Source organism: Dermacentor andersoni, chromosome 3 (genome assembly GCF_023375885.2).
Source record: "Dermacentor andersoni chromosome 3, qqDerAnde1_hic_scaffold, whole genome shotgun sequence".
Classification (NCBI taxonomy): Eukaryota; Metazoa; Arthropoda; class Arachnida; order Ixodida; family Ixodidae; genus Dermacentor; species Dermacentor andersoni.
Genome location: NC_092816.1, coordinates 128,092,384 through 128,164,472, shown reverse-complemented (window position 1 = coordinate 128,164,472; position 72,089 = coordinate 128,092,384). Strand labels below are relative to the sequence as shown.

Sequence of the window (72,089 nt, the reverse complement as noted above, 5' to 3'; positions counted from 1 at the left end):
CTTGCGTACAGGCTTCATTTTGAATAATTTTTTTTCTACATTTGATGACAGTGGTATAAAGATGTCGCTTTCTTTCGCGTTCACGTGTTGCTGCTTGCTAGAGGCTTTTCCTGCCCGCGCGTCTTTTGCTATTAATATTTCTGTGTTATCTAGGCGCTAGCGGCTGGCATCTCGTCCAGCAAGCAGACACCGCGTCTTCCGACCAGTACATATTCCCCTGCATGCCGCCTTTCCCAGTATTCACTTGTCGATAACGCTTGTTCATGTTGCCGAGCTTCAGGCGCACTTGCTTCGTCGAGTATGGTCCTTCGCCAGCGGGAACACAAGCGTTGAGCGTAGCCGTCCTCTCTGTGTAGAGGGGCGCGTTTCGACTACTTGACCGCAGAGCGGCCAGATTATCTTCCTAAATGCGTATCAGTGCCTCAGTTGTCAAATCCGGCCAAATGATACGCTTTTTGGAAGATATCTGGGAAGCGCCAGCACTGCACTCGGGAGAAGTACCGTCCGCCATTTTGCCCGTTTCCGAAACGTCGGTTACACTAAATTGAGGTTGCCAAGCTCGGTTGGCGGTCAACCGCGGTTAGCGGACTAACTGCAGTTTTGCCTGCCGTGTAACCGCGCTAAACGCCTTTAGCGATAACCGCGGTTACGTTAACCACGGATAAGGTCACCCGTGTAACAGGGGGCTTAGTCAAGTCCGATACCGTCCACCGTCTAAGCGGTATGGGCTCAGTTCAGCCCAGACCACCTCATATAAGCGTTGTTTTAAGCGAGAGCATCTGTGGCAAAACGCAGCCGACATGCTGCTCACGGATGTATGCGGTCAATGAGAAAACGGAACGTTTTTATGCAGCCCTGCAAATTTGGCGCGCACAAAGCGCACCGTAGCGTTGAGAGAGTTTTACACAGGAAAATCAGCTAGAAGTCGCGAGGTATATGCTGTGAGGAAGAAAGAATAGCGAAAGGAAAAAGGAGAGCACGGATAGACAAAGAAATAAGTCGTAGCCTCTATGCCCAGCTTGGTTGGAGGAGGAGGAGGAAAGACTGCGCTGGCCAGGAAGGAGCAAAAATATGGCGTGAACTGGCGGATGGCGCGAACGTCGCCGGCAGCAATTATCGTCATATCTTTGTATCGGCGACGTTATGCGGCTGTGTTCGTGTTGTGAAATCATGTGGCCGCGTCGATGAACGCTTTCAGTGACGCCAGTGATGTACGATTCCACCGATGTAACCGCAAATTGCAAGCCAGTGCAACTTCCACAGCTCGTGGCAGTTCGACGGCCACGCGAGAGCGTTCGTTCAGCGGCGACAGGCCGCCATCTGCGCTGAATTGTCGGGCCCAAGAGTGCGCGCTGTACAGCTGCGAAATAGCGTCAAGTCGCTTGGTTGATTTTGCCTTCCCATGCGCTAAACTTACTAAATGCTTAATATCTGCCATGGCATCATTTTGAGCCAGCAGATAACGAATCCCTGTGATTAAAACATATGAACATGTAGATCTAATGCAGGCACAAGCATCGAAGTTTTTGCGTCTGAACTAACTATAACTGCAGGTGTAGTTCAGTTTTGGTTTCCTCCAATTGCATTACTTGTGGCGATTTTTTTTCTTTTGTAGCCAGCTGCCCTTTTGTTCAAATTTTAAACGCGGATTTTCACAAGGGCTTGTGTTGTATCGCGCCCCTACCAATCGTGTGTAGCGTTAGTTCTAACCAGGGAATCTTCCGTTTTTCTTATCCCTCTTCGCGAACGTGCAAAATCAATTCATTGCGTTTCGTAGTTAGCTTATCGAACGACGGTTTTATATTGAGCAATATTCTGGTGTGTTACGCACTTTCCTCTGTGTAAGGTGTGGATTTGCGTGGGTTTATCGCTTTCCTGCTCATTTATTTATTATTTACTTATTCCAGGTCTTCACAGGCTTCGAAGGGGGGGGGGTACATAATGGTTAAGCAAATATTAGCTATTGTGTCCGCAATATCAGTCAAATATTTAATAGCCCATGGCAGGGCAAATGAATCAAACGCATTAGTTTTGCCAAAGAGGCGTCCAAAGCTATGTTCATTGAGTAGACGTCTTGAATAACGGAATGGACGAATTAAGTTTAAGGAAAACGAATGCTCACTGTGAAATATTTTATGCGTCGAGTTTCCCGGTATTTACAGCCCAATTTAGCTAAAAGCTTGCTTCCTTGCTGCGAAAATATACGTTTAACTCCGAAGACGCTGCAGCACCGAATTGTCATTTTGCGCTTGAAGCAGAATTTGCCGCAATAGGTCTTGCAGAGAAGCGGTACGCTCGTTAGGGGCGACGTTCTATGCTACTGGCAAAATTTCAACAGTGCGTTCCCTCACGTCGAGCTGCCAGTTTAAAGATTTATTGCAGACTGAAAAATCTGCGAATTTCAGTACTTGAATCGCTTCAGAATGTCACAAAACAGATCCGCTTTGCTAGGAAATCATGAAAGAACGAAAAGAACATATCAACAAGTCGAACACTTTGCTTTTGTCTAGTGATTGCTATGTAGCGTTGATTTTCGGCTATGACGTACCCACTAGTCCCAAAATAAGCTTTAATAAGGCCTTTCTTGTGAGCTTCTGTTTCTCTAATTATCAGATTTCTCCAGTTTCCTTTTATTCTCACCTGATATTCTTTATTTACAGGAATAAGGTGGTCGAGATTGATACTAGCAATAACTCCACCAAAAAAAGCAGACCGACCGGCTCTCCAGTGCAACTATAGAGTGAACCAAAGCACCGGTAAGGCAATATCAGGCCCAGAATGGCTGTTCATTGCAGTGCGCAAAGAACATATGCTTATGAGGAAGCACACGATGTTAAGCTGATATTTTCTCAGCACAAACGTGGGATGGGGCATACATAAAAGCAAGTATTTACAATATTGCTCGCATGCGGATGACATTGCAGCACTTCCACGTGCTGTAATAGCACTACAAGGGGACACACATTCAAGAGCCCTCTCACTCATTTCTGCTGTTTTCACAACAATGGGAAGTCACTGAGTTAGTTTAGGCGAGTGTAAATGAATCAAAGTGGGGCTCAATGGCAGTAAGTGTAAGGGACATAAATTAGTACCCCTGAGTGCCAACTGACAACGGGGGCTAATTAGTCATTACCTGCAAGTGGGAAGAAATGAGACTGTGAAGTAAACCATAGGCCTACGCACAATAAGTTGCGTTGGAAGGGCACAAGTATATGGGAGTTGTATTTCTGCAGAACATGGAGAAAGCAACTGCACGTATTTTGCTCCCTTTAGCTGCTTACTCAGAGCATTACCTGTGTTCATCTATTGTGATGGCTTTAATACTTTGTTTACACTACGTATGCGATCATTGCACTAAGAATAAGTTGGGACGCCCCCATTTTTGTGTAATAATGCCAGTAAACTTCAAGTAAAGTGCTGTAACTTCAAAGATCCGACACATTCACATGTCTTTCACAATCCCTTGTGAGTTGTACACACGTGAAGTGTGTGGTACAGAATGATGTGCTTTCTGTAGTAAATCATCGACACCTAGTTTTCTGATGTTAGGATGAACAGCTGTGCATGTTGGTTGAGCATGATCTGGCGCTAAAGGCATGAAGATGACGACGGACAAAGAAATAAACACACAAACAGGGCGCCTTTTTGACATAGAACAATGTTGTTTTAGAAAAAAACATCAGTGTTCTATACACGGAGTGGTATCAATGTTAGTGTGTGCATATCCTCGTTCAGGTAAGGCGGTTCTTCTTGCGATAATGGGTTTGATGCAACACACACACCAATCACCTGCGTCATTAATCTTTTCGCCTCAATCGCTAATCTAACCACTTTATCACAGCTTCTTGCCAACAGAGTGGAGGCGGGAAAATTTTGCTTAGATTTGCGATCTTTACACCGAATTGCCAGGTGGGCCCCTCTCCCATTTCTAATATATTTTGATGTTGCCTACGCCTATCATTCTGGTATTGCTTTATTTGGCCCAGGTACTTTATACCACACGACAAACGAATTTCATAAACGACTCCTGCCTGACAGCCGACGTATTTACTTTTTGTGATTTGTGACACAGGCTGGTGCATTGAGAAAAAAGGGTTGATCATCCTGCCGAGCCTTGAAAGCTCGCACGGGGCAGAAAACACCACCTTTAGGGTAGCACGCTTGGCAATGTTCTTCAAATTATGTGACATGAAGTACATGCAAGGTATGGCGGCTACGTTGGCGGGCTCGCGACTTCAAGATTATTTGTGCTACAGAAAATAGCGCAAGTTGTGAATATCCTGCCTCCACTAGTCAATTAATCTACTTAAGAAAGCTTTGCGAGCGCAGCTAGATGCGGAGAGGACTTCTTCAATATGTTCAGGAGGCACGGGGCAAAATGCTACGTTTGGCTTGATTGACGGGATTGACTAGACTAGGTTGCCCGTCGTCATCTTCGCGCCTTTCACATCAGATCAGTTTTATAATGCTGACACGTGCTCTTGGAGGAACGAGGAAGAGACATACTAAGAGTGCCAGGTTAGCCAGTGTAAAAGCGGCAGGACAATGCAAGGGCGTTGAGCACAGCCTGGACAATTATTCTCTCCCCCAACAAGGTGAAAAAATGTCTAGTCAAGTTTGATTTTCCAACCACAGCACAATTAAGGCAATCACATAAAAAAACATCAGATCGTTATCTCGCGGCCTGAGAAGCTTGCGGTTAAAACTAAGACCTGCTTCGCGCAAGATCACTACTCTTTAACCCTGAACAACTATTGAACAAAACACAGCCCTAACAGGGTCAAGGTGAAACACTTTCTGAAATTGTCTAACATTACGTGGAATTTCTTTTTCTTTCCAGGTACTACGATCGCCTAGAGATCCAGAAGTTATCAAGACAAATGATTTTGAACATACTCGAAAGATAGGTGATGCGTTAGCGATGACGAAGCTATTATGTCATATTGAAATACGAATTTAAAGAAGCTTGTTTTGCTCTTGATGGCAATGTGTACATCAAAAACTTAGGTTGCATCTCTCGACGTCCACCCAAACACTGCCCCTCACGAAAAAGTATTTCTTTTTTTTTGTTGCTTGACACCCACAAGAATTTTTCAATTCAAATACGTGGATTTTTTTCAGCACTTTTGTTCTTTCTTTTCATTAGCTGTGAGCACTTCACTGTGTTAGTTTCTCATTATATAACCTACCTATAGAAAATGGAACCTTACACTGAGTTTGGAACGCATGTGTGTTCTGTTCCTGATATTTACTTATATGCTATTTACATAATTTTGGTTTTAACAAAACTTTTTTAATTACTGAGAAGGCGACTGAGTGGCCCCACTCCTGTTGGTCACGACCGCATGAAGTTCATTCAAGTTCATGCATTTTGCTTGTTTCATATTTTAAAAGCTGTAGGTGCGAACACTGCCTCTGTGCTTTAGTATTTCCTATTGCAGTTTTCAATTCGCATTTTACTGTCAGAGTTTGGAATATAAGTCCTCATTTTGCGTTAAGAACTACAGTGAAACTATGCTGTTCACTTTGTTGTCTTGTAATAAAACCCAGCTCACGTCCGCCACCGCACGCGAGAATTCCGGAAATACAAGGACAGGACAGCTTAGAAATCGTTCTATAATGAGTCACCCATCGCGATCTGCTAAACCCATCTATAGCGGATAAATCAAAGAAGTCTTTGGGCATGTCAGGTTTACAAAATGGGCTTCATAAATTTCCGAAGTGTGCTGCCGATTTGTACTTACTGAAATGCCCCCCTTTTTGTGGTCGAGGCGAGCGCATCGTGCACTTTATTATTATTTTAAACGCGAGTAGCGTTGTGGGCGCTGTGTCACAGAAAACCCGGTGGCAAAGCCTTGCGATTCCTTTGGGAGCGAAAGTTTCTACGCACATGCATGTATGTGCATATGACAGTGCAGCCTATCCCCTTTCGACGACTTGACCTTTCCACGCAGCACGAGACGGAAATACCTCGTGTCTCGTCGCCTTTCAGGTGAGAGAAGCGACCGCTTCGAACATTATTTTGCCCCCTACTCGTTTTAAGTGCTGTCCGAGGCCGTCAGAACGCCTGTATAGCTTGCCTAGCCGAGTTCACGGCGGGCCGCGCACTAAAACATGACTTTTTAAACCCTCAGTTGCACCAAAGAGTAACAAACCAGCCAATCACACATGCTGGTGCACACCATTGCAACCGATATGAAACAACCTTCCTGACGCATACGGCATTAGTGGAAACAGTCGCAAACTTTACAACACGCAAGACGATAGGTTTCCTCAAAGACACGTGCCATCTCCCTCTCCCCTTCGTTAGGCTCCAAGTATCGGCCTTGATGTCCTCCCGCACTGGAGGCCAGGCTCGAACTCGCACATTTAACCATAAGTTGCCTCTGTCGTTTCCTTTCCTCCCGAAAGAAGCCTCCATGAAAGCTGAAATAATGTTTCCACGAAGCCACGGCTCATTGACCGCTGTCTCCTGGACAATGTGCTGCTCGGCCAGTACTAAGAAGACTCGGTCTCCCGTGCAGCTGTGGGCAAGTTCACTTCGACGCTCCAAACACAGTAATTCTGCCCCGATGGCGATCGCACAGAAAAGCACCTATCCGTCGTAGCTGGCTCAGTGGTCATAAAATACCTCCGTTTTTACAAGGCATTGCCGAAAGGCACGCGCGGATGCGAAACAATGACACTGAAATCGGATGGGCATGTGTCCCGTCGGCCACTTTCCGTGACTATGCTTCCCCGTCTGACAGCGAGGCTCACAAACAAAGCGTAGTGGTGACCGAGAAGGTCAACAGGAAATGTGGGAAGCGCGTGCGCGCTAGCGGTGGCCGTGACCACAAGCACATCCCTTCTTCTTAGCTTCACGACCATCTGCCCGAACACTCCCATTCAGCTCGGACCGTGTCTCCTTTTGTTGCGAGCGAGGGTGCAGACTTGGTGTCTCTTCTACGGCGCAATCACTAAGCTGATTTTTTTCCACGCACCGGAGTCTCTCGCGTCACCTTCCGGTCATTGGCGAATACATCAGCGTGTGAAATCGTACTGCGCTTTGCTCTACTCGCATAATCTGGGCAACACAACAGCAGCAACACCATAACCTCAAACTGGCTGACGGGATCTGCCGTACGGACAAGATCGCTTTCACGCTTAAGTTCGTGTTCTGCCGTGTGCCGCACCCGAGGCCTTCCCATGGTGACAGCCGGGAATGCACTGCGTGACGTGCCGCGCGTAATGCAATGCAGATATATACAGTTCATCTGGGTAGCGTGGTGTTCACTCAGCTTTCTTTAAGAAAGGGGCTTTGATATTTTTTCTTTTTTTCAGATCTTAAGGCAAGCCCGTGTTCACGCGCACTTGCTGTCTCCGATAAGCAGGGAAGCCAAGTTAATCGAGACACAGGTGCTGCCATGCCCAGCAGACGCAACTTGTGCTTCCAGCGAACTTTGTCCGCATGCGCTACTCTTGCTGAGCTCATCGCTTCGCGCCGTCTTCAAGCACTGACCGGCCGGCCAATCGATCCTGGTGCGGGGCTGCGAATGTAAACTAGGGCCCTATAACGTGAAACTATTTCAATATGTTTTTATTCCAATCTACTGACGTGAAATTTGCGTAACCGCCAGCGCAAGCATCGGGCGGTCACCCTCAGGGTTGTATGAACAGACCAATCAAACCCTCTCCTCGTTCATAGGAGGTCACATTTGTTTGCTTCAAAAACGAATAACATTGCCTACGCTGAGCGGCTTGTCTTATCTAATTGACTGACAAGAGGCGAGGAGCATGCTCAAGTTGAGAGGGATTTGCTGGGGCCGAGCCACTGCATTGAAAATCGATAACCGGACGAAGATGGTTGTGCGGGCGTCTGCGATTGGTCCGCTTTCGCTTGTTTAACTCGCCGTGGCTGGCCGAAAATCGCGGCGGCATGCAACGGAAGGTTAAGAATGCCGCTGAAATGGATCCTCAGCAAATAACAGTTGGCAGAATGAGGTCGTAAACCTGCCGAAAGTGCTCGAAAACGTTGCGCGGCCACGCAACATGTTTTATTATACGCATATAAACTCAAGCTTTCCGGTAGGTGCGAGTAGCCTGTGCCTGGGCGACCGGCGGCTGCTATCTTTTATTCCTTTCGGAACGGGGCAGCCTGCGGCTATTCAGAAGAAAACACAGTTTTGTTCGGCATATTAATGCATCTTCAACGCGTACAGGTCATTTTCACGCGGTGAGCTTGTGTGGTTTTGTGACGTCGCGTGACAGGCAGGTGAAATGGGTGCAGCCCGAAAACCTTTGACCAATAGCCGAGGGCTAATGGCGAAAAGGCGTCGAATCAGAAATAACTATATTGCTTTTGTTCGGTCCAATCATGCATAATCAGTGTACAGGCATTATATCAGATCGGGAGCTATCGCGGTTTTCGTACCATGACAGCCAGGCGAAGTGGGGGTGGTCCAAAAAAGTTTTTAACCAATCGTGTAAGTCTGACTGCAAAATTGGAATAGAAAAGTTTGGAATAGTTTTACGTTATAACGCCGCTGTAGTGTTCTATGCAGATGTCTAAGTTGGATTTCCTGCAGTGCGCTTTCGGCGCTCATGGACACCTAAAGTAAGACATAGACAGCTTCGCTTTAAAAGAAGTGCGACACCAGCCCTGTATTCGGCACATTCGCCTGAATATTTGTGTCCGAATATCTTTGATAACTTCAGATAGTCTTGTACAACTACAGTAAAAGGTCGTCATAACGAAACGGGATATAACTAATGAATATAACGAAGCAATCGTAATTCCCCCTGAAAATCCAATAGATGCCCATGTAGTGAGAACTTCCGTTTTAACAAAGCTAAAATTTCCTAGCAGTGTGCATAACGGACCTCTTTTTTTTTTTTGCACAACGAGCATTTGCTGAGAATTCTGGTACCCGTAAGGCCAATGTCTTATGGCGTGTGACGTGCGCGTCTTCCATGCGCGTCTCCCGACCTCCCCTTTCCCGTGGACTTTGTCGACCCGCCAACTCTACCGCTGCGTACGTTGGGCGCCGCCGACTGCGGTTTTGTCGTTGCTTTTTGTTGCCTGCGTGCGCGTCAAGCATATCAGCTATTCGATCGGTTCATTCGTGCGAATTCCCGCCCCCAGAAACGATATAGACGGTCGCAACGGCAAGCGGAAGCGCAAAACGATATCAATCGAGCAGAAAGAAGGTGGCTATGCTGAAAGCTCTCGAGTCCCGCGTGAAGAATAAGAAGTGGCCGAAGATTTCGGCAAATGTTGAGTGCGCTGTCGACAAATTTGAGCAGCAAAGAAGGTGTTACCGTTGCTGTCGCACGTGGCGTAAAAGGCGACAGAAAGAAGCGAGCCCCCGCGTTCAAAGCTGTACAGAAGGCAGTCTTCAAGTGGTTTTGAGACGCAAGAGCAAGCAACACTCCTGAGAGTGAGCCACTGTTGCAGCGAAAAGCGAAGGACTTCGCGTGCATGATGCGGCACGGCAATTTTGTGGCTAGTGTGGGCTGGCCTGCAGCGTTTCAAGGGGCGCTGCGACATCGTCGGCAGGGTCACCAGCGGGGAAGCGCCATCTGCCGACCGTGAAGCTACGGGGCGTGGGTGCAGACAAACGTTCGACAGCTGCTATAGAAAAATACAGTGCCAAGCATTTGTTCCAACACGGATGAAACCGCGCTGTTCTACCAGATGCTGCCACAGAAAAACCTTGGGCCTAAAAGCTGAACGCTGCCAGGGCGGTAAACAGAGCATTACCCGCGTGACCGTGTTGCTTTTTGTCAACATTGAGGATTGTAAAAGGCGCCGGTGATCGTGGTTGTCACAAGTGCGTCACCACGATGCTCTAAAGGCAGACAAAAGCTCCAAGTGAGTTACGTGTCCAACCGCAAGGCTTGAACGGGAAGAAAGGGGGTTAACCGAGGTTTCACCTTGTAATACGGGGGTTATTGCGCTATAAACACACGGACAACAGAAGTAGGGACGCGCGCGGAGTCACGACGGAATCTTATTGGGTGAAAGATTATATATATATATATATATATATATATATATATATATATATATATATATATATATATATATATATATATAGAATGATCACAATGACGTCAGCATGACCATAGGCCATCCAAAATCGCTGCCGTCACAGTCTTGCGTCCAGAAATTGCCTCTCACAATTAGCACGTACAATGGATGGATCGCTAACACATTTGTTGGCGAACATGAGCAACTTTGACAGTATCCATGTAGCCGCCCAGGTCTTGGTGCCCCCAGGGTCGTTTCATTACCTTGGTATGTACGAAAATTGGCATAGTATGACAAGAGTGTACGACGAACATAAATGATCGGTGACGACATGAATATCCCGACATGCGTGTCATGTATGTCATGAAACAGCCGCCTACGTCTTGGGGCTCTCATGGTCGTCTCATTAACTTGGTGGCCTCCCCGCACACTGCTTCGCATAATATCGATTTCCACAGGGCGTGGGATCTGTCGGATCTTTTTTTTTTTTTTTTTTTTCGTCTTTATATGAAATTTTCGGAGTTAGAACCCACACCACGTTGAATCGGGGTTGTGACATTAATGTAGTGCATTTTAATTATTTTCACTTTCAGCTGCTCGCCATGCTTTGCGCTCCTGTTGCAAATTCGCCTCATATCCCGCAAGAGCAGTGTGCTTGCTTGCTTGCTTGCTTGCTTGCTTGCTTGCTTGCTTGCTTGCTTGCTTGCTTGCTTGCTTGCTTGCTTTATCCTGCCTTGTGGCCTTAGCCACTATGGGGGATTCGCCAAGAAGCGGGCGCATAAAGGTTCAAGTGAAGGGAAGGGAGAAAAACCTAAAATAAAAAGTAAATTGTAAATTTCTGAGGATTAGGGAATAGATTTAACAGGGTAGTACAGATATAAATATATGTGTGGAAAATATAAACAGCAAATCTTTTTTTTTGGTGGTATCAGAATAATTTCGAGCACACAATCAGCGATTTAGTGAGCTATACAGCTATTAATTTCTGAAATTCACGTACATGCTTTCTTTTGTCACGGAGATAGTCTCAAATAGCCGCGCAGATGTTCTAGAGGCCAATTTGATTGAGCGAATGTTTCAATGTTTTTACGGTCGATGAAACTGTTATCCTTAATTGGAGTAGCTGTCTACTAACTTGTTATCGCAATCGATGCTTCGCGTTTCTGGTGAAACTGCGACTATTTCTGTACAGCTAAACGCTTTCTGTGCCTCCGGAGTTGACCCACCGTTCGTTAGCAGCGTATTCGCCGTCGATAGCGGGACAGCATGACGGCGGCAGTATTGGCATGACAGCGCATTTACCGGCCGTACAAGTGCTATTGCAATAAAAACGAAATTCCACCATGGCATGAGGTGCAAAGAAGCACACGGCACGAAGCGCCCTATTAATTACAAAGCTTGCCCCGCCATGTGTCCGAAATTTTTTGAAGAAACAGCCATCCACACTCACCGCGCTATTTCGTTCCCGCTCATTGTTGGACCAGAGCTGCATGATTTCGTGGTTTCATTTCGACAGGGCGTCTTTCCACGTGAGCGAGCTGGCTCATGCCGAGAACGCACACTCCAAATGGGCAGTAAACTCACTCTTGCGAGCCAATAACCGCTTCGTACGGCGTCGGGTTCGAGTCGAGTGATTCTTTTACAAGTGATATGCTGTCGCTCTAATGTGAGGTTGTGCCTCTCTGTGCTGCTTCAGTCGGGCATGTTTCGTCAGCTGCAATAAACGAGGCCACAAGTGGGAGGAAACGAAGGACGCTCTCTTCGTAACCTTTTTTGTTCATTTTTTTAGATATTGGAAAGCGGGAAAAGTGTGGTTACTGCCTTCAGATGAACCGTTCTGAGAGTGCCTGCGAAATACCTTTATGATCGTACGTTAAATACGATCATAATTACCTGTGTTTCTTTCATCGCTCCGCCGCTTTCGCCTTCGTAATTCCATAGTGATTTCATTAAAATCATTCGCTGAATCATATACCTAGGTAATGCCAACACGCGAAACGGCGCATAAGAATGTCGACTACGTCAAAAATTGTTGCGATGCAACACACTTTCTATAGCAGCTGATTTGTCTGATGTTGTAGCAGCTGATGTGTATATAGCAGCTGACGAATAGCCTAACGAATTCTCTTCGTTATGCTTTCGGAAGCACTCTGTGACATATATTCCTTTCTTTTTTTTTTCATATAGAGATGCTGAGCATGAAGTAAGCCGAAAAAATGCTAGTGCAGTTCTGAAAATTCACGTCATGTATTGTCGATGGAGAATCATCACGCATGGTGACGCCATAACTCTTTGACGCAAATATTCTGTTTGCTAGCTTTGAGAGCTCTTGAAAGTGTGCACACCAAGTACTGTTTTAGAACTGGTGGCATACCAGCGTTGCTAATGTATACTTCATCGAGTCGAGGACGGCGGAAAACTTGGTGGAGGGATCAAATCAGGAAATCCGCAGGTGCAGTTTGGAATGAGTTGGCGCCGGACAGGGGTAAATGGAGATCGCAGGGAGAGGCCTCCGTCCTGCAGTAGACATAAAATAGCATGATGATGATGATGATAATGATGATGACTTCGCGGACGAAACCACCCGTTACACTCTTTTAGCACCTTTCAGTGAGTAGCAGTTTGCCTTTTGGGATTTTTTTTGCATACATGGTAGATACATTAGATTGCCAATGTATCTCAATAACGCATACTTTTAAAGATTCATAAGGTATTTAGAAATCTAAATTTTTGAAAGCAAGGCCATCTCAGCAAAAGACAAATATATTGTTGCAAAGCATTGTATTCTGTTACTCCATTACTCCGGAGAGTTGGAAGAAGGCAACAGTGGTCCTAATCCACAAGCCAGCTAAATCATCTAGCTTGGAGAACCTCCCTCCTATCTCCTATACTTCTTCCATTAGCAAAGTAACGGACCATGCATTGCATAACAGGATATCGAGACATATTGAGCGGAACAAACTATTCCCTTAAAGTACGGTGGGTTTCAGAGCCTCGCTTTCTACGCAGGATGTCATGCTGCTGCTCAAAACACAGATCATCTACTCTCAAAGCAAAGATCACTCAATCAATCAATCAACCAATCAATCAATCTTTATTTCGGACATAAATACGATGTTGTAGGTATGCCCACGAGGCGTGCCAAAAGGAAAGATGTATGTTTCCTGACAAGGCCTTCGCCTCGGGCGTACACATCTGACAGCATTTGCACAAAATAAAATACAGTGTGCAATAATAAAATACCAAATAAGTATAACAAAACAGAGATATTATAATACATTGGGAACACAAGCAAATGCAGACTTGAAATATGTTACAATGAACTGAATAACACACGAAGAGTTACAAGCCATACAAGGTAGTGAAATACGATTGTGTCACTATATAAATATGAATATAAAGGGATGAATGCACTACATATATGCACTACATACAACGATGAATTTCTTTACCTATTACACACAGGTCAAGCACCTAATAAAATCACATAGGGTCAGGTATTTTTAACAATAGTAGATTTATTTTCCTTTTGTAATGCCAAATAGTTTTACTGTTGAGAGCGTGATCAATTATAGAAGGATGTCTGCTACAAAGAGATAATTTTTGATTACGTATGGTTTCTGTACCATAGCTGGTCCGGGTCTATGTCTGACTAAAATATTCGTATTTAAATTATATACTACATCCCGCTTTAAATATTTTTCGAAGATAAGCGTGTAGTTATTCTTGATTTAACAATAAACAAGAATTCCTAGGAATAAACTGTAAAGGTCGGCGTAAGGTAATATATTTAGAATCTGGAATATACAGCTGTCTGGTAGAGATATTGAAAAGATAGTAAACGCGCGAAGAATTGTAATAGATGTAAAAGTTATCCTCGCACTCGATCTATCCAATGCCTTCGATATAATTACACATGACTATATCCTTTAGAAGATATCGGACTTGCACTTAGGAGTTAAATTCTTCTCTTTCGTTGCAACCTTCATCGAGAGCAGGACGGCGGTCATAACGTTGACGCAATGAGTCTCAGAATATTTAACACTCGGAAGAACGGGTACTCCCAAGGGACAGTTGTCTCACCCCTTCTGTTCAATATATCATTGTGCAAGTTGTCCGAAAGCCTTGCAGGAATTCTTTGATGATGGATATAGTTTTTCGTGGCGCAAGGGCCAAGTATGACCAAAGAGTGCCAATTCCTTATGTACGTTATGTATTATATGCTGGTGACATTACTATCCGGTGTACCGGAGGATCGGAGGCGACGGTCGAACGAGCTCTACAGGAGGCTTTGGATGTTACAGAGTGTTTTTTGGAGGGTACGGAACTCGCACTCTCACCTGAAAAGTCGGAACTCATTCTGTACAGGCAGGCTAGGCGAGGTGCTAGAGGACTCACCCCCCTCGATCAGGCTCCCATTAGCGTTCGTACCAGAGATTGGCACACCATCCCTGGAGTACACTCTATCAAAATCTTGCGGTTTTCAGTAGACTCGAAGCGCTGCAGCGCTAAGAATACAGCCCATCTCACTAAGAAACCGGGGAGCATTCTCAGATTAATTGAGAGTGTCCAAACAGAAAGGTGGCATAGGCAAGGGTATACTCCGTAGGGCTAACCATGCATTCCTTATGAGCCATGCCATTTACATATTCGCGGCTCTCAATTACACCAAAACGTGACGAGATAAATTAGACACACTCACCCGCAAGACTATCAAAAGGGTGCTCGGCGTGCCAATCGTAGCTAGCACAGAGAGACTCGTGACATTGCGAGTACACAACGCAACATCGGACTTAATAGAAGCGCAAAGATAAGCAGAAATTGTTACAGTATCAAACTCCAAGGCAGACAGAAGACTGCTGGATGTGGCAGGCCTCCGTCCTAGCTTAAATCAGGGAGAGACGACGCAACTTGATATTTAAACAAGGAACTCCTTTATTACAGACCCTTCTCCAGGAAATGTCTACCCTCAAGACAGTAAAGGTCGAAAGTTAGCGAGGACTAGGGCTTTCTTAAAGAACATATCTGGAACGGAGCCCTTTGTTGACGCGGCTCGACACGCCAGTGCCAGCAATTGTTCCATAGCAATAGTCAATGACAGGGGAGAAGTCCCCTCGGCAGCTTCGATGAAGACCTCGGTGGACGTGGCCGAACAGACTGATATAGCTTTCGCATTACTAGACACAAAACTTACCACGGTGAATTTCCCGAGCCGCCGTTGGAGCGTTCGCATGGGGATTGATAGCCAAAGTGGCAGCCAGGATACTGAACGGCAAACCACTCCCTCTGACATTATTCATCAGGTAGTCTTGTTTACTGCTTAAATAGGACCAGACGTATTACCGGGTGACCTGAACCCCAATGATATCGGCCACGAATGTGCGTGAGGTTTCATATGCCGCGACGGGTTGGTGTTTCGGGGTAGTTCGGAAGAGCTCGTCCACAGTGATCATCTAGTTACTTTTCACGAAATCACATCTCTTTACGGAGAGAACAGGCACAGTTTTCCCTTCCCCCATCATAAGCTCAACTTATCACAAGTTAGCACGCTTCGCATGCTCCAGACGGTCCTACCCATCTAGGGCCTTTCAAAACATTGATCCACTCTGCCCAGATTGTTGCACTGAATTTCGCTCATTAAATCACATGCTCTGGCAGTGCCCTGTGTAACAAGATTTTAACCGAAAAGATTAGAGGAAGGCCATCACAGACTCCAGACAAGATGTCCAGCTTCTGGCTGTTCTGAGGGCCCGTGAACGAGCGGAATGGCATGGTCTCTCTGTTCCGACATAGGACTAGCCAACGGCTGGGTAGGCACCTACCTAGCAGGCCGCTTGCCTAGCTCCTCAGGACCCCAATAAAGTTGTTTACTACTACTATTACTACAGTTCGCTTCACTTTCCTGAGTGCTTGCAGCCTCTGCCTTACGGGGCTACTATCCATTGCAATTTTTGCTTGCTGACGTGAGTATGAATGCTTGCGGGGGTAGGAGCCAGTGATGATGATATTTCTTGTTCACGGAGAACAAAAATGCACACAACCCTAGCCATGTACAACTTCGCTGTAATACTTTTTCATATTTCCCACATTACTCTCGACGGTGCCTACTAAGTGCCTACTAAGTTGAAATTATTTTCTACCAGCAATGCTACGATGCAACAAGTCACATAAGCGCAACAGCCTGTATTCTAGAAAAAATTTAAATTCTATCGAATTTAGAGTAAAAGCATCAAAAGTATTTGTAGTCTTGCCATGAAAACTCGGCACTAATTCATATTTCCTAAAATTTATTAACATATATTGCTATAGCTGGTCACGATTTCTGCCCCGAGCCCTTGTGCGCAATGTCTGGCTTCCACCTGCGAGCTCTCTTTCTATCGATCAAAGACACGAGCGCCCACTGAACGCTCACGAAAAAGCTGAAGCTTCCAAGGACCCAGAACATCTCGTTGTAAGAACCAAGGCCATCCCTGAAGAACCCTGAAAAAGAAAATGAGAAAGACATGTTCGGTAGTCCAACAGAAACCGCTAGTTAATTATGACTTGAATCAATACTATACACTCTAAGAAGAAAAGGAGGAAATGGGGTATTGACGTTACTCCTTTAGGGGAGCAACTGATCTGCCACAACCATTCCTCCCTTTAGGGGGTAAGTGCGAGGGGATGAACTGTTACTCCCCATGCCGTTACTCCTCCGAGGACTAACAGTTGCTCTTTTCCGATGCTCCTCAAAGGAGTAGCGGTCATTATTTCCGATGCTCCGCAAAGGTGGAATTAATGAAATTAGGTGTTTATACGCTAATAAAAAAGATTACTGAGCTGAAAAAGAAAGAAAAAAAAAAGTGCCCGAAAGCAGGTTTCGAACTCACGTCCTCACGCTCTTATGTCAGCTACTCTAACCACTGCACCACGGCAGATTGGTTGGCGGGGTAGGAAATTAAGACAGGTTAAGCCATGGAACGCAGGTGCGGCAAGGAGCGACTCGGCATTTTGTGTATGCTGTGCGGGGAGAGTGTGACGCTGAGTGTACTTGAAACCATAAGCGAGTGCGAAAAGAAATCTGCCCGAGTATTTTTAGGGTGCTTTAAACTGAGGCACTACACGATGTAAACGTGTAGCGAGCTCAAACGGTGCACCTAAGACGACAGAGACAGACAATTGCTCTGTCGCTTAGTGTGTCCCGTTTGAGCTACACATCGCTTCAGTTAAGTTCGTAATCTCCTTGGAACGGAAGGAACTTAGGTACTATTGACCAGCAAAATCTGGCAGTCTATCAATGACTTGCGCGTTTAATGTGTATCGCTCACCTATGGGGTGCGCACGAAGGGCATGGCTCTTCACATTCCAACTTTAAATTTCACGCAATTTTCTCACGAAGAGGCAAAGTGCTGCTTTGCATGTAGTTCAATGGACAGTGCACGAACTTCGAACTATTCACGATTTATAGACAATACAGTTTTTGCCGCATCACTGCACGACACGGACGAAAACACCGGAGCGCATGGGGAGTAACTGTTGTCGTTCGTCCTCCCGTTGCTCTCTTTCCGACCAGGGACTAAACACTTACTCTCCAAAATTTGCACACGGCACGCACATCCATGCAGTTACTCCCTTGAGGGACGAAAGCGCCCTTTTTGGGACTAACTGCGCAGTTACTCCCGTTTTCCCCGGAATTCTTCTTAGAGTGTAGGCCCTGCAAGAAATTAAATAACCTATGGGCAAGAATTGGCAGTTTTGCATGGAGAGCACAGCACTGACTGCGAAAACAAGGTTTAGCGTAACGCATGACAACGTCGCCCAGTGTTGTAACTACACGTGGGTCGGACTAACGAAAAAGAGATAAGCAGCTGCGCCAAAATTGGCTCATATTGCTCTGCCATTTTATCATTTCACATTCTGAGAAGATTTAAGATAAAAGTCATGCACTATGAATGATATATTTCATGAAGTTTGTTTGCAGGCTGCGGTGCTCAATTACGGTTATTGCTATAGCAGTCATATGGATACTCTAGGCGCATTTTTGCCGTCACCGTCGCCGTGAGGTTCCGTATACAGCACGGCACGGGCCTGACTTTTGAGGCCGGGCCCTGTGTGGGCCCGTGTTATGAAGCCCAGCCCAGGCCCGTGATACCAAACACGGGCGCGGCCCGGGCCTGGGCGTACGTGACCGAGCCCAGCCCGGGCCCATGTTTCCAAGCCCGGACCCAGCCCGGGCCCGGGCGTTCATTACTAAACTTAGCCAGGGCGCGCGTGTTCATGACGAGGCCCGGCCCGGGCCCGCAGGACGATATTTGTCGTTGATGAATATTATTATTGATGCCTTGCGCTTTGTAGTGGGCGATCAGACGGAAAATCCTGTGTGTACATGCATCGGAATGTTGCTTTACCCACAGTGGTAGCTCAACGGTTAAGCTGTTGCGCTTTTAAGCCCTAAGACGCAGTTGCAATTCCTGCGGCCACGGCGGCCGCATTTCGATATGGGCGAAATGCAAGAACGCCGGTGTACTTATATTTAGGTGCACGTTAAAAAACTCCAGGTGGTCGAAATTAATGCGGTCCCCACTATGGCGTGACTCGTAATCATATTGTGGTTTTGGCACGTAACACCAAGGAATATAATTGAAATGTGGTACATGAAAAGTCATTACAGTAAAAGTATAGTGACAATAAAACATAGCAACAACATTTATTTAGCACGAGTGTACAACTAAAATGAAAAATCGAATAGAAGCAAACCCGGGACATTTTCTTTGATGCTCTTATCTACACTCGCGTTGGAAACAATAATTACACGATTTTTTAAAAGAGGCCCTTGAATAATAATTTGGTGCAGCAATCCGCATAATTAGATAAATCGTCTTAAATAATTAATCAACTTCTCGATTATTATAATTGTATAAAACGTGTCAATGAGAAAATCGTAGAGCAACAAGAAAAACTCCCGATACAGCTTTCTGTTGCTCAATACGTGCTACATATAGGTGTTTTTCCGAGCTTGAAGCAAGTTCGCGAATACATGCAAAATTGCCGCGCGACTGGCGACTCGAGGCACTTTGTATGTATTCGCGGGCTTCTTTCATGTTCAAAAAAACATTTTTATGTAGCACGTATTGAGCAACAGAAAGTTGCATCGGGAGTTCCCCATGGTGCTCTACAATTTTCTCATTGACACTCTAATCTAATTATAACAATTGGGATGATGATTAATTACCTAAAACTAAATATCTCATTAGCCGAATTGCAAAAAATAAGCTGAGTATCTACAAGGGACGGCAAACAAGATCACCTTGGTTCTGTCAAGCTACGAAACATTTGTATATTTTTTTAAGTTTGGCCAAGTTAAGTGAAATACCCTGTATAATGAGGCCTACACTTCTATAGGCGCAGCATCAACAATCTTTCTTTACTTACAGATTGTACCGTATGGGTCACCCCCAACTCCAGGGGGTTTGATCAGCTGCAGCGTCTAAGCAATAAAAGACCGAAACCTCTGTGCCTCCCGTGGGAACGGGCATCCGTGATCTGGCCAATTGCTTGTGCTGTTATTTTTCCGCTGGTGCGCATGTATTTACCTCGATCTTCGATCGTACGATTTTGACCTATGAGGTCATTCAGTACGCGAATGTATATATATATATATATATATATATATATATATATATATATATATATATATATATATATATATATATATATATATATATGCGTATACATGCGCATTCATGAGCATACAGCCTAAAATGAACGCACCAGTAGAAATAGATACCGTTCACAGTAGCCCTAAAATATTGTAATACTATCGAGAGTGGTAACAGTCTAATCGAAAAAGCAGTCACGTGGAAATTATTTGAAGAGCGGATTTTTGTATAATTTAATTTTCCTCACGTGAAAGCAATGTTCGTTCTGCGGGAAAAAAATTTGAACTTCATCTGTTTTTCGCTTTTCATTAATAAGGTGTACTAAGAGCCAGCTCTTTGCACGTATCACTTCAGCTTGGCGCAGAATACCTTAGACCATGCAATGCATAATGTTCGCGTGTGCTCAACGGCTTGACCTAAGCCTTTTAATGAGCGGGCCCGATTCCGGCCCGGGCCGCGGCTTCAAGCCCGGGCTCAGCCCGGGCCCGCCGGGAAACGCTTCAGGTGGCCCGGGTCCGTGCAGTGCCCTAGTTCCGTATGTATCTAAGGGCAATAACGCCGCCGCGCGTCGAATGCTGTATGTTCAAGTGAAAGTACGCGAGGAAAGTCGACGATCGCGGCTCAAAGTGGTGCGCGCGAAGGAAAAAAGTAGAGAGCAAACACGCCGTCTTTCGTCGCGCGATAGACCGCTGGGGGATGAGAGGCAGTGAGGTGGGCGGCGTTGTGCTCCGGCAGCAGCTAATGTCCCTGAATAAAACTGCAAGGTAGCGACGTACTTTTACCTTTCCGCGGAGAAGACGACGAAGAAGAAGCGCTCGTCCTTAGACACAGATCGGCACCGTGATTGCTAACCAATTACGCAGTGCTAATTACCTCGAACCTAAGTTTTGCTTCCACCAATGTGTCCGTGAAGGCCAGCGGCATCGAGCGATACCAGCTGACCCCAGAGGTGCGTTTTTCTTTGCCACATTTCGTGACTACTTCTACTGCCACCGTGTGAAGGATTGCTAGGCTTAAGCGTGTTCCGCGAACGCTAGGCCAAACACCGTCGCACCGACAGCGGCCTGCCGTACATCTCGGCGGCTGCCGCTCGTCAGCTCCGAGATGGAGGCCCCCTCTCAAACAACAATGATCGTGGAAAATCACACGTGCGTTCTAGTTCAAAGAAACGAGATATCACCCGAGGAATACCACAGAGACGCCGGATGGACGCTCGTGGGGGAACGCATGTCGAGGCTGCGCCAGCGGACCCCCGCCAGCGGCAAGCCCGAAGGACCCGGCGGGAGTCAAACAAGCACGAGGTCGAAATTCTACAAGAACGTCAGAGCCTCGGCCATCAAGGCAGCACGCATTCCAGCCATGCCACTGGAAGACAGTAAGGTAGTTGTCAGACTCAGAGGGGGACTGGACATCGTCAAGACCGAAACCACCACCATCGCCGCGGCCAAGATCACGAGCGAGGAAAGCGCAGCGGACACCATCTGCGCCAACACGCAACAGAACATCATGGTCGTCAGTACACCGAACGAAGCCAACGCGGCAAGGTGCGCTAAAATCCACGAAATATATATTCAAGGCACACCCTACGAGGTCAGCGCATATCGCACGGCACCTCACGACACCGTACAGGGCGCCATCAGAGGCATCCCCATCTACGCAAGCGCCGATGAGCTAGATAGAAACATCGTCAACCAGAGGAACCCGCTAGCAGTGGGCGCAAAAAGGATTGGAAGCACGAGCACTACGATCGTGGTGTTCCAGGGACCCAAGGTACCAAACTTCGTCCGATACGGAGTCAACCTGACACCGTGCCGCCTCTACAAGAAACAGATCGACGTTTGCCAGCAGTGTGGCCGAGTGGGAAACCGCAAGGACGTGTGCCCGACCCCCACAATCGAGACGTGCCTGGCCTGTAGACTCGAGAACCCTACTGAAGACCATCGCTGTACCCCAATATGTAAGTTGTGCGGAGACGAACGCCCGACCGGAGACCGAACGTGCAAGGCGAAATACAAGATCCCCTACGTAGTGCGCAAGCGATAATGGAAGCGCCGACAGGCCGAACGCCAGCTGCTGTCGGAGAGCGATTTCCCGCCACTCGACGAGCCGCCAGAGGCGCGAATGTCAAGGACCCCATCGGAAAACCGCGCGCCTAAATCGAGAGACAGCAGCTGCTGCAAGAGAAGCCTCAGCAGAAAAACGTCACCATCACGTGAGCGAGTGAGCTGGGTCGACGCAGTGAAAGGAAACAATATAAGGAACGCGCAGAGAATTACCGAAGCCACGACGAAAGAAGATATGAGCAAGGTGCGGGAGGCAATTCTAAGACAAAAAAACGCGGAGTTGCAAACGACCATCAACAACCTCACCAGAGAGATCGCCGAGATCCGTCAGTTGCTGCTATGCAACAACGAGCCTCTACAGAGACCCACGCCAAGCACAAGCAGGACCGAGGAAACGACAACGAACATCCAGGAGAAAGCCATAGAAGAACCGGCACCGAAGAGGCGAGCCATCGAGGCCATGCGTACGTAAACAGAAAACGATCGCATCGACAGCTTCGAAGCGAAATTCGACGCCACATTCACGAAACTCGAACAGCTAATCACGGCGCGCATCGCAGCAGTGATAGCATTGAAACAAACAATGGATAGCTACCAAGCCGAGAACACGAACAGATTTGCCTACATCGAAAGGACCCTACAGCCGATGGTAAGCCACCCGACGTTTGCTCCCCTCTTCGCGCAACATCCACCCAACCAGGTAGTCCCGTACACGCCAATGCAATCATGGCCGCCAACTCAACACCAGCAGCAGCAGGTGTAACCGCGTGGCAGTGGAACTGTCGCGGCTTCGGAAGGAAGAAGGCAGTAATCCAACAACACATCGTACATGCCGCGCGCAAGCCGGACGTTATACTACTACAAAAAACACTAACCGAGGCACCGCCCCTCCCAGGCTACAGAGTGCATAAGGGACCACCCGACGGGAGAGGCCTGCGCACCCTGGTCAGGAACGGACTCACGTTCGTCGAACACGAGCTGCAAAGCAATATCAAAATCGAGCACACACTCACCGAAATCCTCCCGGGCAAGAAGAGAAAAGGAAGGATATTTCTGCTCAACGTCTACAGCAACCCATCGCAGAGAAAACAGAGATTCAAGACATTACTGCACAGAGCCAGCACCGCAGCTGGCCGCAACACGCTCATGGCATGTGGAGACTTCAACGCGATGAACCCTTCCTGGGGCTACAACAACTACACAGCAAAGGGCCGCAACCTGTACCAAGACGCCATGGAACTCGACTTCACCCCTTCACCCTCATCACGGACCCGACACATCCGACGAGAATCGGTAACTCCGTGTCCCGGGACACCACTCCGTTCGTCAAGAACGACATCCGTGGCGCGATCACTTGGAGCAACACGGGGACCGACCTAGGCAGCGACCACACCATCGTGGAAATCGGCATACCGGAACACGACACCAACATCAAAACACACAGATGGATAGACTTGGAGGCCTTTTGAGACGTCAGAAGCCAGAAGAGCGACGAGATCAAAGACATCGACTCGTGGACGGCCGAAATCACCAAGAGCGTGCGCGACGCAACCAAAGAAATGGAAACGGGCGCGGAAATCGACAAAGTAGACAGCCGGTTTGCGCGTCTCATCGGAGCCAAACAGTCGATACTCAATCGCTGGAAGAAACAACGGCTTAACCGCAGACTCAGAAAGAAGGTGACGGAGCTGAACTGAGCGGTCGAGGATCACTGCCGCGCTCTCTGCACGCAACAGTGTAACTAGAACTGCAGCACGGCAGACGGCCAGATGCTCGACGTACCCAAGGCCAAGTCACACCAAAGGGACAGACTCGCCAGGCTTATACGTCGGGCAGTCTCAGCACACGGCGTCGACGAAGTCACCAGGTGCATTAAGGACAAATACCGGCCAACTACACCCACCGAACAACACGCGCCGTACAGCGGCCTGCCTAACGCGAAGCTCGATCGTGACATCCACGTCGAGGAGGTATGCGCGGTCCTGCACGACCTCAGCAGCCGGTCGGCAGCCGGCCCGGACCTCGTCACGAACAAGGCGCTCAAGAACCTCGACGACAGCTCGATTGAAAACCTCGCAATATACTTCAACAAGTGCTGGAGAGCGGGCGCGCTGCCAAAGCTGTGGTAGACAACCAAGACCATCCTGATCCCCAAGCCGGGGAAGCCGCCGGACACGGATAACCTGCGGCCCATCTCGCTCACGTCCTGCGTGGGCAAAGTGCTGGAGCACGTCCTGCTCAACAGGTGGCAAGACTACCTGGAACGAGAAGGGCTGTACCCGGCCACTTTGATCGGCTTCAGACAGCACCTCGGCACGCAGGACGCGATGCTGCAGCTCAAGCACCAAATCATCGATAATGGCAGCAGCGCCCGCAACAACAAAGCAAATCCTAGGGCTCGACCTGCAGAGCGCCTTCGATAAGGTGAAACACTCGGCAATTCTGTCCCAAGTCTCCAAGCTCAACATGGGCGAAAGATCCTACAACTACATCAAGGACTTTCTCACGGACAGGACCGTCGAGCTACGAGCAGGCGACCTACAGACGCAAGAGAAGAAGCACGGGAGCACGGCCACACTACAGGGATCGGTCATTTCGCCGATGCTGTTCAACCTAGTAATGATAGGAGTGGCGGAAAAGCTCGGGGACATTGAAGACGTCAGGCACACCATCTACGTGGACGACATCACGCTGAGGGTGACCGGTGGCAGCGACGCCCACATCGAGGGCGCTCTGCAAGCCGCCGTCGACGCAATAGAAGACCAGCTGGAAGGCACCGGACTGGGATGTTCGCCGAGCAAATCAGAGCTTCTCATACTCCCACCTACCTAAAACAGCAGAGGCAAGACCAGACAACGCGAAAACGAAAAAAATGAGAATCGTAACCAAATCCCGCAACGTGATCCCCGAGGTCGGCAAAATTAGGATCCTAGGCATGGTCATCGAAAAGCACGGAAGAAACGGCGAAACCATCACCCGCCTCAATGCAAAAGCAGCCAACGCGATTAGATTCCTCAAACCAGTCACTTCCCGGAAGGCTGGCATGAGAGAGGAGAGCCTAATTAGGCTCGTTCAATCCTTCGTCATCAGCCACGTCGCGTACGTTGGAGCTTACCACAGATGGCTGCAACACGAACGTAACAATATCAACGTGCTCATCAGAAGAGCGTACAAAATGGCGCTGGGCCTGTTCGAGTCCACGAGCACGACCCGCTTATTACAGCTCGGTATACACAATACGCTCGAAGAAATAGCCGAAGCGCGACGGACCTCTCAATTGGAGCGGCTGTCCATGACCGAAACCGAGAGGAAGATACTGGACGATCTGGGAATTGGACGCTCGAACGAGGTGGAGATGAAGCTCCCCGTCCCCGAAGAGGTCCGACACCAGACAAGAATTTACCCCACACCGAAGAACATGAATCCCGAGTTCAACAAGGGAAGAAGAGCGGCGAGGGCCGAGGCTCTCATCGACCAGCATGCCAACGACGAACACGCGCCGTACGTGAACGCGGCCGAATACCAACGGAACGCCTTCGCAGCGGTCGTCATAGAGGCGTCAACCGGCGCCACGAGGAAGCGCCGGAGCGGAACAAGCGGAGGAGGTAGCCATCGCCCTGGCCATCGCCGACGCAGACTGCCACACGGTGCTGAGTGACTCGAGACAGGCGGTGCAAAACTTCGCCAAAGGCCAAATCTGCAGGGAGGCTGAGCGCGTACTGCGAGCGGCCAAACCACAAGAACAAAAAGTACGACTCAAGTGGTTCCCGGTGCATGCGGGCGACGCGTCGGAACACAATGAGAACCACAATGAGACGGCACACGCAGCTGCGCGAGAGCTGACCTACAGCGCCCCGGCGACAGACCGTCCGACGTGGTTCGGAACCAAGGACCGCATGGTGGATTACGGTAAAATAACGAAGACCTACCGCCTGGCTCGCAGGACTCTCCCACCCCCGCACCCAAGGCTAAATCGAGCGGAGGCGGTAGTACTGAAACAGCTCCAGACCGGACCGCTACCGAGCCCGAGACTGATGAATCGCATGTACCCCGAGGCATATCCGACCGATAAGTGCAGAGTCTGCCGGAGGGAGACCTAAGACTACACGCACATCTTGTGGGACTGCGTTAAAAATCCAGAAGATGCAAAATCAAGAACGCTCCCACCGCGGCTCGAGGCAGCCGCGAAGAGCTACGACCGAGACGAACAGCTCTGGGCCGTCCAGCAGGTCTTCGAGGCACTCGAAAGGCAGGGAGGGACCCAGCGAGCCGGCAACGGCGAGCGGAGACCCACGCCGAGTAACTTGGTAGATGACGTAGGCCCTCGTCGGGGCGCGCGAGCGCCCAACTGCAGGCATAAATAAAGTTCACTCCAATCGACCCTTTATCTTTCCGCCGCCACCGCTGCTGCAAGGAGCAAGCGAGGAGGCAGGAGATAAGGTCTGCGTCTCCGAATTGGTTGATCGCCGTCATGTGGTATTTTTCTCGCCCTTTTCTCTATATTTTTCTTTTTTTCCTCTTCTCGACGCACTCACCACCATGACCGTTGAACGTCGAGTCTCCGGCGCAATGCTTTCGCAAGGGATTTTGATGTTTTGGCTAAGTTTCGTAGCTAACCGCGACATGGAAGAACTCAGTCTTTGTTTTTGTATTGATTGAAGGTATTGATTTTAAGAGTACCAAAGGCGCAAACGTGTACGAACGGAACTTTTTTCTTTGTTGACGGGGTACGGAGTTTACGCATGGGCAAGCTTATGCATAGGTGCTATTCTCAGTCCTCGTTGAGATTTGTTTTCCTGATCGCGTTATCGTCAATAGGTGTAGGAATCTATGGAGGGCGTAGGCTCTGTTCTGTCACATATCGTGCTAGAAATGTAACACGTATTATTGGTGTGGTGCTGAGAGTGTGTACCTTTGTCAGTTTATGCTTTTGTTAGGCGCTGAAAATATATTTTGCGAGGACTACCAGTGAAAATGATTTTGACTATTGTGAGTAGGCTTTCTCCGCTTTGCCGTCTCGGCAGGATAAAGTGGTGCAAGAGTTTGTTGGCTCATATTCACTTGGAACTGCGCAAAGCGGGAAAGTGCACTTTGATGGAAACCATTTCTGTGTGTAACTTTCGTCATTGCATACATTTGTTCCCAAATGAAGTACAGGTTCCGCCGTGATGTTTGTGCTTGAGAGACAACGGCGCCAGTTTGTGATAAATGTTTACGACCAGTTTCAATCCATAATGAGATACCAGCGTCATGACGAAACGAAGAGAATAGCTGAGATACATCGCGTTGATCGCGCACGTTTCTACAGATGCTCGGGTTATTCAGGACAACATGTCACGCACCTTGGGTTCTATGATTGTGGTAATAAGATGATTAAATTATGAAGCTGCACAAGCTGGACACATGAAATTCGATTGGGTAAACGCAAGTACACACGTACGCACTTCGAGCAGCGCAAACGCATCCGAGTCGTTGAATCGGCAGCTACATAGCGCTGCACACACGCAAGCGCATTGCTTTGGCTTGTACCGGCGAAACCATCATCGCAGCCATTTCATTCCGGCCAAGCGTCTTTAAAAGTCAAATAAAGAATATGATCAATGCAATAGAAATAACTCGCGAAGCACCCATAGCGCGCGCTTGATCATGGGACTTAAAAAATGTAGCGCGTCGCGAGATGCACACATCAAGGTACCTTTTTTCTCGGCTCACACTCGCCCACTTTTCCTCGCACCCGCAGCGTACGGTGGCCTGGGAATGTAAGCACTTTATTGCATTTGGTCTCTACACCGAACATCGTGATGACAGCGAGGATTCACCTGTAGTGTCCATAAAATTTACATGGCTACAAAAACTACGCAGCTCGAAAAATTACATGAACAGCAAGCACACTCAGAATCAGGCTAGCAAATGCAAGCGTTCAATGCACATATTCAGTACCGTAGTGATTCTGACGTGCATGCGCCTTAAACATGCAAGCAGCAGCTTTAAGAAAGAACAACAGGGTGCTTAGCGGCGTTTAAGCACAGCGCTATGCGCGACGACCAGGGTTGACCATTTGCGCAAGTTTTTGTGCTCCACACAGACCCTCAGAGCAATGGCGTCTGCGCGTGTTTTTCGGAGGTCACTGCAGGCAACACTGTAGCGGATGCGGATGACTTGCCCATCCCATAAAAGCTGTTCTTGGCAAAATGACGAGTCTATAGAGCACAATTTTTTGTTATCATGGCTGTGAAAAAAGGCGTCGACGGTACAGAAAGGAACGTACAAGAACGATCACGATCAACCAGAAACATGGCACATATCCACAATAGAGCAAGCGCCAAGAATCAGGCGGCTTGTGGACAAGAAAGTCGAAAGCATCAACGGTGTCGCTCCCAGCAAGGCGTCACAACAAGAATGCCAAATGGCTTTATTACGATTGGCATTCCTAGGTTATTTCCCGCACTTTCTGCGTATGATGACCTATCTATCTATCTATCTATCTATCTATCTATCTATCTATCTATCTATCTATCTATCTATCTATCTATCTATCTATCTATCTATCTATCTATCTATCTATCTATCTATCTATCTATCTATCTATCTATCTATCTATCCATCTGTCTATCTGTCTGTCTGTCTATCTATCTATCTATCTATCTATCTATCTATCTATCTATCTATCTATCTATCTATCTATCTATCTATCTATCTATCTATCTATCTATCTATCTATCTATCTATGTTCATCTGTCTTCGTATCTACGTCTCTAACCCTTTTTCCGCCAACGTATATCACCAGGTAGTCCATGGTCAAATGGGTGGCAGATCGAGCTACTGTGCCGAGAGAAAATAGCTTGGCACCAGCCACTGGGCCAACTTAAGTCACTGAATATGAAGCGCAGTCCGCAACAATCCACAACAGAATGTGTAAGCGCGATTGAACAAGGACACAGAAAGAAGCAGACACACACAGACAGCACTGTCTCCGTGTGTCTAATTCTTTCTGCTTCCTCGTTGAGGCACGCTTACACATTATGTCACTGTTAACTAAGCAAGCTAAAATGAACATTATTATACGGCTGATAAAACTATTATCCTTACTTCGTTCAGCTCTCGACTAATTTGCTATCGCAATCGGTGCATCGCCTTTCCGGCAGAACTGCAATTTTTTTAGTCGGCGTATAATCGACCACACATTTGGAATAGAGTGGTGTCATCGGCACACTTTATTTTGGCTTCTTCATGCGCGTCGTTCTGAGTGTATGTACTGATCACGAGTAATGCTCTCGATGTGTCGGACGCTGCTGCCAGGGTGGCTTAATTTCTTGCTTGTGTCTGCGTGCGTGCGCGATCACTTGGGAAATGCGTTGCGAGTGCATGATACGTAGGACGTTGTGTGCGGTTCTAGAAAAAGGCATGACATGTAAATCCGGTCATTTCACTGTTTGCGATGTTATAATATTCAAATGGTATTGGCACGTAGTATGTGTTTTGCATATTCAAATGCAAAACAGAGAAAAGACATGTTTGAAACTATGAGTAACTACTGTGCTACGGATAGATTTGTAATTCTGATTGGTGACTTCGTTTGCCTAGGCATGGTAAACTACAAAACCAGCTTGACCCCTTATAGGGATGTCAGTGTTCTTTCCTTGAATAATCTGATTTGTCAGCATTGTTTAGAAGACGTCGGTGCATGTTGTGGGTTTTGGACTGATATTCGCTTGACACATTTTCAAGGTCATAGTCACGCGCAGTTGGATCGCGCCTATTTATCTGCAGATTTAGTACCATTGATCGCAGAGTATCGGGTTAACCCATTGTCAATTAGTGATCACTATCTCGTAACATTCCGCGTCGGGAAAAGGAAACATGGAAAGTGTAGATTTGTTTGGGAAATCTCGATACCAAATGATGATCTTTTAAAAGACGATGTTTTTAGAAGGTATGTCATCAACGCAATAATAAAATTTCACAAGAGGTATAATAGAACGGTAAAGGAACACCTGGAGATACTTAAGCAAGAATTGAAATTAAAATCCATTGAAAGGCCAGGCGCCATAATGCATAAGAAAAACATTGTAGAAAATGTTCTCCGAGCTAACCTAAGCGTTTTCGTTTAAGAAGAGTACAGACCGCCTGTAACTCTTCAAGAAAACATGTGTGCCATAAACCAGAAATTAGAAATTATAGATAAGGAGAAATACGAAGGCGCAGTAACCAGAGCTCGGTCCGAGCGTTTGATGTGTGGCGAGTTTCCTACCAAGCGTGCACTAGGATTGGAAAAAAGTCGCGCGCACCTGCACGAAATAGCAAATGTAGAGTGTAAAAACACTGTTCTCAGAGAAAAGGAAGCCATTCAATGAAGCCACGACTACAATGTGTGTCTGCCTTGTTAAAGGTGCGAATATTGCGTGCCCAATGGCAGATGTCACGTCACAGCCATCACACCGACTTCTGCGTGCTGTCATTGGGCGGCACACGTGACTGCGGAAGAGGTACTTACCATTGCCGTTCTTTATGTCCTGCAAGAAAGCTAGCCCCGATTGTAAAACCTAATGCATTACCAATATGTCTTGCATAAAAGACTAACCCCGATTGTACAACTTCCGCGTGTGCAGCAAGCAGGCTTTCGCCTTCTTCTGTTACCAGAGTTTATTAGCTTCCGAACATTTAATGTTTGCTTTACTGAGCACAAGTTCGCCCAATTAGGAGTTCAGTCTTGAACTAACCCTTCGGCAGTGCGACTATAGAAGTACCCAGGTAGGCGCTTCGTCTGTCTCAGTCACGTCCCGTTTTCTTCCGCTGTTACTCCTTTTCTTCACACATGTACCATTCAGCTCAAGTTAGTTCGTCATTACGTGATTAAAACGTACTTTGTAAACCACTGCCACGAGAGGCAATTCACAAGCGTGTTAGTAAGTAACACCCAACCTTTCTCAAGTTTCCTTTAAACTGTTATTCCTTCTTCTGCACAGCAGCACAAGCTTTTCTGGACCAAACTAACCAGTCCTCTGACATGTATGTCGTTTTCACTTCCCTAAACGGTACCAGTTGTGCACTGTGCATGCAAGCAGCATTAAATGAGAAAATGACGCTCACCTACGAGAGGGGCCTTTCCTAAGAGTGCTGGTCCACATAAGGCGCCCAGGACGGTATACCCTGCGGCAAGTTTTTCGATTTCCAAATACTGGGCCATCAGAACGCTCTGCATGGTAATGGCACAGCCGAGGAATAAGGCCACGCCTAGACACGACACCAGCAGGACCCAGTAGGACTCGCAGAATGGCAGTGACATAGTGCAGAAGCCCAGAAGAAAGTAGTTCAATGTCATTAACGTGGACCGCTGCAGGAGCCCACAGTCAGTAAAAATAGGAAGGACAACCCTTCCCACGAGATCCGTGATAGACGTGTAGGTGATAAAAGATAAGGTGTCCTCTAGGGGCACTCCCTTGTCCGTGGCAAAGTCCACGATCGTTGAGAAGAAAACGTCGTAGTTGTAGCAGAACGCTAGCCACGTTATCGCGAGAACGTACATCATGGTGCACTTGAGCACTCCACAAATGTTTCTTAGAACTACCTCGGTGGCGGACACCTTTTTTCTCCCATGCTTTGAGTCTGCTGTGAATATCGACAGCCTCCTTGTCTCCTGTAAGCGCTTTCTCTCCTTGATTCTGTGCCTCCTAACCCAAGGTGGCTCCCTGAAGGCGAGACTCAAGGCGACCAAGTTCATGAGAACGCCACCAAACAGCAGCAGGCTGCCTTGGAAGCCGTAGGTTTTTCTAAAGTAAAACAGCAGATGGGAGAAGATGAAGGCAGAGGCAGTGGAGCCGGCGAACGTGATGCCGTTGGCGGCCCCACGGTACCGCTCGAAGTACATGCTGATGAGGACCTGCAGCATGGTTATCACCATGCCGAGGCCGAGACCTGCGCATAGCGTGCACAAAACATGCCAGGAAACTAACAGTTCTTTGTCTGTCTGCACGTAGAGGAGCGTTTCACGGTATTACACGTTCAAATTTCGATTGACCGACCTTGTTCACCGGCATAGGCTTTCCGCAAGAAGTTCACAGACATCCAGGGTGGCATACTCAAGGTGGTTTCTGTATATCACTTGCTCCCCATTTTTGTGACTTTCGTAACCACTTCACTACCCTCCTATGATATACCAGAACTTTATACAGGTTGCCACCGACTAGGAGGCATTGTACAAGGAACATGGAACCGGAATTTAACAGAGAACATAATTCGGTGAACAGAACGAGGAAAACGCAGTGCTTGAATTTGCACTCGTTTAACCGCATATATTTCATATTCATCATCATCAGCCTGGTTACGCCCACTGCAGGGCAAAGGCCTCTCCCATACTTCTCCAACTACCCCGGTCATGTACAAATTGTGGCCATGTTGTCCCTGCGAACTTCCTAATCTCATCTGCCCACCTAACTTTATGTCGCCCACTGCTACGCTTCCCTTCCCTTAGAATCCAGTCCGTAACCCTTAATGACCATTGCTTATCTTCCCTCCTCATTACATGTCCTGCCCATGCCCATTTCTTTTGCATGATTTCAACTAAGATGCCATTAACGCGCATTTGTTCCCTAACCCCATCTGCTCTTTTCATACCCCTTAACGTTACACCTATCATTCTTCTTTCCATAGCGCGTTGCGTCGTCCTCAATTTAAGTAGAACCCTTTTCGTAAGCCTCCAGGTTTCTGCCCCGTACGCGAGTACTGGTAATACAAAGCTGTTATACACTTTTCTCTTGAGGGAAAATGGCAACCTGCTGTTGATGATCTGAGAATGCCTGCCAAACGCACTCCAGCCCATCCTTATTCTTCCGATTATTTCACTCTCATGATCCGGATCGGCAGTCACTACCTATCCTAAGTAGATGTATTCTCTTACCATTTCCAGTGCCTCGCTACCTATCGTAAACTGCTGTTCTCTTCCGAGACTGTTAAACATTGCTTTAGTTTTCTGCAGACTAATTTTTAGTCTTACCCTTCTGCTTTGCCTCTCCAGGTCAGTGAGCATGCATTGCAGTTGGTCCCCTGAGTTACTAAGAAAGGCAATATCATCAGCGAAGCGCAAGTTACTTAGGTATTCTCCATTTACTCTGATCCCAAATTCTTCCCAATCCAGGTCTCTGAATACCTCCTGTAAACACGCTGTGAATAGCATTGAAGGGATCGTACGTATCTCTCTGCGGCATATATGTACAGGGTTATAAATATAGTAAGCACACATTCACAGCCGCCTACCTTTGCTTTCTTTCCAGCTTTGCACTAACTGTTCCTGACACTGCTGTCCTCTCACTCATCAACGCTCATTGCTGCTTGCGAACGCTTACTGACGCTAGCCGCAGTGGCCCAGTGGCTATGGAATTTCGCTGCTGATCTCGAGGACGCGGGTTCGATACAGTCCGCTGCGGCTGCATTTCGTTGGCGACGAAATGCATAAGCACCCTGTATATAAAATAAAATAAAAGATAAATATACGGGTAGGTTAAAGAATTCCAGCTGGTCAAAAGTAATCCGAGTGCCGCACTGCGGCTTGCCTCATAATCAGATTATGGTTTTGACACGTAAAATCCTGAATGTGTTATTTATATTTCACTAATTGCTCTTGCGTTTACGTCCCCTCTTTCACCGGTACATTAGAATCCCTCGCTCAAACTTGCACGATCGTATGAGAAATGAGTGTGAGTGAGCATGAATAACGTCACTTGTATGAACCTGCCGACCTCAGTGTATTTTACATAGCTCGTGGCAATGGGCATCCATTCAGAATATCGGCCATGACGCAACGCCTCTAGTGTTGTTCTTGGTGCGGCCGCGCCCAGGTTTTCTTATCTGGTTCCAGTTAGAGAAGTTTCTCGGGAAGAAGCATACATGACTTACAGTACGAACCAATGTTGAAAGGAATGGTTATGCATTATTTGGCTACCAATTAGTGCATAATAAATACAAAGAAGGCATGGGTTGTTTTGTCTACGAATGCCAAGCTAAGGCACCCTATAACGTATTTTTTTTTTAGTTTTGATGAAACACAAGTGTTCTAGATACATTGGTCTTAGTACCAGACAGATGTTCAATTTACACGGTTGTACGTTTTTCTCGGGGCAGTGCTTTTCACTCTCTTCCAAGTGTTGTGTTCGTTCAAATTACCCGACGCGGACGGCCAAGGACACGTTTTAGCCGTTGTTAGACGTAAGCAGAAGGCTGCGGGGCAGTCTGACTTCCCTCAAACTACAGCTCTATACCAAATGTACCGGACCATGGGACGTGGTTCTTTACAGCAAAGATTCTATACGCATTATTGTTGCGACTGGCCCGTGGGCTGAACAATGTGTCACGCTGCCGATACCACGGCGACAGCATCAATATTGCAAGTACGCAGAACAGCCCGCAACTGTTGAAAAGCGCTTACAAGTGTCACACCCACCGTGGTCTCTTAGTGGATATGGTGTTCGGCTCCTAAGCACGAGGTCACAGCATCGAATCTCGGCCCCTACAGCCGCATTTTGATGTTGCCGAAATGCGAAAACACCCATGCACTTAGATTATGCGCGCGTTAAAGAACACCAGGTGGCGGAAATTTCCGGAGTCCCCGACTACGGCATGCCTCACAATCATATCGAGGTTTGGCACGTCAAATTCCATAATTTGTTTATTAATTTAAGAGGCTACAACGGCGAACTGACGTTTCTTAGCCATTCCGCGCGCATTCTCGCGTCATTCCCCACGGCGCGGGCGACCCTCTTATGTCTGCGTCGGTTCGCCACTGCTGTCTCTTTTCAGCGATCGAGCGGGACGGTTAACCTGTGCGCATTCGCTCCTTCAAAAATAGGTTTTTTTAAAAAAACTACTGGATTGGAGATAATGTCCGAAAGGTGACGCCGGCTGCCTCTATCTTACCAGGGGGCTCTATAAGCGTTGCCACTTGGCGGGGAACAGGATTCGTTTCCTGCTCGCTTCCAGTGACTTTCACAAGGCCAGTTTTGTCGTACAGATGCTTCTCGAAATATGTGTCTGTGCCGCTGGTTTTAGGATGAAGTTTCGAAGTCTTGGCAACTGCTACGAGAGATTAGTATGTCACTACTCAGCCTATAGCAATATTTTAGCCCGAGACAGCTTTCTGTTATCTTCCAATTAGTCTGACATTTATATTAACAGATAAAGAGCAGTTCAACTCCGACTGTTCGCCATGTGTTTGAGCACGCTTTCAAGGGTAATGTAGGGGAAAGCGCTGGGGCTTCAACTCTGCTGGTAGGAATGTGTGAGGGTTGCCACTCTAGAATTAGTTTTTGCAACTTCTTCGTTCCTGTTACTTGGCGAGGAAGACACCGGCAGTGTATGTGTGTGCTTTTTGCTTTTGCGCGCGTCAGTGTCTTTGCCTCTGCTGCGCGTGTGGCGGTTGGAAAATCCGTTGAACTTAACGCAGGTGCCGAGCGACGATCGCAAGAGTGGCAAGCGCTCGCTTCTTCCTTCTCTTGAGCGAAGGCGTTTAGGAGAGGCTATAAAAAATGGCCCCGCGGGCTATTGAACATCAGCCTTCATCACAAGTTTATGCAGTGTGCGTCGCTCTACGTCATGAGGGTTGTAATCAAAAGTACATCTTACTCGTTATGTCAATCATCTTGGCTGGGCCGAACGTTCTGACGAAGCTCCAGGCTGCTACGACCACACAACCTCCACGGTACTGGGCGCATACGCAGTTGTAACAACTAGTGCCAGCAGCGTGAAATAATATCCACTGGTTGCCTGCGTGAGATGCCAGTCTTCGGGTTGATCTAGGCCGCATTGTTTGTTGCGAGGTTTAGTAAGTTCGTTACATTTTTCTACTAAGTTTAACCGGTGCTTTTCAGTGTAGGTGACAAAGCAATTAAAAGCTGCCTTTGTTGTCTAGTTTGTGTGAGGATTGTCAGGAGCTCAGTTTAGCGGACGCAAGGAATACACGTTTTGACAGCTTGAGAACGGAGGGTCGACTGGCTTTATTCAAAAGTAAAAGCACGTTTGCCGAGTCGCACTGATGGTGCCCCGGTCAGGCAGCCACTTCGGTTCCGAGAAAGAGAAGGGGCAATGACCCCCACGGCTAGGCACGTAGAGGTAGCCTGCAGGGGGCAATGACCACTATGGCGGGGACAACGACGTAACGGACGGCCGCTACAAGGGCTCCCCCGCACTAGAATCACGGAGGCTTATGTGTGAATAGCAGAAGTAATGAAGTATTCATGTTCAAGATAGGCTGGTTTCACGTGGTCGCGCGACTCTCTCTTCTTTGCCGTTAACGTCAGTCTTCACGATTTTCTCTGTACGGGAAGCCACACGAAAGTGGCTTTCGCAGAAAAGAGTCAATGGTGGCTTGATAGACTAGGGTCGCAGAAAGGCGGGCGTGCTTGAGTCCATTGTCGGGAAGCTAGACAAAGGCTGCCCTCGGGCGTTACGTGGGGGTGTAGGTCGAAGCTGGTCGAGCAAGGAATAAAGGCTCTCCCTTGTTAGGTGCCGAAAAACTGGCCCGGAACGCGGATTGCTGACCCATAGAGTATCTCGTCTGCACCGACTCTGAGGTCATCCTTTATTGCTGCTCGCGACACCACTAGTACTAGGGGTAGCCTTTGCACCCAGTGCTGTATGTCCAGCGTGGCGTTCAATGACGCCTTCAGTTGTCGGTAGAGACACTCGACCATGCCGCTCTCTGTGGGTGGTAAGCCGTGGTCTTATGAAGGCACGTGCCGAGCACTCGTGCCGTGCAATAAATCGAATACTGCCCGCCGAAACTGATGGGGGAGAGAGGCACGAACTGGCGCCAAGCTGCCTGGGATGTGTCGCACGTGACCGATGTTGTTGTGCGGGCAATCGGCATTTCCACAAGCTGGATCGACGAGCGTATATCCTGCAATTGGCGCAGCTCGGAGTCGTTTTCCTGGGTGTAGGCTAGAGCTTCGAAATCCGCAAGGCCAGCAGGCACAGCTCCGATTAGCGACAGTTCCTAAGCTGCCTGATTTTCGGTCCCAGATATATGGCGTATAATATTCTAAGATAAAGGAAAGTTCTCGAAGCTCACGTTTTGATTGTGAGGAACTGTTGTTCTTGAAAAGGAAGGTTAACGGCTTGTGGTCGGTCAAAATGTAAAAGCTGTAGCCTTCAAGAAAGAAACCTAAATGCTTGGCTTCGCAATACATGGCCAACATCCCCCTCTCGAAGGTGGTGTAGCGAGCTTCTGTAGGTTTCAGGTGCTTTGAAACGAAGCCCAGCGGCCTCCACTCTGTACCATCGTGCTTCTGCAGTGCTGGACTACTCAACCTACTACCATGGTGGACGCGTCTACCATAAGCCGTGTTGGCGGGTCGGGCAACGGATCAATCGGCAACACTGCAGTCGCCAACCACGTTTTGACTTCTTGGATAGAGTGTTCGTGCTCCGAGGACCAGTACAAGGCAGGCATTTTTTTTGGAGTCGCGATGCAGGAGGTTGATAAGCGGCTGAAGAACTTGCGTACAGGATGGTATGAAGCGCCTGTCAAATTTCATGATCCCCAGAATCTCCCGCAACTTTCGCAAGCATGTTGATGAGGGGAAGCCTTCGATTGCCCGCACTCGTTATACTAGCAGCTAGAACCTGTGATAATGCGATAGCCGAGAAAATCTAAGGTTCCGACTACGAAAATGCATTTCTCGGACTTTATGACTGGACTGTGTTCATGCAGTAGCTCAAGCAGAAGGCGAACGTGCTCTATGTCCTCTTTGTCTGTGCGACTTGCAGCCATAATGTTGTCAAGGTAGAAGAAAATGAACGGGAGTGCGTGCGTAACCTTGTCCATGAACCTTTGAGAAGTTTGCCGCGCATTCACGAAACCGTAAGGCATAAGGACAAACTCAAATAGGCAAAACGGAGTAGTGATTGGTGCCTTCGAAGTGTCGCTCGGCTCGACAGGAACCTTGTGCTATCCGCTCATCAAATTGATCTTGCTGTACATTTTGGTTCCTGCGAGAGGGGCGCCGAAGTCAGGTACGTGGGAAAGCGGATATTGATCCGGAATAGTGATGGCATCAAAAGCTCTGTAATCACCACAAATGCACCTATCGCCACTATCCTGGGGGCCTATAACGTAAAACTATTCCAATATGGTTTCATTCCAATCTCCTGACGCCAAATTTGCGTCACCACCGACGCAAGTGGTCGCAAGTAGCCGACACAAGCATCGGGCGGTGACCTCCAGGGTTGTCTGCACAGACAAATCAAACGGTCTCCTCATTCATAGGAGGCCACTTTTGTTTGCTTGAAAAACGAATAAAATTGCCTACACTGAGCGAAGCGTCTTATCTAATTGGCTGACAAGAGTCGAGCAGCACGCTGAAGTGGATAGGAAGTCGGTGGGGCCGAGCCAGTGCACTGAATCTCGATAGCCGGAGAAGAGGGTGGTGCTGGTGCCTGCAATTGGTCCGCTTTCCCTTACATAGCTTGTGGTGGCTGGTAGGAAATCGTGGTGGCATGCAACGGAAGCGTAAGAATGACCCTAAAACGGATCCTCAGCAAAGAAGAGTTGGCAGAACGAGGTTGTAAACGTGCCGAAAGTGCTCGAAAACGTTACACGGCCACGCAAAAAGTTTTATTATACGCAAAAGGCCAAACGGCACGGCAGCAGGGCTTGCACGCAGATGGCACTCGCCGTGGTTGCTCAGTGGCTATGGTGTTAGGCTGCTGAGCACGAGGTCGCGGGATCAAATCTCGGCCACGGCGGCCGCATTTCGGTGGGCGCAAAATGCGAAAACACCCATGTACTTAGATTTAGGTGCACGTTAAAGAACCACAGGTGGCCGAAATTTCCGGAGTCCTCCACTACGGCGTGCCTCCTAATCAGAAAGTGGTTTTGGCACGTAAACCCCATAATTTTTTGCACGCAGATGGCTCACCCGCTTGTCTTCTTTGTGCAGATTATCCCCAGCCTGCTGCTGATACCAGCGGAATATCAAGAACGAAATCAGCCTTTCGTGATTCTCGACGCGCATGTGCTTCAGAACGGCACCTTTTCGTCGTTTCGTTTCCTACCATTCGTGGAAGGGAACCCGTCATCGTCTACCTCCAGCGGAAGTACATTCTTGAAGCCACCCAGCACGGCCCTTCACCTCACCAGGAGCATAAAAGCCGGCGACGACCCAGCACATCCCAAAGGGCACGGCAGCAGGGCTTGCACGCTGATCGCTCTCCCGCTTGTCTTCTTTGTTCGTTTTGGAAGACGTTTTGGAAAGTGTTTTCGCTCTAGTGAGCGCTGTCTTGTCGTGCTGCCGTGCCCTACGGTGCCTCTCGATTATCTGTATGAGATAGTGTACAACATAGTGTACAACAAGTTGTTGTTGCTTGCTGGAGACGTTGAGACAAATCCTGGGCCTAACATGCCGAAGAGTTAACTCAAATTGCCGCAGATATAAAGACAATAAAGGAAGAACGACTGACATCGATATATAAAAACTAGAACGTCTATCATGCCTTGAAGATAATGTTTCAGCTTGCACTAAACAAGTCGCTAGCCTATAAAAAACTGTATCGTCCTTGGAATTAAGGCTACGCGATCTAGAGAATAGATCCAGAAGGTCGAACCTTATTGTGTATGTATGCAGGAAGATATAGAAGGAAATACCGAATCCCTGGAACGCGCAGTGAATGAAAAGGTAATTAGGCATACTTTGAAGATATAAGCAGTGGCAATAGAACGCATCCATAGACTAGGCAAACCAATGGCAAACAAAACAAGACCAATAATCTTTAAGCTCCTAGACTTCCAAGACAAAACAAAAATTTTGCGTAACTGTCAAAAACTCAAGGATAGTGACTACACCAACAGCGAAGACTTTTCAGCGCGAGTTCGAGATATTAGGAAGAAGCTATGGTAATATGGAAAATCAAGAAAGGAATCCGGTGATAAAGTGGCCCTGGACTACGACGAACGAAAGATTAATAGTTGCCTTTATTATTAGGACGAGGAAAATGATGAGGTGACCCCCCCATTATGCCCACTTCCAGCTATACAAAAAACCAGGACATCGTAACCCGAACCTTGCGCCCCCGCCGTCACTAACATCCAAAATAACGTTCGGAAATATTAACGCTCGAAGCGTTAGTATTAAGCTCGGGCCCCTCGAATCAACGTTAATATCTTTCGAACCAGAATTTATGGGCATAACAGAAACTTGGCTAACCAAAGACGTCAAAGACTTCGAAATTACTCCCCCAAAGTATGTCATTATTCGCAAACATCGGCCAACACGAGGCGGCGGCGTCGCTCTTTTGATAAAAAGGGAAATTCCGTACGTTAAGTTACCTGAAAGTGCAGCGGTGGCGTAGAGGTAGAACACCCGCCTCGCGTGCAAGAGGTCCGTGGTTCGAATCCCGGTGCCGCGCAATTTTCCACCGGATTAAAAAAAAAAAAAAAATCCGCGGGTTGATAAAATTGCATAAACAGGCCTGGAGTGTGGCCTGATCCCGGTGACCAGAACCGGTAACGCACTCCCTCACCAGAGCAGGATTGGCCACCCTGGTGCAGTACTTGGCCACAACCTCCTATATGAACACAGCAACCAAACCCCGGCCCTCAGTCCCCAGCAGCTGCGAAGCAACTGACCACGGCGGCGGTCAGACCTGCGACGCTGCAGAGGGTGCTAAGAATCCCTGGCTCCGGACAGGCCGCCATTGGAATATGAACCTGGCAACGTTTAACGCTAGAACATTATCTAGTGAGGCGAGTCTAGCAGTGCTATTGGAAGAATTAGAGGGCAGTAAATTGGATATAATAGGGCTCAGTGAAGTTAGGAGGCCAAAAGAAGCATATACAGTGCTCAGAAGCGGGCACGTCCTGTGCTACCGGGGCTCAGCGGAGAGACGAGAACTAGGAGTCGGATTCCTGATTAATAAGAATATAGCTGGTAACATACAGGAATTCTATAGCATTAACGAGAGGGTGGCATGTCTTGTTCTGAAACTTAATAAGAGGTACAAAATGAAGGTTGTACAGGTCTACGCTCCTACATCCAGTCATGATGACCAGGAAGTCGAAAGCTTCTATGAAGACGTGGAATCGGCGATGGGTAGAGTGAAAACAAAATACACTGTACTGATGGGTGATTTCAATGCCAAAGTAGGCAAGAAGCAGGCTGGAGAAAAGGCAGTGGGGGAATACGGCATAGGCACTAGGAATAGCAGGGGAGAGTTATTAGTAGAGTTTGCGGAACAGAATAATATGCGGATAATGAATACCTTCTTCCGCAAGCGGGATAGCCGAAAGTGGACGTGGAGGAGCCCGAACGGCGAGACTAGAAATGAAATAGACTTCATACTCTGCGCTAACCCTGGCATCATACAAGATGTGGACGTGCTCGGTAAGGTGCGCTGCAGTGACCACAGGATGCTAAGAACTCGAATTAGCCTAGACTTGAGGAGGGAACGGAAGAAACTGGTACATAAGAAGCCGATCAATGAGTTAGCAGTAAGAGGGAAAATAGAGGAATTCCAGATCAAGCTACAGAACAGGTATTCGGCTTTAACTCAGGAAGAGGACATTAGTGTTGAAGCAATGAACGACAATCTTGTGGGCATCATTAAGGAGTGTGCAATAGAAGTCGGCGGTAACTCTGTTAGACAGGATACCAGTAAGCTGTCGCATGAGACGAAAGATCTGATCAAGAAACGCCAATGTATGAAAGCCTCTAACCCTACAGCCAGAATAGAACTGGCAGAACTTTCGAAGTTAATCAACAAGCGTAAGACAGCTGACATAAGGAAGTATAATATGGATAGAATTGAACAAGCTCTCAGGAACGGAGGAAGCCTAAAAGCAGAGAAGAAGAAACTAGGAATTGGCAAGAATCAGATGTATGCGTTAAGAGACAAAGCCGGCAATATCATTACTAATATGGATGAGATAGTTCACGTGGCTGAGGAGTTCTATAGAGATTTATACAGTACGAGTGGAACCCACGATGATAATGGAAGAGAGAATAGTCTAGAGGAATTCGAAATCCCACAAGTAACGCCGGAAGAAGTAAGGAAAGCCTTGGGAGCTATGCAAAGGGGGAAGGCAGCTGGGGAGGATCAGGTAACAGCAGATTTGTTGAAGGACGGTGGGCAGATTGTTCTAGAGAAACTGGCCACCCTGTATACGCAATGCCTCATGACTTCGAGCGTACCGGAATCTTGGAAAAACGCTAACATAATCCTAATCCATAAGAAAGGGGACGCCAAGGACTTGAAAAATTATAGACCGATCAGTTTACTGTCCGTTGCCTACAAAGTATTTACTAAGGTAATTGCAAATAGAATCAGGAACACCTTAGACTTCCGTCAACCAAAGGACCAGGCAGGATTCCGTAAAGGCTACTCAACAATAGACCATATTCACACTATCAATCAGGTGATAGAAAAATGTGCGGAATATAACCGACCTTTATATATAGCTTTCATTGATTATGAGAAAGCGTTTGATTCAGTCGAAACCTCAGCAGTCATGGAGGCATTGCGGAATCAGGGTGTAGACGAGCCGTACGTAAAAATACTGAAAGATATCTATAGCGGCTCCACAGCCACTGTAGTCCTCCATAAAGAAAGCAACAAAATCCCCATAAAGAAAGGCGTCAGGCAGGGAGATACGATCTCTCCAATGCTATTCACAGCATGTTTACAGGAGGTATTCAGAGACCTGGATTGGGAAGAATTGGGGATAAGAGTAAATGGAGAATACCTTAGTAACTTGCGCTTCGCTGATGATATTGCCTTGCTTAGTAACTCAGGGGACCAACTGCAATGCATGCTCACTGACCTGGAGAGGCAGAGCAGAAGGGTGGGACTAAAAATTAATCTGCAGAAAACTAAAGTAATGTTTAACAGTCTCGGAAGGGAACAGCAGTTTACGATAGGTAGCGAGGCACTGGAAGTGGTAAGGGAATACATCTACTTAGGACAGGTAGTGACTGCTGATCCGGATCATGAGAGTGAAATAATCAGAAGAATAAGAATGGGTTGGGGTGCGTTTGGCAGGCATTCTGAGATCATGAACAGCAGGTTGCCATTATCCCTCAAGAGAAAAGCTTATAACAGCTGTGTCTTACCAGTACTCACGTACGGGGCAGAAACCTGGAGGCTTACGAAAAGGGTTCTACTTAAATTGAGGACGACGCAACGGGCTATGGAAAGAAGAATGATAGGTGTAACATTAAGGGATAAGAAAAGAGCAGTTTGGGTGAGGGAACAAACGCGCGTTAATGACATCTTAGTTGAAATCAAGAAAAAGAAATGGGCATGGGCAGGACATGTAATGAGGAGGGAAGATAACCGATGGTCATTAAGGGTTACGGACTGGATTCCGAGGGAAGGGAAGCGTAGCAGGGGGCGACAGAAAGTTAGGTGGGCAGATGAGATTAGGAAGTTTGGAGGGTCAACATGGCCACAATTAGCACATGACCGGGGCAGTTGGAGAAGTATGGGAGAGGCCTTTGCCCTGCAGTGGGCGTAACCAGGCTGATGATGATGATGATGATGAAGTTACCTGACGTTGATGAGGTTGAAGCTGTATTTTGCAAACTTTGCTTTGCCAATACCACCTCATTGTTGGATGCATTTACCGTAGTCCTTTGCTGATCTGAATGTACTGCAATCATTGCACGTGTATATGCAGCTGCATGTGAAGCGCACCAAGCTCATATTACTAGGCGACTTTAATCTGCCTAATATCAACTGCCACACATTGCATCACCGTTCACCTTGCGCAGATATTCTTTGTGACATTATGCTCTCTTTTAACCTAACCCAGATAATAACTGAACCCACCCGTCTCCAAGGATTCAGTTCTAACATTTTAGACCTAGTATTTTTAAGCAATCATTTCCCCACCCATATCGCTGAATTCGAAGTGTCAATCGGCTTCTCAGATCACAAACTAGTATTGTGTGAGCTGCCGTATCAAGATTCGCTACCCTCTTCACAACCAACAAAAGAGTATAAAGACTACAGCAGAGCTGATGATAAAAGCATCATCGATACACTGTCATTTCAACTATCGTCATTCAAGGAACTCACACATGATGGAAACACAAACACAGAAATTTTATGGCACAAATTTAAGTCCGTTGTATCATATTGCGTCAGTAACTACGTCCCCTTAAAGACTAAGAAAACTCATAAACATAACCCCTGGATAACTCGGACCATTATTCATGCAAAAAGGAACGTTCACCGAATCAGAAGAAACAAAAAGTCCTATTCCTCACAAAGAACTGCTCAACAATTAACTTACGCCGTGGAAAATTTGAAAACAAAAATTAAGAAGGCCAAATCACACTATTTTACAAAAACACTTCCTAACTTTATAAAGAATGCTCTCGAAAATTTCTGGCGTTATTTAAACCCTAAAAAAACGAGATGAAAGACCGACATGTCCTACGGATAACAAAAACGCTGCGACTTCATTGAGTAATTATTTCTGCACTATTTTACATTTGATAACGGAGAACTACCAGGAACAGCCTCCAGCACTGGTGTGAAGCTGGAACCACTAATTATAACAGAAACAGGAGTACTAAATCTTTTACTAAATCTCGACACATAATAAGGGCCAGGACCACATAACATCCCTAACATATTCCTTTATCGATAAGCGATGTGGATGCCAAAATTCCTAATCCTCCTTGTTAACAAATCATTATCCACCTGCACCCTTCCTACGAAATGGAAAACTGCCAAAATAGCACCAATACACAAATCAGGAAATAAATGTGATCCTTCAAACTAAAGACCCATACCATTAACCAGCACAGTATGCAAGTTATTATTACATATTTTAAAACACGTAAATGCTTACCTAGAAGTAAATGATATCTTAACCCCTTGTCAGCACGGCTTTCGTAAAGGCCTTTCTACTATTACGCAATTAATTGAATTAACACATGACATATCCAAGAGCATTGATAACCAGAAACAAATAGACCTCATATTTTTAGACTTTTCGAAGGCATTTAACCGCGTGTCACACACTAAACTTCTTGCAAAACTAGAACTAACTTTGCGAAGCGGCCCTATCCTTGATAGGATTAAAAGCTATCTTGGTAATCGCACACAATTTGTTGAAATTAACAACGAGAAGTCCGCGACAACTAACGTTACATCAAGAGTACCCCAAGGAAGTGTCTTAGCCCCAGTGTTGCTCTTAATCTTTATTAATGACTTAGCAACATATGCTTCACAGAACATCAAACTTTTTGCAGATGACTGCGTTCTTTTCAAGAAAATTAACTGTCTTGATGACCATAGTACTTTATATAACGCTATAGCAGCAGTTTCCCAGTGCTGCAAGGACTAGCAGATGGATATTCATCTAAAAAATCCTTTCTATTATCTATAGCCAGAAAAAAACATACATCAGCCTTCCTGTGCACCCTTAACAACATTCCTCTTGCATCTGTTCATGAGCATAAGTACCTTGGTGTGACACTAACATCTGACTTCAGGTGGGATTCTCACGTTAACGATATCAGATCAACCGCAATGAGACAGTTATTCTTCATTAACAGACGCCTTAAACTTGCACCATCTGAAACAAAGTTGCTCGCATATAAAACACTTATAAGACCGGTTCTAGAGTACGCCAACACCGTTTCGTACCCGTTTACTAACAAGCTGATTTAAAAACTTGAAGGTGTACAGCGAGAAGCGCTCAGATACATATATATTAAAAATTCCATCACAGACTCACCAGCAGCATTGCTAAAACGGGCAGAAGTTCTACCCATGGATAAAAGAGCGAAGGTTGCTAGACTAAAGATCATGTATAAGTTAATACACAATCAACTTAAACTGCCTATTAAGAAATACATATCAATGTCCTCGAATAGATTAACTCGTCATAAACTCACGCACACATTAAGCGAATTTTATTCCGCACTGATATTTTCAAATACTCATTTTTTTCAAGGGCGACACGCGAATGGAATAATCTTAACACAGGTATCACTGACAGCTCAACCTTAGATACGTTTGGTACTCTGATTGCGGATTAACTATACGTATTGCAGCAATAATTCTTCGCATTATTTACGTAGTTCCTTGTTGCCTTGTTATTTTAACGGTGTTTGTGCTTGAATATAATTACGGCCATGATGCAATATATTTCTTTTCTTGTTGGCATTGTTCTAACCTTAATTGTAATCTTAATTCGCTGATGATATTGCCTTGCTTAGTAACTCAGGGGACCAACTGCAATGCATGCTCACTGACCTGGAGAGGCAAAGCCGAAGGGTGGGTCTAAAATTAATCTGCAGATAACTAAAGTAATGTTTAACAGTCTCGGAATTGTTGCGTGAATGTTGCGTGAATGTTGCGTGAATGAATTGTTGCGTGAATGTTATTACCTCAATACTGACCCTGTAACTGGTTTCTGCAACTGTAATTATTGTTGTCATATCCTCTTCGTTCTAGTTATTCTCTTGTATAATCACGTAATAAAATTGTTATATGCCCAAACTCTTTATTGTATAAGATTTAGTATGTAAGACCTTATACCATGTTCCCGTGTGTCACATACAGCCCTTCCTGTTGCAATCCCTGATGATATTCACAGTATCAATAAATGAAATGAAATGAAATGAAATAAGCCCATGCTCTCCGGAAGGTGCGAGTAGCCAGTGCCTGAGCGATCGGTGGCAGCCATCTTTTATTCCTTTCGGAACGGGGAAGCCTTTAGCTATTTAGAGGAAATTTCTGTTCTGTTCGGCATATTAATGCATCTTTAACGCGTACACGTGACTTTGACGCGGTGAATTTTCGCGGCTTTGTGACGTCGCGTGACAGGCAGATGAAGTACGTGCAGCCCGAAAACTTTTGACCAATAGTCGAAGGCTAAAGGCGACAAGGCACCGAATAGAGAAATAACTATTTTTCTTTTGTTCGGTACAAGCACGCATAATCAGTGTGTACACGTCATATCAGATTGGGAGCTATCGCCGTTTTCATGACGTCGCGTGACCGAGAGGCGAAGTTGAAGTGGTCCAAAAAAATGTTTTGACCAATCGCGGAGGGCTGATTGCAGAATTGGAATATAAAAGTTTGGAATAGCTTTACGTTATAGCGCCCCTGCTTTGGAACCACATGTAGGGGTGAAGACCAATTTCTGTAGGACGACATTGCCGAACGCGTCGTTGTGAAAATCGCGGTCGCTTAGAACATTCGACGGTGGACGGTGTAAAGAGGTACGCGGACAAACTACGACACCACATTAGATCTAAGAATCATGTCTTGCAGGAGCGTGTCACAGACTCCACAGAAGTCCTTGATGCGTGAAGTGATTTTTAGTAGTTAATACGGTGTAGCCAAGCACAGTGAACACCTTTTTACTCACTGATGCGACGACAACGTGTCTGCAGTCATCTGAGAAGAGCGGGGAGAACGAGTGAGCAGCTGCCGCTGCGTAATGGCGAGTCGTCTCCAGATGTGAAGCCAGCGAACGACAAGAGTGTCGCCGCAGTTGCTGTTACTGGTACGACTAGCGCTGCTGCGTAACCACGCAGCCAAATTCATACATCTTTTCACTTCGATGGTCCGCTTACAAGCCTATAGACAATGGTTGGGAAAAGCCGTGCCCTTCGATACGTCGGTGTCTTTTGAGAAAAGTGACAACGCAAGTACTTCAAAGCAATTAAGAAAGGGAAGTGTCGGAGTTTGAGATCCAGGAGGCCGGGTGCTGGTGCAAGTGAGTTTTTGGCTCGCTACACCTGACCACATAGAATAATAAGATACTGTGTATCTACCATGGCGCCCAGGCTACGCGCTTCTGCGACCTCACGATTTTGATTCCAAAAGGTATCGGTAGACGACAGTTTCGTTGCGCTGAAGTCTAAAAACCTATAACGTTAAGCAATGCTGAATATAACAGGTTTGCCGCATTTTGTCACATTGGGTCCAATCTGTAATATCAATCCTGATTGGACCTCATCACATGTAGAGAACGAAGGGCCGCTCAATAAAAACTAACATACATATATTGCGCGTACCATGTTTAATTTTCGCTCAAATCCGTATAAGCAACTCAAATTACTTCCAGATGACTTCAATAAAGCATTTGATCGCGTCTCACAAGCGTTTCTACTCACTCGCGCTACTTTTTGGGCACACTGCGCCGCCTAATGGCGTTGCCGAGAAGGCTACGCTTGGCCTTTGAGGAGAGGAGTCATGTTGGCCTACGCCTACTCTGTTCAGTGGAATGGAGTACTCTGTAGTGCCACCAAGGAGCCTTGGTATTCCATTAATTAGACACTTTTCCACAATATGGCAAGGAGAGGGTTCGAAACTTGGAAAGTTATGCAACGTTTTTTGCATAGCACATCCTTTGAATTTTTGTAAAGGCAAATGCATGCAACATGTTCTTGGCAACAAAACGTTTCCATGTAATATAAGTGATTCTCTATAGCGGATTCTCTGAGTCAAGTTACGAAGGTATGAGTTGGGGTTATGTTTTCAGGCCGGTTAGTGCCGGTTGCTTGGACTTAGTGCACCGATATGTATGGCAGTGGGTATCTCGAGTGTTCTTTCATTTAGGGACGATCTCCACTCAATATTTCGAGATTTCTTCTAGGTCAACCTGGGTGCACGTTTTACCTAAAATAGTAGTTCATAAAATTTTTCTTTGCAGCCGAGTCGTTTTGGATTTATGAGTCAAGGGTAGATCTCCGTTGGGGATTTAACGGTGAAGTTTAAAAAGGAAAACTTGTGCAGTGTATCGCGAAAGAACCTTAAGAGACATTTGTTATTTACGTTGTTCCCGCCGCCACTTCCGCACGCAAGATACTTCAGCCTGCAAGGACAGATACTACTAGGTCGTGTGCGGAAAATTCCACTGTCTTCATCTAGAAAAAGCGTTCTACTTACAATTACGTTTTAATACCTTGCCTGTCAGGACTTGGCAACGTTAAGGAGATAGTTTCGTCACAGCAATTATTTTCCTCTGGTTGATGTACCCGAAAGGATTGAACGTTGTTTTATGAGCTGCAGAAAAGCCTTTTTATTTTGGTGCGTGCTTCAACGGAATCTTTAAATAGACCTTAGCCTAAGTCCGAATCAAAGGGAAGCTGAAAGGTTTTCCAGAAAAAAATGAGTGAACATCTGTACATAATGGTTTTCAACCCTCCGAATTCGAATATTGTATCGAAATTGAGCGAAAGAAAGCGCAAATATATTTTATTTTGATGAAAAGTGCAGCAGCGGACACGCAGAGCTCGCGCGTCTCGTTTCCGCCTGTGATTAGTCGGGCGCCTCGTGACGTAAACACTAGTAACCGACCGCTGCCGCTACACATGAAGCGCGGTGCCCGGTAGTTTGGTGCTGTTTTTCTGAGACGGTAATGGAAAATTTAGAGAGACTGCGTTTTTCTGAGGAGTTCGGCGTTACTCCCTACATGTACGAGCCGATTTTGAAGAGCCAGCCTCTCGAAGAAGCAGACGATGCTGGTGCAAGCAGTGCTTTCGACGCGAACGAAAGCAAAGTCTTGGGATCTCCTCGTGTTGGAAATTCTCTTTGGTGAGTATGTTTTTTGCTAAGCGATCTAGTGATCTCGCCGATCTTTCGCCGATCTAGTGAGCTCGTTTCCGGTCAAACAACTGTAGTGTTGTGTTCCTGCATGCCTCCTCGTGGAACGTAAGCGGGGATGCGATCGTTGGCGTTTGTGCGCTGTCAAAAGCTGTCGGCAATCTACAAAGACGGTTTAAACGCGTGAAAAGCATCCCGGTTCATGCAGTATGTGTAGTGACCTTCATCTGTTGACTGCCACGTTGACTACCACTCACGTTGATTACCACTCACGTTGACTACCACTCTACATACACGCAGACGCACCAACAAAGGAATGCAGGGTCGATCGAAGCAGATTGCGATGGCACGCACGCAGAAACAAGCGCGGTCAGGCACGGTTGCCGACGCTGCGAAGGAACGAAACACTAGAGTTGACGTCACAACACCGCAGTTTCCGGTCTCCGCTCGCATCGTCAGCGTCAGCAGCAGCGCGCGGCATTCGACGGGGGGCGGAGCTACAGCGCAATTTCAACCGACGATTACGTCGCTCCTAATTGAAAAAAAAAAGAACCCCTAATTTTACCTACATGGTTTATAAGGTTCCCGCATCCGTATATGAGCGTCTTATTGAATTCGACAGACTCTTCAGCTTCCCTTTAAGTGCGATAGCTGGTGCCGACTACATTTAACGACGTTTACTTTGAAATGATTTTCCTAATTGAAGTTGCATAGTCCTTGCAACCGGCCTTGTTGGATCAAGATTCCAAACCTATATAATCATCTGCAACTAAATTTATTGAAATCATTGTCCATCTGACACTTATATGGTAGCAAATCAAATTTTGTCCATATGGATATTTCTGTATTGGTAAGGTGCTTATCTTCACCAAGATTTTTGGTGGGTTTTGTGGAGATCGGCTGTGGCCTGAGCAGCACGTTTCAAGAATGAATAGGTATTGTATGGTGCTCTGACTATATCTATTCGTCACCCTGGAAATGGTAAACATTATCTTGTTTACCGTTTTTTTTTTCTCACAAGAGTCATGTTTGCTTGAAACAAATACCATGCGAGAAAGGAATGAAAATACAAAGATTGCGGTCTAGTGGCTACAGCATTAGACTGCTGCACCGAGGCGTCCAAGTTAGAATTCTGCGAAGGACGTCCTTTATTTTTCTTTCTTAGTTCAGCGTGGAATTTACTCGGCGAGCATCCAACCAGCGACCTACCGACTGATTGACCGACTGCCAACCTAGAGGAAACCATATGACGATACATAACGGAAGCTTCGTTTTATAGAGACTCCTCATGTCAATTACAGTGTCTTCTACGTTTCACTCAGACCTATGTCTATATTTGAAGCTTTCAGAAATATCTGATGATTTTGTCTCCTCGCTGAATGAGTATAGAAGCCCACTCTACTACACTCCTCTCTCAATGACACACGCTGATACAATAAAATAAGGAACAGAACACACAGTGTGCAGAACGGTAACGTACCATGCATTGCGCCTAGCGTGACGCTGAGCCATGTGATATCCGGGGCAAATGAAGATGCTATGACGCCAGCTGCTGCCAGAACAGATCCCCCAACCAGCACGGGAACTGTGGTGAAGAGTTCACTGAGAGGACCAGAGAGTAGGCCTGCAAGAAAAAATATAGATGGCGTAACTTTTATTCGAACGTGATAACAATTATATGGACACTCGAAGAAATTTTCGTCGTTTCCATCGCCAAGAGGATCTGCATATGTTTAGCATACGTATGCGATATATGCTATGCCATGCCATATGACACATTTTCGTGGTATGTTGCCATAGTATTATGCCACAAAGCTAGTCGTGCCAGGACTTACGTTGTTAACAAAACTATTTCTCAGATTTTTGAGTATTTGCATCCCCCACAAACAAATGTCAAAGAAACATAGCGCTGACAGTGTGAATGAATACATGCGCCATTATGCTCACATTATTACGCTCACTGTTGGACGACTACAAACTGCTCGCTGCGCGTCCAATAGGCGTGGCGGCGCAGGTCCCGCGATCAGTAGCCATGAAGAAAATAGCTTCACTCATTGGGATTTGCTTCGAGACTGGCTTATTATGCAGTGAATAACTAGGATGGGGAAATGAAAGTGGGGAAAAAAGTGCAAATAACTCAGCAAGGAGTTGTGAGACAGGCAGCAGAAGCCTCGCGGACAGGTGCAGTGGCCACTGTCGGGTCAGCCAAACGGGAGCGCGATTGAATTCCCTTGTTTGGACGGTTTTGTTAGGCGTCCCCTTGGCTCTCGCTGCGACCGCGAGGAACATTTCCCCTTGCGTATCCTTACTAGCGCTTTTGTGGTGTAATGTGTGTCGCGCTGTCGTCTAACATCTCCACATCCTTCCCCGCAATGAGCACCGGCTCATTGCTGGTCGCCATCATCCATACAGACCAGTTATTGGTTGTGCTCGAGCGGGCACAAGGTTTGTAGGGGTCCTCGCAACTCTGTTTTATTCAGAAGAAGGATTTCACAAGCGCTTATTTCGCGGTCTCTTTCTGGAAAGGTTTCCACAACATCAAATATTTTGCGCACCTGGCGAGGAAACCAATCGTCATCGAGGAGAACTTTGTCTCTCACACCATACCTGTTCCCCCGCCTGGCTTTGTGACATGCGCTGAGAGTGAGAGAAGCCGCCGTAGGCATTGGCGTCTTCACCTTTGAGATAATGAGTCCAAAAGCCCAGCGAGTCGCCTCCATTTTCGTGATTGTGTCTTTAACTGGCAATCTCATCTCACTGGTTTCTCGGGGTGAGGGGGGGGGACAAGGTTGTCAGCTTTCGACCGACGAGGAGACGGGCTCGTGTCAAGGGCATAAGGTCCCCCGCGTCCGAAGAGACGCAAATCAACGGACGAGAGTTTACGGCAGCTTCGGTACACGTAAAAACTGTGGAGAAGCTGTTGTAGTTAATCCAGCTCTTTCCAAGAAATTTGCGAAGGATGGCCTTCACGGTTCTAAACATTCTTTCGCAAAAGCCACCCCACCACGCCGTTCACTCGACAATAAATTTCCAATTGTCAAGATCTGCACTAACAAATGACTGGACCTCACTTCCTTGTCTGGCATTAAACAGGAGAGAATGGGGATTCTCCCAAAAAGTGGCGAGCTCGCAGTCATTCTGCTGTGCGGAAGAGAATGCGGCCTAGTCGAAGGTCGGAGATGGAGAGTCAACCGTACCTGAACGAGAAAGGGCATCATCGGCGATGTTGTCGGCCCCATTTCCCTGGCGGATGTCGGTTGTAAATTCCAAAATATAAGCCAAATGGCGGAGTTCACGTGACACGTACTTGGATAAATAAATGAGTTGGTGCAGAAAACATACGACAGTGGCTTATGATCGGTCAGCGCGTAAACCTGACATCCTTCCTGAAAATATCGAAAGCGCTGAATCGCAGTGTAGATGGCTAGCAGCTCTCGGTCGAAGGCGCTATAGCGGGTCTCAGCAGGAAGCAGCTTTCGAAAGTAAAATGACAAAGGTCTCCCCTCAGAGTCAATGTACTGCTGTAAAACAGCTCCGACGGCCGCGCTGGAGGCCTCCATTATCAACTGAGTAGAGGCGATGCTACGCAGGTTGATAAGAAGCAGGACGTTCGTGACTGGTTTTTTGGAAGTAGTAACAGCGGCCTGGGCTTGTGATGACCATAGAATGGCAAAGGCCGGGCAGGCACTTTACCGAAGAAGTTGGTGAGCTGGCGAAGTAGCTCTTCACAGTGCGGCGTGAAGCGCCTGGAAAGATTCACAAGCCCCAGGAATCGGCATAACTGGCGCAGTCTTGTAGGTTCGAGATAAGCCTGGATGGTCTTGATGTGGGACGGGAGTGGGCGTATACCCTCCGATGATATGTGATGGCACAAAAACTCGAACTCCGATATGCCGAAAACACACTAAGAGGCGTTGACAACCAGGCCGTACTGCTGTAGACGTTGGAACAAAGAATGCAGATAGTGCACCTCATTTCAGGCGTAGGCCTGGCGAAGAGGACATCATCAAGGTACGCGAATGCAGTAAGGAGGCCCCGCGTCACCTGAGCGATGAACGGCTCGAAGGTTTGAGCCGAATTGCGGGGTCCAAAAGGCATCTGTACGCACTTAAACAAAACAAAGGGCGTTGTGATGGCGGTCTTAGGTATGTCGGCGGGTTCGATGGGAATTTGGTGGTACGCCTTAACCAGGTCCACTTTGCTAAATATGGCGCCGCTTTCGAGGCGCGATGTAAAGTCTTCGATGTGAGGCAGTGGATAGCTGTCGTCGACAGTCTTGGCGTTCAGCACTCGATAGTGTCTACAGGGACGCCAGGCAACGGGATCACGCCTGGGCCACATATGCAACGGAGAAGCTCATGCGCTGGACAACAGGCGTATAATGCCGAGCTGCAGCATGTGTTCGAACTCCCATTTGGCGATAGCTAGACGGTCCCGAAACAAGCGGCCTGGTCCAGCGAGTGCTGGTGAAGCGCGGTTGAAGATATGGCGTATCACCGTCTGTTTCGGCGGCTGAGTGAAGTTGCATGGTTTGTTTACCTCTGGAAAATCCGCCAAGATCATTTCGAACAAACAGGAAGGATGCCCACGAGAGCAAGCTCGGACCATACTCCGGAGACGGAAAGACCAGTCAGACCGTCTGTGAGGCGACAATGCAATGGCGGAAGTTGAAGTCCTAGTAGAAGTAGGAGATAAGCCCTAGCTGATGATCGGGTGAACCACGTCTACGATGACGAATACCCATCGAAAAGTGTGGCGAAGGCCGAACTCGAGGGTGAGCGATCGCAGTCCATACATCTCTATAGATGAAGTGTCGGCATCACGAAGCGACTGCTCTGCTGACCTCCATCGGTCAGCCTTAGTTGGGGTACCCACGCTGATTCTCGCGCCCCTGTCTATAAGAAACCGCGTGCTGCAGAACTTGTTGGTTACCATAAATGGCGGCTTGAACGACAAGCGAGACCACACGCAACTGTCATTGATCCCGGCAGGCGTAACCCGGCCAAGAACGGGCAGATGTGCACTTCGTGGGTCGGTGCCGGGAACGCCAGTAGTACCAACCGAGAGGCGGAAGGCTGGGACTCCAAGCTTGACGTGTGCACTACAAAGTGGAATGACCGAGAGAAGGCGAACATGTCTCCTGGGGGGTGGTCGGCGGGACTGTACGCGGTAAGACAGCAGTGACGAGCGGGGAGGTCGCCTAATGAACCCGATCGGTGAGCTGCGGCAGGCGGTCGAGGGTGACGTCGCCAGCCGCCACCAGGACGAGGCGGATCGGCTGGGAAAGCATCGGAGGAAAAGCTCCAGAGGCAACGCTGAGTGGGTGGAGAGGTCACGCTCCCCGAAAAGCTATTGGCAGCAGTTGAGAGGGGTGCCGGTCACCGAAGCCCTCCTCTGTAAGGAGCTCCTGAAGGCCTGAATGACGGCATGAATCTCTTCAGCGTCTTGGTCTTCAGGTGCTGTGAAATTGTGTAGCGCCTGTGGGGGCAGAGAGTCAACACGATCCGAGAGCTCGCTGCAACACCAGGAGGAAGGACTTAGGCGATGTGGAAGCAGAGCGTCGTTTCCGAGGTGATGCGGTAGAGGCAGTATTGCGCCTTGGCCTAATGAATCCAAACATGCGGGTTCTGGGTTCAGTAGGGCGGGAGATGAAACTGCAGTGAGGAGACGTCCTGCGGACGTGAGTCCTACTGCGAGGAGAATTCGGGCGTATCAGTCGTTGCTTTCGTACTAGGTCACTACTTGTAGGCTTATGCCTTGTGCGCAAAGAGACAGCTGACCCGAATCGACGTCGGAATAGTGGACTACGGTAAGGCGCCCTCTTTACTATCTTGTCATGCGGGTACGCGCTGTCCAGGTTCTAGGCGCCGCGCAAGGGAGGGCGCTAGCGCAATGTATGAGCGCTGTGTCGGACAGCACAGTCTAGTAAAATTTCTGCTCTTTCACACAAATATTTTGAATGCCACCAGGAATAACTTCGCTGATGGGTCAATAAGTAGCTCGAGGTGCACGGCTCGTGTTGTTGCACAATTGAAAAAAAGCATTATGATATTTGTGTTCGTACCCACTGTCGTTGAAGAGTACGTGCCCCGCAATGCCGATAAATGTTGTTCTACTGTATATGCCAGAGCGACTCTTCAGGGAGCAAGCTGGCTAGTGCGCTGTCTTGTGGCGCCGCAACTCTGTTTCTGAAGTGATGTTTTTGTTGAAGTGAAGTGTTTCAGTGTATCCGAAGGTATTTCAGTGTGTGCCCATAGATGGTGCCAATGCGTAGCAATATGGTGGCGCCCATGAAAAACGGTGTATACAGAGAAGCAACGGAGGTGTGCAGTTGGGAGTAATAGAACTCCTTTCGTATTCCCGAGACCAGACCCTATCTCCGCCTTTGCGCCCACTGGAACTTGGTGGGCGCGCCGGTCCGATATTCTGTCTGCGATAGTGTTGTCTGTGCTTCTTGATTCGCCGTCGCCCTTGTGGATTGGCTACTGCCAGGAGGAAGGGCTGGAAGAGAGGTTTTAGAATGAAAGCGTGGAGAGAAAACAAGCTGTTCTGGGCCATGGAAACGAGGCTCATTCAGACGCTCGTTGAGAAGCACGACCTTTTTCGGCTTTCACTATTCAACGACGTAAGTTTTGTTCAAGTGCCTGTACGCCTGTTGGTTTTCGATTTCATTTCATAACTTCCGAACTTCCGATTTCTTGAACACGAAGCCTCCGACGCATTAACACATGGAGCCGGGTTCGACATATAACTTAGCACCGCAACAATACAAGGCGATCCCGCTTGGAGGGACAGCGATAATTTACGCATTTTCAAGCACCGTACACTCTTCGCGGAGGTTGTCTGTTCGATCCAAGCATCCGCGCCGCTCTGTGCGTTTCACACTGTGGGGTAATAACTTTCTGCACAATTTTTAAAACCAACCTAAGGCACACAGCATACTCCTCGTCGTTGAGCTGGATTATTCGAAGAGGCGGACATGCCTAGCACGAGAACACTAACGCGTGTTCAAGAAATTAAGAAATATTTACCAATTAACTTCTTTAATTATTTCAGGGCGCACATTGCAATTTACAAATTGTTGCTGGTGCTGGTGACTTTCCAACATGTGTCTAATTGAAATTATTCTCCAACATGACACCAGTTGCGAGATATTTCTCATAGCGTGGGACGAAATAGATGGACCTTCTAGTTAATTTAATTCTTCAGTGCCTAAAAGAGCCTTTTGTTAAAAAAGTAAGTGGAACAACAGTGCATCTTTACGACGAGTTTGATGGTGCATATCTGTGAAGTAGTGTAGATTACTCAGGCAGTTCATTCCAAGTGCATGCGCCTTGCAGACCCATTGGTTACCATTCGTAAATTGCAATGTGCCGCGCAAATATATAACCAGGAAGCTAATTATTGATTTTTCAGAGGAATATGTGTTTTGATTTCTGGCGAAAGTAATGTCCGCCTCTGTGCGAAGCCAGCTCACAGACTGGAATTTAGTTATATGAAGCAGTTTTTTTTTAAATATTCCGGAAAACTTGAAAAAGAGAACCCATTATATGTGTACAAATAGGAGCACACACACACACACACACACACACACACACACACACACACACACACACACACACACACACACACACACACACACACACACACACACACACACACACACACACACACACGCGCGCGCACACGCACGCACACGCACGCACACGCACGCAGGCACGCACGCACGCCATCACGTGTGAGCCGATCACGCCAAGAATGCTTTGCTTTACGCAGATGTCAACTGGAGTTGAATATGCCTGTTTTTTTCTGTATAACAGCCAGGTATACCTTAACTTATGTAACCTACTCACAAGTTAAAAGCGAATAATATATTACTACATTCAGCACACCTCTGTGGGCGCGTTGTACAACGCAATGCCATATGTCTAGCCGGTGTGCTAGCTGCGCTAGTTGCCAGCTGCTGTTTTAAATAATACATACACTTAGCGACGGGTTTCCATTTCCTGATTGGTCGGTTTCACATGGCGCAAAGTTCCGTCAGCGTGACGGTTCTTTTGCGCCAGACATAGAGTTTTTCGCTACGACTACTAGAGCACGTACTGGCACTGCGATCGTTCAACCACCATGAGAAGGATGGTAATAGATAGATTTGTCTGGGCTTCATGGTTTTGGCTTAAGACGTTATTGTGGCGTAGCTTAACACGCTTCCTCTACCTCCATAGGCCTGCATTTTAAAGCCATTTATACTTTTCACTAAACGCAGAAGGCACTAAGACTTTGCGCGCACGAATAATCATTGCACAGTGCAGTGATTCCGCTTGTTCATGCGTCCCTGCCGTAATGGCTTCAATATCGGCCTTCTGTAGTAGAGGTAAGATGTTCAAATCGTGCAATCAGACAACTATTATAATGAATATTTCATTATTTAAAACGCAGTACGTTCTAAAAATGATCAATTTGCGAAGTCACAAGGCCATTGAAAGCCAGAAGGACGAAGTCTAGGCAAAGTCATGTGCTAGTCATCATCACCACGCTGGCGGAACCACCTGTTCGCCGCTCGCATTGATACTAGTGCAACCGTTTCGTGTAGTAATGGCATAGAACTGTGTAGCACCAGCGTCCAGGTTTTGACCAGGAATGTGTAAGGAGGCACTCTCCCCTGAAGGGGCCGGCACAATGACATGATAATCGCTCCGTACCGCACTGTGACGTGATGAATAGTCTGTGTGCGGTTCAAGCTTCCCGTAATCTGCCAACTCGAAGTACTCACCTCCGCAATCGATAAGAGAGCCGATGAGACTGACAGGCCAAGAGGCGAGGCCGCGTTCGACGTTCATATGCTCCATGATTCCGACCATGAGGAATCCGGAGCAGCGGCTGGACGACGACTCCATGGTGGTCATGAAAAAGGCCAGCCCCGCCACCCACCAGCATCTGTCGATGCCGGCCGCGTCGGACTCCTTTGCGGCCTGTGCGCCGCTCGGCTTGAAAGCAATGGGATCACAGCCAACCAAAGAAAGTCTTCCAGCCGTGGCCAAGCACTTTGGTAGAGATTGCGTGAGCTCCTGTGACGGCAGCTCCAACCTGCTGTTCATAAATAACTGTGTGTATTTAAAACGAAGCTGTACAGCAAGAGTGACAGAGATATATTTGTTATAATGTGATCAAGGTGTTTGTTGAACGATATGCCTAGCAAGCTAGTTCAGGTTATAAATATTATGCATGAAATCACCAACTTATGCACAGCACGCACGCAGACAAATGCACTAGTAACGAGCACACGAATATGCTTTAACGAGCATCTGGAGCGCCTGGCTGAATCCAGTGCCATGGACGACAACTCGCCTGATTCGAATACTCCGATACGGAGAAATCGCTTTTCTGGACACCCACTATGGCAATCTCGACAATGTTTGTTCCATTTAAAATAAAGTTGTTATTTACCAACTGTGCGTAGCAACTTTTTACTTTGGACGTAAATCTAAGCAGTTAACTGAGGCGGTCGAATCCCAAAAATGAAAAAAAAAAGAACTGTAGCATAAGTTCAACAATCTGCTACTCAAGCATTAAAAAACGACATCATTATGTTTTATACTGCAGCTTCTGTGAAATCTTAAGCGAAAGAATTGAAGGCTTCTACACAACTCCAAAGTACACCACTAATTTATTATTTCAATTTTCGCCATGCCCCCTTAAGCATCGTAATGATTCCACTTAAGTTGCATCGTAAGCTGTGTCTTACTTGTACGGTTTGGTCTAGCAGATGAAGTATTAAAAATTGCGGTGTGTGTTTTCGGTGCAGATGTAAAGATCGGAAAACTTTGTGATAAAGTTATTGCAGTTTGCCAGTTTTTGGCAACTTTCCTACAATATTGAAGCCCTATATCAAATTTCAGCTTCCTACTGTCGGCAAAATTTAGCTTTCTATCGTAAATGCAACAAATTTTATTCAAATTGGTTCAGCGGTTGTTTAAGAAATGTATTTACAGTTTTTACATGTATTTGTATTCGGAAGGCGCATCTATCATGTCTCCCAGCTAAAGCAAGAAATTCAGCAACTCAAGCCACATATGAGTAGCATTATCGAGTAGGTTTATCTAACTTGCTCGAGGATTAAGCGAGCATGCTCCTGCTAACCTTCCTAGACCCCTGCTAGATTACATTGCAGATTGTCTTGTCTCCTTATCAAAGCTAACTCTGAAGTAGTCAAGCCGAATAGTCCCCTTGCATTGAAAGCCAGTGGGAGGCGGCACCTTACTGAATTAGTTTAATCCTGTTCCGGCCAATAAAGTTTGTGAAAATCGACACTAACTTGTCCCTGACCTCTGCGTCGTAGCAGACGACGAAAAGCATCTGTGCGGTGCGTTTCTAGTACTGCAAAGCTGAGAACGGAACATCTACACACCATTACCAGGCACAATGTTACATATAATCAGGCACAGACAAGTGGTTACTAGTACAACAGACATCACTGCAGCAAACGGTTACTGTCTTGGCGTACATGAAGACTCTACTTTCAGCATCTGGCCGTTGTATATCTAAACAACAGTTCAATTTTTCAGGTTTCTAATATCGGAGTCGGTATTACTAACTAATCTGGGATATTATTTCGTCTCTGAGCTGTATTCAGGTACCAGCAGGTTAAAGCGAACTTCTTGTGTCAAGCCTAGTCTTTATAATTTACGAAGAAACCGATGCTGACTTCATTGGAAAGCTCGGCATGTGTACCTCGTCGGATCCTGGTGTTATGTGAGGCATACAGGATCTTGGAGCTCACCTGTGCAATGCCGCCTCAAATAACATGAAATTATGCATGCGCGAATGTAACCTCCAAGAATTGTTGCCTGTCATCTTGAGCTACTCAAACAAATTTTATTATGAGCTGTTGCCATTCATAATAAAAAATTATTCAGCCTGTTCATCAATATTGTTTTGAACGTAAAACTTCGATTGATAATTACTCCACAGGATTAAACAGTGCCAGACGGATGGCTTTCCGCGAGTACAATTGCTGTGATTTGGATTTTTCGGGGCGAGAAAGATGGCGCGCGATATCCTTATATTTAAGTGTACCTCTTCACTAGGTGTTCCCCACCACGACATCAGCAACAGCATCTTTCTGTGCTGCGTGATGCAGCCGCGCCCGCATCTATCTGCGTGTAAAATCGTGAGCACCTTTAGAGTCCCTGTCACAGAACAGAATTGGCTTGAAAGAAGGCTTAATCGTGACGAAAATAATGAAAGTTATGACTCTGTACGTATCAGCGCTCAACAAGTCCATTCATTAAAACAAACAAACAGCAGCCACATCAACAACAAGAAAAAGGATACTTTACAGAAAGCCGCCGGCAAGGAAAGCTGTGGAGTATTCTCTTACAACCAGCTATCGGTTGTCGTCCTACGTTTTAGTTTCTGCATAGAAGTACCCCAAATCTATCACTGATAAATATTTTTTTCATAAAAAGCAATTATCGCATGTGCATGGGCATATCATGTTAATATTATGCAGAGCCGTAGTGTAAATGAATAAAGCTAGTGGCAGTGTCTGGCCACGTATGGCATAATGCGAAAGTGGGGCCTTGTAAGAGCCCCTACATCAGGAACACTCATTCCTTCTTCAGAATATGAAACTTCTTCTTGGGAAAACATTAAGGTTGATGGAGAGCGAGCAAGCCTGATTGCGCAGTTAGGCTTAATTCAAGCGTTTCAAGCAAAGTTATAATGTCTTCAGTTTCATGTGCAACGCATTTCATGTATTTCCTACAGCGCATCTAGAAAACTTTTCGCCCTTGAAATCTTGACGCGTACATAAATTCTAGGGCAGAGAAGCTGCAGAAAAACACATGGCTCAATTTCAACAACATTTCTATTTTTCTCCGTGTTTTTGACAAACCAAAAGTGTATGACAATTTAGCTGGTGGGAAAAATACGAGGTCACACTTTAGAAATAGTTACTTCACAGAAACGCTGTAGTAGCTATGTCAATTGCTCCAAATACAGGTATATTAATATTGCAAACAAACACAAGAACCTCAGTTTGCAGCACTCGGTACCGTCCATCAATCTTTGGTAAGAGCCTGAGAAGAAGACGTCAAAGTTCCAAGGCGAATTTATGCTTTCTTTGTTCAACAAAACTTTGGTAACGTCGAGTCCTTTATCAGGTCAGAATGCTCCAAGCATTATGAATTATCGTTCCATCGCTCAAATAAAGAAGGACGAGCAGATAGGGACAACATGAGCGTCGTAACGCCGTCCTTCTCTGCTCGTCCTTGTTTATTTATGCGCTGGAACGATGCTTCATAATGCAATTCACAGCCAGCTAGTCCAGCTGTCCACGTCTAGCACAATGTGAAAAACTGATCCCATTTGAGTCCTCCACTATTTCATTGTCAATAAAGGGTGAAGGATTAAACGCTAATTCGAATGGTATCCAATCGTTCTTTCCTTCGAGCCTTCTTTACAAATCTCACCAAAATAATCATTTGCTGAATAAATGTTACATTATAACATTGAATATTTACTTACTTGGAAATGGTGAAAATTTCACTTGAACTTGGACGTCTTGCATTTGCATCTTCCATTATTTGTGAATGTCGTCGTTGTTCCACATGTGGTGTTTGGGAAATGGCGACAATTTTACTTGAAGTTGGAAGTCTTTTGTTTGCATCTTCCATTCTTTGTGAAGGCCGTCGTTGTACCATATGTGTTGTGTGTGTACCCTGCCAGTATAAACATATGAACTAAGCATTTCTGTATTCAGTGACATTCCTGAATGTGAATAAATATGAAAACAAAGTATATAACAGAATGCGAAGTAAATGAAGGCAAATGAAGCAAGAAATTAAGAATGCGCTTATCCCATGACAACATTAAACTCGAAAAACAAGCTCACCATACACAATGAAAACGCTATTTTCCATATTGTCTTGCAAATTCACATCACAGAAGAGATCAGAAAGTACGGCTAGAAATCGAGTATATATAATCGTAATCCACCGTAATGTGCGAGATTGTGGTCGTAGTAGAGAACACAAGACTGTTGAACTTCTACGTTCGAACTTTTCTTAACATTGATTACAACAACCATTTATAGCATACTCTTATATACATCGGATCAGCGATTTCTGGTATCGTGCAGAGGTCGACGAAAGTACACATGTATTACATATATTTTTTCAAGCTGCGTTAATGCCGGCGCCAGCCTAACAGCCGCAAAGTTTAACAACGAAATAGTTTTGCAACAGTGCGTACCTACAATTCAGAGCGTTCGTTTACGCAAACGATCTTCGGTCACCAATTCCTCTTTAGCATCGGTGAAACTACGCACTTGGCAGCTCAATCTCACTAGCACGCAATAGCATGACGATTATATATGGCGACAACTTCCTGTGGCAGCAGAGCCAAAGCTACGCAGCCGATACGCACTCCTATTACATCGCACCTGTATGTAGGCCGCAAATGTAATCATCTGTACGCTTCGCAGCACAAAACAAAGCGTACATTCCATTATATTTTTCTCCTAAAGAAATCTATTTTTTGGGGTAAATAAGAAACTTCCTGCGTAAAATATTTTCGTTTTTGTCTTTTGCGCCGTAAGCTCGCTCATCTGAGTTCATGTATCACAGAAAGTCATGGCAGCGGTGCGTTGCTGAATATTTTGTTGGCAGCATACGGTAAAGGGTAAAGATGTTGGGCAGCTTGCCACTCACATCGCAAGCACAAGTGGTTCGCTGGTCGCGATGACAAGCCACCTCGACGCCGGCAACCTGGCCGTCGTACGCAAGTCCGCCAGCAGGGCAAGCCCAACAGCGATGCCGACCTTTACATTTAATTTCATAAATTAATAAATTGTATTGCATACGGAGTTGGTATTCTCGGTCGTTCACTGTTTCGGACGTCCTCATTTTGGCAAGATTTCGAGTCTACTATCGGAAGCGTCCGCGTGTATGGGCGATAGTGTTGCCGCCGCGTTGTGACGACAGCGTTCAACATCGGCGATGCACTCATCGTTTTGATCGTAGCACCGATGAATCTATGATCGCGCTAGAATGCTAGCAGTGTCAGTTGCACACGCGCGTTCCAGTGTAGCCACCGTTAATTACAGAGTCGACAGGGCAGCTAGGGCCGATTTCCAGGGCCGCTATCTTCTACACGTTCGAAAAGCCGACGTTCGATTTCGCCTCACGCGATTGGACTAGATTGGTCAGGCCGCGATATCGGCGCAGCCTAGACAATCGCGCGAGGCGAAATCGAACGTCGGCTTTTCGAACGTGTACGAGATAGCGGCCCAGATACGAGTACGGTATTGGTGTTGCCCGTAGACGCGGGCGGCGTTTTCGAGCAGCACTCACGCCCTGTTCGCACGCCCTGTTCTCACGCCCAGCACTCATGCCCTACCCAGAAATGCATCTTAACATGAAGCCCAAGCTTGACTTGATCTAAGTGACTCCTGGCGTGAATGTGCGCAAGACCACCATTGCGTTTCCTTCCGCGCTGTCACGACAGCCGTGTTTTAACGGGGGCATAACGTCAACCGAAATTTTGCGGATTTCCGAGAGATATTGTAGTAGAGGGTCTATTACGGCTACATGTGTAAAAACTGGGCGGTAAAAGTGCCTTTATGTCCAACTCGCCAGCTCTAAGGCCCGCCTTTCGGCGCCTACCGCCATTTTGCCAAGCCATGGGTGACGTCATATGCTGCATGCAACCGGGCCATAGTCTTCTACAAAATAAGCTACGTTGTATGGATACGAAAATAAAGTTCAAGTTCAAAATCAATGGAACGCACCGCTGGAGTGCAATTGCAAAAATAAATGTATCGAAACTTGATAGCTAAAGATGCGACACGAACATTGTTTTTTTATGGACATGTCTCACATGTTTCCGCAGCAAGGCATGCAATAAGATAACGTATTCACTTTACGAGAACCCCGTATTTTCTGTACAAAATTATTGCAAAAAGTCAAAGTTTGCTCTTCAGGCATTATTACGGATTATTTCGCTTATGGGTTACAACAGAACTGCTTAAAACAATATTTTGTCTGAGTCTGAGTGACAGGCTGAGAGAGAACATTATTTACTTTTTGCGCACATAGCCATTGCGTGATACACAAGCGCGATCCTCCTCCCAATAAAATTTAAGCGCCCATTTCACGTCTGTAGTTTGGAAAAAGAGATTGAATGTAGCTTGTAGGACAATGCCACACCGTATAAAAAGAAAAGATACACAGAGAGAACGGGAACACCTACTGATTATATGAACGACGAAGATATTATAAATATATCTTGTTTTTTCCAGCTGCGTCAGTGTGGTCTCCGTCGAATTCGTAACATTCTTTCTGAGAAAACAGTTCGCCTTCGTCTTTAGCTTAGCACATGTTTTCTTTTACCCCGCAGCACTTCGTTTCATAACCGTAAGATGAACGTAATGGGGAACCCAGAAAAAACGATGAACGTCGCGGCGTCTTATGCATTCCAGCTAGCGCAAATTGGTCCGATCAATATTAGGAACATGAACGAGAAACCCATGCAACCTGCTCATTTTTTTCCACAAAACATTTCTCAAGTTTTTGAAGAAGTAAAATAAATGCGCAAAAAATAATTTTACCCCTTTATTGCTCTGATGGTGTACGCAGTTGAAATAGAACAGCTACGTGATTTTCTTTCGCTTTTTAAAAAATAAGATGACCACACAAACATACGTACACAACAAAGTTGCCTCTGACGACAACTAGATACCCAGCCTGGTATTGCTACTTTTGCTCTTGACATTATTTTTCTTTTTCTTTTCTTCTATCCAGAGGTACGTACAAACCGCCACATCTTTCGAGGTCTTGCACTTCACATTGTAGTAGTTTATCTTTTGTCCCCACCCTTTGTATATTTTCACTCTTTGATGTTCTCACCCAGGCACGACCAAAGCACACTGCCGACTTCACAATAGCCAGCCGCCTTCTCCACTGCTCCTGCCCCCTACCAGCAACGTAAGAAGAGAACCGCTTCTCCTTTTCCACCGGCCGGTCGGCCGCTCGCGTGCCACTTTTAAATGGCAAACGTGCTTCCTGCACCGCCAGATACTTCAAAAAAAAAAAAAATTAAGCATCCCCAACAGTTCTCACAGTCAGGGAATGATGGGTAAATATTCCATTTTCTTTTATTTCAGGTGAATAAATTACCAGCCTAATTTTAGCTATCCCGCGGTCCTCGTTGCTTACACACAAGGGTACACGTGCAACGAGCGTCCAATGCGTTCGTAGTTCTTCTAGTGCCACCAAGCCAATGGTATGTGTGAGATGAATTGCATGCTGTGTGACTGCAGCATCAAATGTGGAAAGATCGCATAGTGAATATTTAGGCATATGGGACTGATAAGTGCATAATTTGCATTTACGGAAACGTTTCGAAAAAGGTTCCACCACTTGAAGCCAGGCTCGAGCTCGCACTTGTAACCACAAGTTGCCCGTGTCGTTTCCTTTTCTCGCGCAAGAAGCCGCCACGCAAGCTGCGAGAATGTTTCCATGAAACTACGGCTTATTGACGGCATGTCTGCCGGACAGTGCGTTGCCCTACATACTCGGTCCCCCGGGCAACTGTGGGCCGGTTCACTCGAATGCTCGACACATCGTAATTGCGACCCGATTGTGATCGTGCACAAAAGCATCCATCGGTGGTAGCCGGCTTAGAGGTCGCGAAAATACCGCCGTTTTCGCAAGGCGTTCTGAAAAGGCGCGCGTGGATGTCAAACACTAACACTGAAACCGGATTGGCATATGTCGCGTCGCCTACTTTCCGTGACTATCTTTCCCCGTCTGACGGCGAGACCCACGAAAAAAGAGCAGTCGTAACCGAGAAGGTCAAAGGGACATGTGGCGGTTACCTCAAGCACACCTCTTCCTCTTCACGCCCGTCTCCCTCAACGCTCCCATTCAGCTAGGACCGTGTCCGCATTTGTTGCCAGCGAGGGTGCAGACTTGGCGGCTCTTCTACGGCGCAACCACCATGCCGATTTCTCGTGTGTCTCCCGTGTTCCCTGTTCGCGGAAGCAACCCGCGTCCTTCGTTTTGGGGCATTCGCCGATACAGCAGCCTGTGAAATTGTCTTAACCTTTTCTGTACTCGTATAAACTAGGCAGAACAACAACAGCAACACCAAGTCCATAACCACAAACTGATTCACTGGATCTGCTTTACGGGCAAGATCGCGCTTGTGCTTAAGTTCGCGTACGGCAGCCCCTTTTTCTGCCATGCGCAGCACCCACGGCCTACCCAGGGTGACGCACGGGAATGCATTGCGTGACGCGCGTAATGCAGTGCAGATATACACAGTTCGCCTAGATAGCGTGGCTTTCACCCAGCTTTCTTTAAGAAAGGGGCTTTGATTTTCTGTACAGATCCTAAAAAGAGGCCGTGTTCACGCACACTTGCTGTCCGATAAGCAGGGAAGCTCAGTCAATCAAGACAGGGGGGGGGGCATGTTATGCCAAGTAGACGCAACTTGCGCTTCCAGTGGACTTCGTGCGCATGCTCTACTCCTGCTTCGCACTGTTATCAGGCACTAACTGGCCGGCCACTCGACGCTGCCGCGGTACTGCGAATGTCAACTGCAGTGTTCTACGCAGATGTGTAAGTTGGATTTCCTGCAGTGCGGTTTCTGCGCTCACGGAGGAATCAGTGAGACATAGAGTGTTTCGCTTTAAAATAAGTGCGACACTGGCACTGTATTCGACACACTCACCTCAATATTTATGTGCAAATAACCTTGCTGGCTTCGCATTGTCTTGTACAACTTCAGTAAAGCCTCGTCACAAGGAAACGGAATTTAACTAACTAATAGATATAACGAGGCAATCGTGATTCCCCTTGGAATTCCCATAGATGCCTGCGTAGGGAAAACCTCGTTTTAAATAAACTAAAATTTCCTCGCAATAAGTACAACTGACCTTTTTTTTTTTCAACAACGAGCATTTCCTGACCATTCTGGGACCCATCAGGCAAATGACATAAAGCGCGTGATGTGCGCGTCTTCCGTGCGCGTCTTCGGGACTCCCCTTTCCCGTGGAACTCGTATACCCGCCCGCTCTACCGCCTCGCGCGTGGGGTGGCGCCTATTGTGGTTTGGTCGTTGCTTCTCGTTGCCTGCGTGGGCATCAGGGATATCAGCTAGTATATCAGTTCGTTCGTGCGAGTTCCCGCCACCAGAAAGGACATGTACGACGGCAACGCAAGGGGAATCGCAAAACGATATCAATCGAGCAGAATGCGGCTATGCTGAAAATGGTTGAGTCCGGCGTGAAGAATGAAACGTGGCCGAAGATTTCGGCATACGTATCACGCTGTCGAAGACTTTGCACACCAAAGAAGGTGTCACCGGTACTGTCGGACGTGGCGTATAATGCGAAAGAAAGGAACAGCGAGCGCCTGCCTTCGAAGCTATAGAGAAGGCAGTGTTCAAGTGGTTTTTAGACGCAAGAGCAAGCGGCACTCCTATGAGTGGGACACTGTTGCAGCGGAAAGTCAGGGACTTCGCGTACATCATGGGGCACGACAATATTGTGGCGAGTGTGGGCTGGCTGCAGCGTTTCAAGGAGCGTCACGACTTCGTCGGCAGGGTCGTCAACGGGGAAACGCAGTCTGTCGACCGCGAAGCTACAGTGGCATGGGTGGAGACAAACATTGGACAGCTGCTAGAAAAATAGAGTGCCAAGGCTTTATTAAACGCAGATGCAACCGCCCTGTTGTGCCAGATGCTGCCACAAAAGACCTTGGGCTTCAATGCTGAACGCTGCCAGGGCGGTAAACAGAGCATGGTCCGCGTGACGGTGTTGCTTTTTGTGAACATTGAGGGTTGGAAAAGGTGCTAGCGTTCGTGGTTGGCACAAGTGCGTCACCACAATGCTTTAAAGGCAAACGAAAGCTCCATGTGAGTTATGTGTCCAAGTGCAATGCTTGATCAAAAAGAAAAGGAGCTAACCGAGCGTTAGTCTTTGACTACGGGGTTTACTGCGCTATACACACACGGATAACAGAAGTAGAAGTGGACTGGACGCGCGCAGACTCACAACTTGATTTCATTGGGTGAAAGATGACAAATAGATAATTTATTCACCAAAACGACATTATCACGCCGATAGGCCATCCAGAATTACTGCCGTCACAATCTTGCATCCCGAAATTCCACCCCAAAATCAGCAAGTACAGTCGAAGGATCGCTAGCGAATACATGCGCTTTTGTCTTTATAACATACGCCTCAAACAGCTCCCGTGTATGGCGATGCCCGTGACGGCATAAAATTTGTTTTTTTCTAGAAGCGGAAGGCACACCTTCTTTTCCTATTTTTCTGGATCCCTGCAGTATTTGGTTACATGGTAATGCTCGTCAGATCAGCGGTTCTTAGAATGTTCTTTAAACGGATAATAGCACAGCGTCCCATCTGACCTACATTAACATAGCCGCAAGAGAAAGGGAATTCGTAAACCACACCGCACGTGGAGGGAACAAACTAGGACATGTGGCTTACATGGCAAACAAATGGGCTATGGCTAGGCATCTTTTCAATCTTTCTCAGGACTTGCGCACACAAATGGGCCATGTTTAAAGGAGTAGAAAACACTACATTCACCCCATAACGCTGCGCCACGTTCTTCAAATTATGCGACACCTTATATTTGTTGCTAAGGGATCACAGCATGTCTCTTACGCTCCTGGTTGTTGCCTTGAGATGAACCTGTCGTAATGTTAAGTTAACAGTGGTAATCAGTTTTGTGCAAGCTGCTGTTACCAAAGAGCTCGGATAACAAGCTGTGTTGAGACTAACCAGTTGATCTTCAACACTCTCTGCTACTCTGAGGCCGCATGATTTCATCAAGGGAGCACAAATGCTGGACACAGCAATGCCATCTTTTACTCTTTTAGAATGACCTGAAGAAAAACTTCACGGTGCTTTCGTAGATCTGAGGCGACATAGCCAGCAGGTATGAGCCACTTCAAAGAGCAGGCGAATATCGAAATACTCTAGCTCGTTCTCATGAGGGTGTTCAACCGTGAAGTAAAGTCCTAGCCCTGACTTTTTAAATACTTTCTGAGCGAAAGAACAAAGCGCGTATATGTGTTAGTGACCCTTCCATTGTACTTCCTGATTGTGAGGTGGAATTTCTGGATGTAAGATTGTGACGCCAGCAATTTTAGATGGCGTATCGGCAGGATGACCTCATTTTGATTATTGTACTTACACGTCATCTTTCACCCTCTAAACCATCAACGTATTAAACCATAAACTATTAGAAGATGAACTTCCACCGACTAGACTAACTTGCCGCTCTACTGCCTAACCAAGGAGCCCGATATTTATTAATCCTATCATAAGAAGCCACCAAGAACGCCAAGGACAACACAGGGTAAATTACTTGTGCTTTCCTATTGAAATAAAGGGATGAAAAGTTAATGAAATTGAAAGGGGATGAAAGATTTACTTGCCGCAGGTGGGGAAAAATCCCACGTCTTCGCATTACGCGTGCTATGCTCTACTAATTAAGCTACCTCGGCGCCGTTTTCCCGTGCACTTTCTGGGGTACCTATGTGTTACTACTAGAACTGTTTCTTCATCCACTATCAATTCCATAAATTAACAATTTTTATTTCAATTAGTGAGCACAAGTAATATCCCCTGTGTTGTTTTTGGTGTCTTTGTTTGTTGGCTTCTTGTGATATGATTAATAAGAATTGAGCCCTTCAGGGAACTCCCTTTCTTCTCGTTCATTTCATAACGAAGGTCTCGAATCTGGCAACATTGGTACCTTCAGGTAGCACGTGTGGGTTTATTGACCAGCTGCCTTCACCCTAAAAGATCACGTACAGTACTCGTGACGACGTGGCAGAGAGGATGTTCTACATCCGCCGCCAAGGTTTGTGACTGGTGGCATTGGCTAACAATCCCATGGTTAGTTCTCGTAGTAACACATAAATACCCCATAAATTGGGTGGGAAAACGGTGCCGCGGTAGATCAATTGGTAGAGCATCGCACGCGTAATGCGAAGACATGGGATTGTTCTACACCTGCCCCAAGTCTTTTCATCCCCTTTCAGTTCCATCAATTTATCATTTCCTTATTTCAGTTAGTAAGCACAATTAATTTTTCTCCCTGTCTTTTCTCTCCTTTGTCTGCCACAATTAATTTTCCCTGCATTGGCCTTGTTGTCTTTGTTTGTTTGGCCTCTTATGATATAACCGCAAGGCTTGGATCACGAGAGAAATTTTCGCTCAATGGTTGCGGGAGTGGGACGGTCGGCTGGGCAAGCAGAACCGAAAGATATGCCTCCTCCTGGACAACTGCGTGGCCCACCACACTGCCGTTAGGCTCAAGAACATCGAGGTAGGCTTCCCGCCGCCAAGCTGCATGCAGGTATGCAACGCTTCGACCAAGGTGTTATCATGAATTTAAGCCGGGCTACCGCAAGTGTGGGAACGACCTAATTCTGCTCAATATCAGTGTGAAGCGCAAGACGATGATCGACTTGTACGCGGCAACCTAGATACTACAGGCTGCTTGGATGGCTGTACCGGCGAGCACGATCGCCAATTGCTTGCAGCATGCATCATTTAGCGTCAGCAGTGGCGGTTACATCGAAGATCTCGGTGCTGCCGCCAATGAGGGTGCCGCGGGCGACCAATCCCTATAGCGTTGTAGGATTCTCTATTTTACGGCGGCGTTTTGCCCCACTGCGATGCCTTCTGCACTACTTCAGTGCATATGCTGACGCGGTGTCAACCGAAGGTCTAACGGAGGCGGAAATTGTGCGCGCTCTGACGGGAGGGCTTAATGACGCCTGTGATGAATGTATCGAAGACAGCCCGGAGCCTAATGTTGGCAAATTCAAAGTATCGAAGCCTGCATAAGCGTTGGATGCGGCAGACCCGCTGCGCCGCTTCATTTGTGCTCCCGATGATGGCGAGGGCAGACTCGATATAGCGGCTGCAGCCGAAAAAGCCATCATTCGCCTGAAGAAGACGCGGGGAAAATCTATCAAGGAGTTTTTCCTGCGAAGTGAGCCGCCATCTGGTGTGCGTTTGATCGATCAGTGATGAGCCGTTCGGTCTGAATAAAGTAGCAATACCTCGTTATTTTCTCTTTTTTTTTTCTGCTTGGGAAAGCCGTTTCTCTTTTCTTCGCGTGGCAGGCTGCTGTGCGATTCGGTGGTACGTGTATCCTCTCTCTTGCTAATTGTGGGTAGAAATAGATAGTGGTCATAACGAGCTAATGGTTATAACAAAGCAATTACGAACCTCCCTTCTACTTCTTTATTGCGAGGCTTTACTGTATGCTAGATGGAAGATGTTCAGGAAGTATAATAAATGCTCCTGCCCATCAGTACCCAAGTAGTTTCGGGTGGTATATTTACAAATTGGTGGCAGGATTTTTAGTAATTGATACAGCACGCCCCGGCTTCGTGCATATAATAGCAAATTTTGTGCATAATTTGTTATGCATTATCGTATATGCATGCATACGTTGCGAGTGTTTTACAGCTAAGCTGTTAGCCTCTAGTTTTTCAGGATTTAGCATGGCGTGCTCAGCTCAAAAATGGCAGCTGGAAAGGGCACTGTATTTCATTTTCCGCGCAACCCGCTTATGTATTGTCGCATATTCGAATTACTATCCGACGCTATCGTGTCTGTATTTTGTGCCTAAGTCGTACCTTACGAATTTTCTGAGACATGTTACTTTTAGATATTCAATAAGTTCAATAACGCACTTGCACAAGGTGGAGGGCACAAAAACAAACGGCAGCTGGAAGGCTTTGTGTTTGAGTTTCCGCGTTACG

General features: G+C 46.8%; 1 protein-coding gene across 2 annotated transcripts; it reads right to left on the bottom strand.

Annotated features, from left to right (window-relative positions):
• Positions 1-16,225: 16,225 nt before the first annotated feature.
• LOC126538414 (monocarboxylate transporter 12-like) lies at positions 16,226-62,653 on the bottom strand. Of its 2 annotated transcripts, XM_055074424.1 has the most exons (4): positions 61,797-62,653; positions 58,042-58,358; positions 50,749-50,892; positions 16,226-16,492 (listed from the first exon to the last, which is right to left on the bottom strand). In XM_055074424.1, exons 1-4 carry the CDS (start codon positions 61,970-61,972, stop codon positions 16,326-16,328), a joined length of 804 nt encoding a protein of 267 aa, XP_054930399.1. In that variant the 5' UTR covers positions 61,973-62,653; the 3' UTR covers positions 16,226-16,325. The 2 variants fall into 2 exon arrangements, with proteins under 2 accessions (XP_054930399.1, XP_050041216.2); XM_050185259.2 differs by lacking the exons at positions 50,749-50,892; positions 58,042-58,358; positions 61,797-62,653 and adding an exon at positions 30,804-31,615.
• Between the last annotated feature and the right edge of the window lie 9,436 nt (positions 62,654-72,089).

Excerpts from the sequence above, each read along its gene's own strand:
- LOC126538414 (XM_050185259.2), bottom strand. The coding sequence starts at position 31,614 with ATGGTGATAACCATGCTGCAGGTCCTCATCAGCATGTACTTCGAGCGG. Across the intron at positions 16,493-30,803 it reads AGGAAAGGCCCCTCTCGTAG|GGTTCTTCAGGGATGGCCTT; the intron begins GTGAGCGTCATT and ends TTTCTTTTTCAG.